The sequence below is a fragment of the Musa acuminata genome, chromosome BXJ2-1 (assembly GCF_036884655.1).
Source record: "Musa acuminata AAA Group cultivar baxijiao chromosome BXJ2-1, Cavendish_Baxijiao_AAA, whole genome shotgun sequence".
NCBI lineage: Eukaryota > Viridiplantae > Streptophyta > Magnoliopsida > Zingiberales > Musaceae > Musa > Musa acuminata.
Window position 1 is genome coordinate 30,133,467 of NC_088338.1, and position 70,569 is coordinate 30,204,035.

Consider the following 70,569-nt stretch of genomic DNA (forward strand, 5'->3'; position numbering starts at 1 on the left):
CATGCTATATTTTGAATAGAGTTCTAGTAAGACCCTTACTCACCAAAACTCCCTATGAGTTATGGAACAACAAAAAACCCAATGTTTCATATTTTAAAGTCTTTGGGTGTAAGTGTTTTATCTTGAATGAAAAAGATAACTTAGGAAAATTTGATGCTAAATCCGATGAAGGAATCTTTCTAGGTTATTCTTCGGTTTCTAAAGCTTTTCGTATCTTCAATAAAAGAACTTTAATTATTGAAGAATCCATTCATGTTGTCTTCAATGAGATTTTCGAAATCAGGAAAAACGATTTTGATGATGATGTTAATTTTGATTCCTTGAATTTAAATGAAACCCTGTCTCCAACTAGCAACTTGGATGCATCCACTTCCGAAACATCCTTACCCAAGGATTGAAAGTATGTAGATGCTCATCCTAAGGAGCTCATCCTAGGAGACACATCAAAGGGGGTTCAAACACGTTCTTCTCTTAAAATTTTTTGTTCCAACACCGCTTTTCTCTCCCAAATTAAACCCAAATGTGTTGACGAAGCCATGAAAGATGATTCATGGATTATCGCAATGCAAGATGAATTAAATCAATTTAAGAGAAATGAGGTGTGGAAACTTGTTCCTAGACCAAATGACCATTTAGTTATTGGTACTAAATGGGTTTTTAGAAATAAGCAAGATGAATATGGTATCGTGGTTAGAAACAAGGCTAGATTAGTGGCCAAAGGTTTCAACCAAGAAGAAGGTTTCGATTATGAAGAAACCTTCGCTCCTGTGGCCCGATTAGAAGCCATAAGGATGCTCCTTGCCTATGCTAGTAGTAATAATTTTAAGTTGTTTCAAATGGATGTTAAAAGCACTTTTCTTAATGGCTTTATTTCCGAAGAAGTCTATGTTGAACAACCTCCTGGATTTGAAAATAATAGCCTCCCTAATCATGTGTTTAGATTAACTAAAGCTAAAACAAACTCCGAGGGCTTGGTATGAGAGACTTAGTTCTTTTCTTATTGAAAATAATTTCACAAAAAGTAAGGTTGATACTATATTGTTCATCAAGAATTTTAAAAATAATTTTCTCATTGTTCAGATTTATGTTTATGATATTATCTTTGGTTCAACGAATGAATCTCTTTGTGAATCTTTTGCTAAAACTATGAGTCTTGAATTCGAAATGAGTTTAATGGGAGAATTAACATTCTTCTTAGGCTTATAAATCAAACAACTAAGCAATGGCATCTTTATTAGTCAAACTAAATATGCTATGAATTTGCTGAAAAAGTTTAATATGAATAACTCAAAAGCTATTAACACTCCTATGAGCACCTCCACTAAGTTAGAAATTGATGAAAGTGGAGAAAGCTTCGATCAAAAAACTTATAGGGGCATGATAGGAAGTTTACTTTATCTCACTACAACTAGACCAGATATCATATTCAGTGTAGGACTTTGTGCTAGATTTCAATCAAACCCTAAGATATCTCATCTCAAAGCAGTTAAAAGAATACTTAGATATCTTAATGATATCACAAATCTAGGATTATGGTACCCAAAATCAGAGAATCTTGAGTTAATTGCTTATGCTGATGCGGACTTTGCTGGCTGTAGACTAGATAGAAAAAGCACATCAGGAACATGTCAATTTTTAGGACATGCCCTTGTTTCCTGGTCATCTAAGAAACAAAACTCGGTTGCACTTTCAACAACCGAAGCTGAATATATTACAGCAAGTGCATGCTGTGCACAAGTTGTATGGATGAAAAACACCTTAGAAAATTATAAAATTCATCTTAAAAATATTCCTATTAAATGTGATAACACAAGTGCAATATGCTTAACGAAAAATCCTATACAACACTCAAGAACAAAACATATTGATATTAGACATCACTTTATACGAGATCATGTTACTAATCATGATGTAATCATAGAATTCATTGATACTAAACATCAACTAGCTGATATTTTTACAAAACCTCTAAGTGAAGAACAATTTGATTTCATAAGAAGAGAATTAGGAATATTGATGTGTCCGAGTACATAAACTAGTTACAATTATCTTTCGGACTTAATTGAATGATCAAATCACTTGATTGCCATTACATGCCAAAATAACATGTTGGTGTTAGGATCAAGAGCACTAAGAGGGGGGGGTGAATTAGTGCAGCGGAAATCTTTCAACGATAAAACACGTTCGAACAATAAAAACGATTTCGGTGTGAAAGCCGATTCTAAGATTACTTCAACTTAAGATCAAGTGAGATGACGTTAAAATCAATCTATGAAGGCAGTTTGCAGTTATGATGAAAACCAGAATATAAGCGCAAACTGAAATACGACGTTCGTACGAAGAAACTGATTTACGTCTAAATGTTGATTCGTAAATCACTTGATTAGGCGAGATGCAGTTTAAGCAAGGATATAAGGGTAGTTTGCAGTTATGATAGAAATCAAAACGTAAACGCAAACTGAAATATGATGATCATACGAAAAAACAGATTTACGTCTAAACGCTGATTCGGCAAGTGCAAAGCTTGAAACTCGATCGTATATGCGCAGAAAGCAGTAAGCTTTAGAGGAGGTTTGCAGTAAAGATAATATGCTCAAAGTAAATGCAAACCGAGATTTAGAGTGGTTCGGTCAATCTTGACCTACTCCACTTTTGGCTTCCTCCACCGACGAGGTCACCGACATCAACTAGAGGCCTTCTTTCAATAGGCGAAGGCCAACCACCCTTTTACAGTTTCACTCCTTTTGACGGGCTTAGGAGACAACCCTTACAAAATTTTCTCTCCTCTCTTTATAGCTCAGAACATGGAAGAAAAGAGGGAGAAGAACTTTTGGCCTTTACAACAATTTTGAGCTCTAAAAATCACAGAACAAGATCAAGATTTCGGTGTTAGTTGTGTGCTTTCAGTGCTGAATGGGTGGGGTATTTATAGGCCCCAACCCAATTCAAATTTGGAGCTCAAAACTGTCAATTCCTGGAATTCTGGGATCAGGCGGGTGCACCTCCTGACTGGAGCGGTTGCACCGCTTGGCAAAGCTCGAAGACTGAGCCTCTGGGCGATGCTACCTCCTGTCAGGGGCGGTTGCACCTCCTGACAGAGCTCGAAGACCGAGCTCAGGCGGTTGCACCTCCTGACTAAGGCGATTGCACCACCTAGCAGAGCTCGAAGACCGAGCTCAAGCGGTGCCACCTCCTGTCAGGGGAGGTTGCACCACCCAGTCTCGCTCGGAGATTGATCCCCAAGCGGTGCCACCGCCTGGCTGGAGTGGTTGCACCTCCCAGTCTCGCTCGGAGACTGAACCCAGGTGGTGCAACCTCCTGCCTTGGGCGGTTCAACCGCCTGGCAGAAATCAGGGTCCGAATGGGTTGATCCATTTGGCCCAATTTGGGTTTTTCAGGGGCCCAATTGTCCCAAGATTAAGTTAATGGGATCACCTCCCATTTCCAACTTAATCAATGTGCTAACTACGATTTTTCCTAAGACATTTACTGCAACTTGTTCTGGTGCGTCATTCGCTTCTTCCGGCGAGCTTCCGGCGAACTTTCGTCGATCATCCGATGAACCCTCGGTGATGCTCCTGTGGACTTTCGGCAAACTCCTGGACTTGCGACGATTCACTTGGCGAGTTCCGACGAGCTTCTTTGGCAAGCTTATGGACTTCTCGGATTTGTTCCCGCAGAACTTCCGACGACTGTCCGAACTTCCGTCGAACTCTCGAACTCCCAACGTGATCATTGTCTTGACTCTGGCGCAACTCCTACTGCATGTCTTTCTTCCATCGTAGTTAATCCTGCACACTTAAAACAAAACTTCGATCAAGACAATTAATCCTAAGCAATTAACCAAGTTGTCCGGCATGTCATTGGTCCCTCTACGCTTCGTCCGATTCTTCGGTGCATCGTCCTCTCCTGCAGCCTATTGCCCAATCGGCCAGTTGACTCCGCAACTCCGATATCCTTGGCACAATACCCACTCTTCTTGGCCCGATGCCTGAGTCCACGGTCCGAAGCCTTCTGTCAATACATCAACCGATCTACCGGCCCGACGTCCAATCTTCTAACATGTTCCTCTGGCATAACATGATTTTCCTGCTTTAATTGTCTCATCCTGATCGAAGCATCCTGCGTCACTCAAAACGCAGATTAAATCATAAATATATATATCAAGTAGTTTCATCATCAAAATACGAGATTCAACAATCTCCCCCTTTTTGATGATGACAACCACTTGATGACAGAGTTAAACTTAACTCCCGGAGTTTAAACAAACTCCCCCTATCAATATGCCATATTGATAGAATCTTGAATTCAAACTGAATTCATGTCATTGAAATATTCATCATGAATATTTGCAACACGTCATCATGAACTTATGCATAAACTTATGCATAACATGTCATGTCATCAATATACTTCTCCCCCTTTGTCATCAACAAAAAGGAGAAGTACCACAATCAAGTGTTTGTGATATTGGTTCAACTCATTGCATGAAAAACATAATATCAAGTTTTATCATCATGCAAGTTTGCTATTATCAAATATCAACATGTAGAATTGCGATGTAAGCTTTTGATATCATAACGCAAACATTTCAAGTGTTTATCAATTGTAACATTTCATCACATGGTAAGATATCAACGTGTAAAATTACAATACAAGTTCTTGATATCTTAACGCATGATGCAAACATGGCACAATGCAAATTTGGTAATCATAGCATCAATTCATATATCTCTTGATGATGCAAGCATTACAAATATGGCAATCATATCAATTCATATATCTCTTGATGATGCAAGCATAGCATCAGTGTTCATAGCATCAATTCATATATTTCTCCCCCTTTGTCATCAACAAAATGGAGAACGATATAAGCAAATTTTAAGCATAAGTGCTTGTAATTATTCATGTCATAACTAGGTTCATGTCATTTTCCAATAGTGAGTGATAGGATATCAATTATACAAACATCTCAAGGAAAACATGACATGGAGATAGCTTTGAAAACTTCTTCCATTTTATTTGTTATTTTCTTTTTACATGGAGGAAAGCTATTTCTAAGCTTACTCGAATGAAGTTAAAATTGATAAGATATTAAAGCACACTTCATTTTTACAAGTATCAATATATGTATGTGAATCAAATCCTTGTACGTAAAAATGACTTCCTTTTTCAAGAAGGAATTTATAAGCAGGAATCATTTCATCAAATCCATTTCTCAAAACAAAATATTGTTCACATAATAAGTGTATGAGAGATGTATTTGCTAGTTGATTTGTCAAAAATCAATGATATGAATTAAACTTGATATGACATATACTTATTAAGTCTAGAAGAGGATAATTCGAAAATCCAATTGTTAGGATACCAATAGTTAAGAGAATCCAAAAATGAAATTAACACTTTCATGCATTCGGACAAGGCTGTGCTATTGATTTTCAAATACAATCATGAGGACAAAACATGCTTATTATCATGGAAATTTTTGTATCCAAAGCACATAATTTCCAACCTATTATTAGGGCATGTAATTGTGTAAAATCATCATGGCAATCGAGTGATTTGATCATTCAATCAAGAAAGTCCAAAAATTAATTTTAACAAGTTCAATCATTCGGACATATTTTTGCCATGGTTTTTCAAACACAATCATGAAGATAAAACATGCTCATCATCATGGTAGTACGATAGCAAGTTTACAATATACAAGCTAGCAAAAAATTTTTAATATTTTAAGACTGCAAGCTAGCAATTTTCTCTTTGAGATATGCACATTAGCAACTCTTTCTCCCCCTATGTCATTGGCAAAAAGAAGGGAAGACCCTTTACATTAATTTCTAAATCATGACAAAGGTAGGTTTCAATCTTATTTGTGCATCATTATATTTTCAAATTCGAACATGCACAATTTCAAAAACCTTATATTTCATTCATGCATGATACTGAATAAATCAATCAATATTATGAGCATATTATACATAATACTTAAATTTTTAACTATTTATCAATATTTTGATCATGATACCAAACATTCATCATTTAGAGTATTCATGACATTAAATCAACATTTATAATACATCATTTTAGTAACAACTCATAGCATTTTAAATCATGATTTCCATCATATGCAATACATCACATCATAATTAAAAAGCTCAAGTATTGCATGCATCATTGCAAATCATAAATGCTTCATATTATGATGGTATCAATTTTGTCAAATTATATCCTACCATGCATGATCATAACTTTTTATTTGTATACATCAAAATAAATTAATGAATATTTCATGTATTCATATCATCACATAAGGAATATCAAGAAGAATTGGTAATGAGATTTACGAATCATGTAGACAAATTATGAATATTAAGAGATATATTATGATTCTTTTTAGATAACTTAAATAGCAAAATGAAAGAATCATAGTAAGTTATTTTGATTTATAAAAAGAATTCTCAAGTTATAATTCCAAGAAATCACGATTCATTTCAATAAATTTCAATAAGAACACAAAGTAGGTGATCTTGATTCATAAATGATTTCAAGTTATAAATCATGGGAAATTAAGATCATGATTTCGATAAAACCCATTAAATTCAAATCATCAAAATCTCAACATTACTTTCAAAAGATTCAAAATGGCATAGATAATTTTATTAATCTCTTAGTGAAAAAGTCAATAAGGTAGAGAAAAATAAATTTTCAAGAAAAATACTTTTCTCTTTTTAGTTGTTTTAATTCATATGATTTTATTTCATCTATGGCAAACATGTAGCATGTTTTAAAATCAAAAGTGCAAGTTTTATTATGACGAAGATCAATAAGGCATTTTCATTACCGTGAAAATCGAAAATCGCAAGATTCATCATCCATAATTATAAAACCAATAAACACGATTTAAAATCTCATGCATAGAATAAAATCATGGTATCAAAACATCATTATATCATCAAGCATGATTTCATATTTTCAATCAAAATCATTTTGTTTGTTTATCATAAAATATGCAATATTATCATTTTCAAAATTACTAGCATGATCATAATATTTTCTTTTTTAAACATTAATTCTAAACTAAAAAAGAAAATACATCATGAAAGCATCAAGTAATTTCAAAATAAATTAGGGGGATTTCGATTACCTCATCATTGAAAGCGATTAAGGCGTAATTTGCCACCTCGCCTTTCTTGATTTTCTCCTCGTCTTAGGAGGAGCTCGATTCATCCCACTTTATGTTCTTCTTCTTTGGCCTCTTCCTTCGTTCAAGTTTATTATTTATTTTAGATTTTTGTTTAATAAACTTATTAAGATTTAATGTTCGAAATTCAAGTTCATCATTGTCCTCATCACTTGAGTCATCGCTCAAGTGGTATTCATTTGTCCAGAGTTCCAAATCCTTCTTGTTCTTTAGAAGGTGATTTTGTTCATCATGTGCATTGTGCACCATTTCATATGTCATCAAAGAACCAATTAGTTCTTCAAGTGGTAAGTTGTTTAAGTTTTTAGCTTCTTGTATTGCAGTTACTTTTGAATCCCACTTCTTAGAACGAGAACGCAAAATCTTGTTTACGAGTTCAAAATCCGAAAAACATTTTCCAAGAGCTCTTAAACTATTGACGACATCCGTGAAACGAATGTACATGTCGCCTATAGTCTCGCTTGGTTACATTTGAAAAAGCTCAAAATCATGCAATAAAATGTTAACTTTCAAGTCTTTGACTCTACTAGTTCCCTCGTGCGTGATTTCAAGTGTTCGCCAAATGTCAAAAGCCGTTTCGCACGTAGAAATCCGATTAAACTCATTTTTGTCCAAAGCGCAAAATAAGGCATTCATAGCCTTTGCGTTTAAAGAAAAATACTTCTTCTCCAAATCCGACCATTCGTTCATTGGTTTAGAGGGAAGTTGAAAACTATTTTCAATGATATTCCATAAATCCAAATTCATAGAAATCAAGAAAACTCTCATTCGAGTTTTCCAATAAGTGTAGTCCAATCCGTTAAACAACGGTGAACGAAAGACCGATAAGCCCTCTCGAAATCCATGAAGAGTCATTTCTCTCAGGTGTAAATCTAAAATGAGAAATACTGGGCTCTGATACCAATTGTTAGGATCAAGAGAACTAAGAGGGGGGGGTGAATTAGTGCAGCGGAAATCTTTCAACGATAAAACACGTTCGAACGATAAAAACGATTTCGGTGTGAAAGCCGATTCTAATATTACTTCAACTTAAGATCAAGCGAGATGACGTTAAAATCAATCTATGAAGGTAGTTTGCAATTATGATAAAAACCAGAATATAAGCGCAAACTGAAATACGACGTTCGTACGAAGAAACTGATTTACGTCTTAATGCTGATTCGTAAATCACTTGATTAGGCGAGATGCAGTTTAAGCAAGGATATAAAGGCAGTTTGCAGTTATGATAGAAATCAAAATGTAAACGCAAACTGAAATATGATGATCGTACGAAAAAATAGATTTACGTCTAAACGCTAATTCGGCAAGTGCAAAGCTTGAAACCCGATCGTATATGCGCAGAAAGCAGTAAGCTTTAGAGGAGGTTTGCAGTAAAGATAATATGCTCAAAGTAAATGCAAACCGAGATTTAGAGTGGTTCGGTCAATCTTGACCTACTCCACTTTTGGCTTCCTCCACCGACGAGGTCACCGACGTCAACTAGAGGCCTTCCTTCAATATGTGAAGGCCAACCACCTTTTACAGTTTCACTCCTTTAGATGGGCTTAGGAGACAACCCTTACAAAATTTTCTCTCCTCTCTTTACAGCTCAGAACTTGGAAGAAAAGAGGGAGAAGAACTTTTGACCTTTACAATAATTTTGAGCTCTAAAAATCACAGAACAAGATCAAGATTTCGGTGTTAGTTGTGTGCTTTCAGTGCTGAATGGGTGGGGTATTTATAGGCCCCAACCCAATTCAAATTTGGAGCTCAAAACTGTCAATTCCCGGAATTCCGGGATCAGGCGGGTGCACCTCCTGACTGGAGCGGTTGCACCACCTGGCAGAGCTCAAAGACTGAGCCTCTGGGCAGTGCTACCTCCTGTCAGGGGCGGTTGCACCTCTTGATAGAGCTCGAAGATCGAGCTCAGGCGGTTGCACCTTTTGACTGAGGCGGTTGCACCGCCTGGCAGAGCTCGAAGACCGAGCTCAAGCGGTGCCACCTCCTGTCAGGGGAGGTTACACCGCCCAGTCTCGCTCGGAGACTGAACCCCAAGCGGTGCCACCGCTTGGCTGGAGCGGTTGCACCTCCCATTCTCACTCGGAGACTGAGCCCAGGCGGTGCAACCTCCTGCCTTGGGCGGTTCAACCACTTGGCAGAAATAAGGGTCCAAATGGGTTGATCCATTCGGCCCAATTTGGGATTTTCAGGGGCCCAATTGCCCCAAGATTAAGTTAATGGGATCACCTCCCATTTCCAACTTAATCAATGTGCTAACTACGATTTTTCCTAAGACATTTATTGCAACTTGCTCCGGTGCGTCAATCGCTTCTTCCGGCGAGCTTCCGGCGAACTTCCGTCGATCAACCGATGAACCCTCGGTGATGCTCCTGCGGACTTCCGACAAACTCCTGGACTTACGACGATTCACTTGGCGAGTTCCGATGAGCTTCTTTGGCAAGCTTATGGACTTCTCGGATTTGTTCCTGTTGGGAAATCATTGGGGGGCGACATCATATGCGCAGCGGAAGAACAAGAAAAACAAAATCCCCGATTCCCAAAAAGATGTTCGTCGTCGTGCGAAGATTGGTGCGCAAAAATCCGCAAAACACAAAACTGCGTATAGAGATTGTGTTACCTAGGGAGATCGTATATCCCTGTTTCTTTGCAGATCCTTAGGAGAGGGTGAAGGAGGTCAAGCGTCCTCCTCTCTAGCGGTGATCCACACAGCAGGGTTGCGACGACGCTCCTCAAATCTCCAGGCCTACTCTGAGGTGGAGAGGGAGAGGAGAATAGGAAAGGCAAGAAAAGACTCTAGCCTATGAGGCTGTGAATCCCTCCTATTTATAGAGATCCCATGTCAAACCCTAATGGGTCCTTCCCTAGTGGGTATTGGATCTGCATCCAATAAGACAAGGGCTCCGTCGGATATCTCATATCCGAACCTCTACTCATCGCAATGCCTACCATATGTGTGTGACCCTCTAGGCCCAATATCGAGCTAGCCGTGAGTCATACCTGTCAGAACTCCTTCTAACTCAGTGAATTATTATCTCTGTAATAATTCACTTCGACTCATCGACTACGGACGTACTAGGCCACTACGCCGTAGTCCCCAGACGATACAGGGGAATCCAATCCATTGGACCTGTCTGTCCTCAGTTACCATGTACCTATAGTCCCTCATCCATCTAATATCCCAGAGACCGTATATCGAGCATGGTGTTGTCAGACCCATACGGTTTCTACTCGAGTCTCGCTCTAATCGGATTCTCCCGGAGAACTCTTTCTCTCTCAACCCGAATGACCCTGGCCAGGGATTTGTCTGAGCAAGAACAAATAGGATATTCCTCTCATGACGCCAAGAGTGGATGATCCTTTATTGACACTCAATAGCCCTCGTAAGGTCGACTACCACTCTCAATGACCAGTTGTACTAGATCTGGGGACAGCCAAACCTATAAGTCTAGTATCAAAGAGTGGAGCACTCATACAGGACATCCTTGGTGTCTCAAGTCTAAGGACCAGATACACCACGAGGACTACGGAATCGCTGTCTGACAATAAGGCATCATCAACCATCCAGCATTCCGTAAGCGGATCAATCAGTGAACTCATTCTCCAATGAGCACCTGTACTGTATCCTTAGTGTCCCTACACGAGCAGCTATGAGACCAGCTGCATCCATCATATGGACGGGTATACAGCACACCAGTCTATCCGGTTATCACGATGTCCCTCTCGAGTAACCTATGACCGGGATTATTTAGGATATGTGTTTAAAGGTGAATCGATCTCATTATCGTGATCTCATCACGATCCGATTCCCATTGCACAAATCCAAGGACATCACAATATATATATATATATATATATATATATATATATATATATATATATATATATATATATATATATATATATATATATATATATATATATATATATATGTATTTATGCAATAGTTATAAAGTGATATACGCCAAAATATAATAAGCAAAAAGATTCTGTATCAAGTCATACGTGCCATCACTCACGTGATTGGCTTGCTGGGCACCTATGACTAGCAATCTCCCACTTGACCTAAAGCCAATCACCTATGTGTCTGATCCCCATCAGACCCCTGTGACGCTCAAAGACAATCTGAGACAACGGCTTTGTCAGTGGATATGCAATGTTATCTTCGGATGGAACTCTTTCCACTGCTACATCTCCTCGGGTTACGATCTCTCTTATAAGCTGGAACCTCCTCAGAACACTTCTGATGAGACCCGGGTTCCCTTATTTGAGTAATCACCCCATAGTTGTCGCAATATAAGGAATTCGACTTGTCGCTATCTGTATCGACTCCCAAATCTGTGATGAACTTCTTCACCCAGACTCCCTCCTTTGCTGCATCCGATGCAGCAATGTACTCCGCCTCTGTGGTCGAGTCAGCAGTGGTATCTTGCTTGGAACTCTTCCAGCACACTGCTCCTCCATTCAAGGTGTACACATACCCTGAATTCGACTTGCTATCATCGACATCAGACTGAAAACTTGAGTCAGTGAAGCCTTCAACCTTAAGGCTATTACCTCTATATACTAGTAAAAGATCCTTAGTCCTTCTCAAGTACTTAAGGATACACTTTACTGCTTTCTAGTGCTCCAAGCCTGGATCCGCCTGATACCTGCTCGTGACACTCAGAGCATGCGCTATATTAGGCCTAGTACATAGCATGGCATACATGATAGACCCTATTGCTGAGGCATAAGGTATCATATTCATGTTTGCCTTTTCTTCTGGAATTTTCAATGCCAAACATTTTGACAATGGTTTCTATGTACCTGGACTGGGACAAGCCAAGCATCCTCTTGGATCTATCTCTATAGATTCTAATCCCCAAGATATAGGATGCTTCCCCTAAGTCCTTTATGGAGAAGTGTCTAGATAACCAAGTCTTTACTGTGTATAGCATTCTTACATCATTCCCAATGATGAGGATGTCATCCACATATAACACCAAAAAGGTGATAGCGCTCCCACTTACCTTCCTGTACACACAAGGCTCATCTTCGTTCTTAACGAAGTCATAAGATCTGATTGCCTCATCAAATCTTATGTTCCAACTTCGGGAAGCTTGCTTTAGTCCATAAATGGATCTAAGCAACCTACACACCTTATCTGGGCAGTTCTTGGACACGAATCCCTCAGGTTGCATCATATACACCTCCTCCTCGAGGTTCCCATTGAGGAATGCGGTTTTCACATCCATCTGTCAGATCTCATAATCATAGTGTGCTGCAATAGCCAATAGAATTCTGATGGATTTTAGTATTGCTATGGGTGAGAAGGTTTCGTCGTAGTCAACACCTTGCCTTTGACGATACCCTTTAGCCACTAGCCTTGCTTTATAGGTCTCTACCTTTCCATCTACTCCGATCTTTTTCTTAAAGATCCATTTGCAACCGATGGGTACAATACCGTCGGGCGCATCAACTAGGTTTCAAACCTTATTGGAGTACATAGAATCCATCTCAGAATTCATGGCTTCTTGCCACTTCTCGGAGTCTATACTCATAATAGCCTCCTCGTAGGTCTGAGAATCAATATCCTCTACATCCTCTCCTCTAATATGTCCCACATATCTCTTAGGAGGATGTGATATCAGACCTGCGTAAAGTTGAAACTTGTGTATTAGGTACCTGAACAGACTTGGGCTGTAGAGTGGTGCTTAAGCTTGGTTCTCCAACCTCGCTCAACTCTATCATTCTCCCACTGTCTCCGCTAAGAATGTGTTCCTTCTCAAGTAACACTACTCTCTTAGCTACAAAGACCTTTTGGTCCTCGAGATGATAGAAATAATACCCACAAGTTTCCTTGGGGTGTCCCACAAATTTGCATCGCTCTGTCCTTGATTCTAACTTATCGGGGTTGTGTCTTTTAATGTGGGCAGGGCAGCCCCAAATCTTAACAACATTAAGATCAAGCTTCTTCCCTTTCCATATCTCATATGGTGTAGACACTACCGACTTAGTTGGAACTCTGTTTAGAAAGTAAGCTGCGGTCTCTAGGGCATATCCCTAGAATAAGATGGGTAGGTCAGCGAAACTCATCATGGACCGTACCATATCTAATAGCGTACGATTCCTCCTTCCAAAGACACCATTGAGCTGAGGTGTATAAGGAGGTGTCCATTGGGATAATATCCCATGGTCCTTGAGAAACTAAATAAACTCTGTACTTAAGTACTCACATCCTCGATCTGATCGAAGAGTTTTGATACTCTTTCCAGTCTGGTTCTCCACCTCATTCTTATACTTTCTGAATTTCTCAAAGGCCTCGGACTTGTACTTCATTAAGTACACATATCCATACCTTGAGAAATCATCAGTAAATGTAATGAAGTAGGAGTAACCTCCAATGGCATGAGTTGACATGGGTCCACATACATCACTATGTATGAGTTCCAACAACTCAGTGGCTCTCTCTCCAGTTCCACTAAATGGAGAGTTGGTCAATTTTCCACGAATGCAAGGCTCACAAGTTGCATAAGACATATAGTCGAATGGATCTAGATATCCATCATTTAGCAACTTTTGAATCCTTCTTTCATGGATGTGACCTAGCCTACAATGCCATAGGTATGCACTGTTCACCTCATCTCGTTTCCTCTTAGACACTTACATTCATGATATGTGGAGTAGTGTCTTGCATAAACAAACCTTTATGCAATATTCCTCTCGTCAATCTCCCCTCGGCTTTGCTAGAATTTACAATAAATTGTAGATGTGATAAGCAATATTGGTATCCAATACCAATGCATTATCACAAAAATCTGCCAATTGGAGATTGATCATGAATATACCTGAAGCTTCTTCAAGCTTCTATTTCGCCCTTTCTACAAGATACTCTTTGTAGTTCCTCTTCCAATGCCCATCTTTACCACAGTGGAAGCACTGGCCTTTGTCCTTTGTTGGGTCTTTCTTAGCAACCTTTGCTTTACCTGGTCTGCCCTTGCCCTTTCCCTTCTTAAGGGACCTTTCTGCTTTCTTTTTCTTTCTGGTCTCACCAATATAGAGAACTGTCTTCTCTTTCTTAATAGTACTCTCTACCTCCCTCAACATATTGAGGAGCTTTGGGAGAGTCACCTCAAGCTTGTTCATATTAAAATTCATTATGAACTGTGAAAAAGGAATCTGGTAGGGACTGAAGCACAATGTCCACACACAAGTTATCCTCTAGGACCATTCCTAGACCTGTGAGTTTCTCTATCCACTCAACCATCTTTAGGACATGGTTCTGAACTGGTGTCCCCTCAGTCATCCTAGCGCGGAAGAGGCTCTTAGATATCTCATATCGCTGAGTCCTTCCCTATTCCTCAAACAATTTGCGGACATGTAGGAGAATGGATCTGGCATCCATCTTTTCATGTTGTCTCTGTAACTCTGGAGTCATAGAGCCCAACATATAGCACTGAGCAAGAGTGGAGTCATCAATGTACTTCACGTAGCGAGGGATCTCATCCTCGCTTGCCCCTTCTTCGGGCGTAGGCATCACTGTATCAAGGACGTACACGATTTTCTCCGCTGTGAGAACAATTCTCAAGTTACGGAGCCAATCCGTATAATTTGGACCAGTGAGGCGGTTGACATCAAGTATGCCACGTAAGGGATTTGAAAGCGACATTTTCTGAAAATAAAGATGTAGCAAAAATGAATAACATGCAGATTTTGCAAGAAATAAACTATCAAGATATTGACTTCTATCTTAATATGCTCCCACTATTTTACTAACGAGTCACGTGACACCCTCAGCACGTGAAACGGAAGTCTCCGGCAGACTTCTAGTGGGGATCAAGATCCAATCAGCGTCTTAGTGTAACCTCGAGGGACTCGACCAATCACACTAAGCCTAAAAGGTAGGCAACTCTTGCCGATCACAACTCCTTGTGATTCCTATCCTGTTCGGCCTTCGAATCACCATGGACTCGAGGGACTCGACCAACCATGATGCTCGGTTAAGTCAACACCTTCGTTACAAGATGAGTCTGATTTGATGATATACCCTCGAGGGACTCGACCAAGCATACCATACCCTCAGGTCACCGGTGACATCTCTATGTCGTAAGCAAGATAGCGAATCGCGATATAGGTGAGTCTCGAGGGACTCGACCAACTCAACCTACACCGGGAATCGGTTCCTACACATAACGATGGAAGGCCACGTGGGTCAATCTAATTGCCTCACGTTTACCGACTTAATATTATCGAGAGATGTTTATATAATTTAGTCTCCTAATATGACATGTCACATGCTAGTGTAAACACCTTTTTCTTAGCCGTGACCCGTGGGGTCGTCGCGGCTTGTTCGGGTCCGGATGACGGGGATCTTTCTGGGGGCGCTCCTCGGGGTCTCCCGGCAGCCGAGCTCGGTGGTTCGGGTCGGGAGGTCGGGTCGGTAGGTCGGGTCTTCCCGGTGGTTCGGGTCGAGAGGTCGGGTCTTCCCGGTGGTTCGGGTCGGGAGGTCGGGTCTTCCCGGTGGTTCGGGTCGGGAGGTCGGGTCGGTAGGTCGGGTCGGGAAGAAGCTCCGCCACAGCGCCAGGAAGAGGCGACACTGTCTCGCACCTGCACACAGGTCAGGCCGGGGTGCTCGACCCGACCCCTCCGACGATCAAGTTAGAGAAAGATGTGGAGGGGGTTTAGGAGGAGGAGAAACCTCCGTCTGTTGAGTGTGTGATCCCCCCCTTTTTGCCAAGGGCTCGGGGGTATTTATAGAGGAGGTTTGATGTTACCTGATGCAAGGCAGGACTGTACCTTTGGTTGCGTGGGAGGCTGAGCTGCTGCAAGGTATGGCGAGCCTCGGGCATTGTGTTACTCAGGGGGATGGCGTGTCACATTGCCATTTTTGTCCCTATCATATGCCCCCCCCGAAAGGAGCTATGCGTCGGTTTTTACATGCAGGGAGTCCGATGCATGGCTTCTTACTTCAAGTCGGCTGTTCCTGCGGATCCGAGGGGCATGACACAGACGGGTCGGTCGCGCGAACGCGTCTCGGGCAGCACGAGGCCGGAGTGCGCAATTCAGTCAGGAAGCCCGGCAGAGTAGGACTCGGGAGAAATTGAGCCGATGAGGGCCGAGGAGCACTGCGCAGGCGAGCTGGGTGGCGTAAAGCCGAATAGCCAAGGAGCCCGGCACAGGCGGGCTGGCCGCGCAGGTGTGGTCTCGGGTGGCGTAAAGCCGAAGAGCCGAGGAGCACGACGCAGGCGGGCAGGCCGCGCAGGCGTGGTCTCGAGTGGCGTAAAGCCGGAGAGCCGAGGAGCACGACGCAGGCAGGCCGCGCAGGCGTGGTCTCGAGTGGCGTAAAGCCGGAGAGCCGAGGAGCACGACGCAGGCGGGCAGGCCGCGCAGGCGTGGTCTCGGGTGGCGTAAAGCCGAAGAGCCGAGGAGCACGACGCAAGCGGGCAGGCCGCGCAGGCGTGGTCTCGGGTGGCGTAAAGCCGAAGAGCCGAGGAGCACGACGCAGGCAGGCCGCGCAGGCGTGGTCTCGAGTGGCGTAAAGCCGGAGAGCCGAGGAGCACGACGCAGGCGGGCAGGCCGCGTAGGCGTGGTCTCGGGTGGCGTAAAGCCGAAGAGCCGAAGAGCACGACGCAGGCGGGCAGGCCGCGTAGGCGTGGTCTCGGGTGGCGTAAAGTCGAAGAGCCGAGGAGCACGACGCAGGCGGGCAGGCCACGCAGGCGTGGTCTCGGGTGGCGTAAAGCCGGAGAGCCGAGGAGCACGACGCAGGCGGGCAGGCCGCGCAGGCGTGGTCTCAGGTGGGGTAAAGCCGAAGAGCCGAGGAGCACGACGCAGGCGGGCAGGCCGCGCAGGCGTGGTCTCGGGTGGCGTAAAGCCGAAGAGCCGAGGAGCACGACGCAGGCAGGCAGGCCGCGCAGGCGTGGTCTCGGGTGGCGTAAAGCCGGAGAGCCGAGGAGCACGACGCAGGCGTGGTCTCGGGTGGCGTAAAGCCGAAGAGCCGAGGAGCACGACGCAGGCGTGGTCTCGGGTGGCGTAAAGCCGAAGAGCCGAGGAGCACGACGCAGGCGGGCAGGCCGCGCAGGCGTGGTCTCGGGTGGCGTAAAGCCGAAGAGCCGAGGAGCACGACGCAGGCGGGCAGGCCGCGCAGGCGTGGTCTCGGGTGGCGTAAAGCCGGAGAGCCGAGGAGCACGACGCAGGCGGGCAGGCCGCGCAGGCGTGGTCTCGGGTGGCGTAAAGCCGGAGAGCCGAGGAGCACCACGCAGGCGGGCAGGCCGCGCAGGCGTGGTCTCGGGTGGGTAAAGCCGAAGAGCCGAGGAGCACCACGCAGGCGGGCAGGCCGCGCAGGCGTGGTCTCGGGTGGCGTAAAGCCGAAGAGCCGAGGAGCACGACGTAGGCGGGCAGGCCGCGCAGGCGTGGTCTCGGGTGGCGTAAAGCCGAAGAGCCGAGGAGCACGACGCAGGCGGGCAGGCCGCGCAGGCGTGGTCTCGGGTGGCGTAAAGCCGGAGAGCCGAGGAGCACGACGCAGGCGGGCAGGCCGCGCAGGCGTGGTCTCGGGTGGCGTAAAGCCGAAGAGCCGAGGAGCACGACGCAGGCGGGCAGGCCGCGCAGGCGTGGTCTCGAGTGGCGTAAAGCCGGAGAGCCGAGGAGCACGACGCAGGCGGGCAGGCCGCGCAGGTGTGGTCTCGGGATGGCGTAGGGCCGAGGGCCGAGGAGCACAACGCAGGAGGGGTGACCGCGCAGGTGTGTCTCGGGTGGCGTGAAGCCAAAGGGGGTGTTCTCGAGCATTAAGCGACCGAGGAGGCCTCGGGCATTATGCGACCGAGGTGGCGGCTTCGGGCATTACGCGACCGAGGTGGTGGACTCGGCAAGCATGGAGCCGAGGCACTCGGCGCAGGCAGGCTGCGGCCGAGGGACGTAACCCAGGTGGGCAAGGCGATGGATATGGCCGAGGAGTTCGGCGCGGGCAAGCTGGCCGCACAGACGTATCTCGGGGTTTATGGAGCCGAGGGGCACGACGCAGGCGTACTGGCGGCACTGGTCTGTCTCGGGAACATGGAGCCAAGGAGCACGACGCAGGCGGTCTGGTCGCGCAGGTGTGTCTCGGGGATGATGGAAGCGAGGAGCACGGCGCAGGCGGGCAGGCCGCGCAGGTGTGGTCTCGGTCATCATGCTGTCGAGGAGCACGACGCAGGCGAGCAGATCGCGCAGGCGTGGTCGCGAGGGCCATGCGGCCGAGTAGCACGATCAGGCGGGCAGGACACGAGGACGTGGCCTCGGGCACCACGCGGCCGAGGAACACGACAGGCGGTCGGGCCGCGCCGAGGTGGGTCTCGGCAGAGATTGGCCGAGGTGCTCGGTGCAGGCAGGCTACGACCGAGGGACACCGCTCAGGCGGGCAGGTCGCGCTGAGGTGGGGTTTCGGCAGAGAGTTTCCGAGGTGCTCGGTGTTGGCAGGCTGCGACCGAGGTGGTGGGCTTGGCAAGCATGGAGCTGAGGGGTTCGGCGCAGGCAAGCCGCGGCCGAGGGGCGTGAACCAGGTGGATAGGGGCATGGAGTTCGGCGCGGGCAGGCTGGCCGTGTAGACGTGTCTCGGGGTTTATGGAGCCGAGGGGCACGACGCGGGCGTACTGGCGGCATTGGTGTGTCTCGGGAACATGGGGCCAAGGAGCACGACGCAGGCGGGGTGATCGCGCAGGCGTGGTCGCGAGGGTCATGCGACCGAGTAACACAATCAGGCGGGCAGGACGCGAGGACGTGGCCTCGGGCACCACGCGGCCGAGGAACACGACAGGCGGTCGGGCCGCGCCGAGGTGGATCTCGGCAGTGATTGGCTGAGGTGCTCGGTGTAAGCGGATAGACCGCGAATGGGGCCGAGGCAGCGTGCAGCGTGTTGGTTGCGCATGTGGCCGAGTGGCCGAGGCTGCGTGCTGGCTGCGCACGAGGCCGAGTGGCCGAGGCAGCGTGTTGGCTGCGCATGTGGCCGAGGCAGCGATGTTGCTTGCCGGCTGCGCATGAGGCCGAGTGGCCGAGGCAGCGAGGCTGCTTGCTGGCTGCGCACGAGGCCGAGTGGCCGAGGCAGTGAAGCAGCGTGTTGGCTGCGCATGGGGCCGAGTGGCCGAGGCAGCGAGGCTGCATGCTGGCTGCGCATGAGGCCGAGTGGCCGAGGCAGCGTGCAGCATGTTGGCTGCGCATGAGGCCGAGTGGCCGAGGCAGCGAGGCAGCGTGTTGGCTGCGCATGTGGCCGAGTGGCCGAGGCCGCGAGGCAGCGTGTTGGCTGCGCATGAGGCCGAGTGGCCGAGGCAGCGAGGCAGCGTGTTGGCTGCGCATGGGGCCGAGTGGCCGAGGCAGCGAGGCTGCGTGCTGGCTGCACATGAGGCCTTGTGGCCGAGGCAGCGAGGCTGCGTGCTGGCTGCGTATGAGGCCGAGTGGCCGAGGCAGCGAGGCAGCGTGTTGGCTGCGCATGTGGCCGAGTGGCCGAGGCAGCGAGGCTGCGTGCTGGCTGCGTATGAGGCCGAGTGGCCGAGGCAGCGAGGCAGCGTGTTGGCTGCGCATGTGGCCGAGTGGTCGAGGCAGCATGTTGGCTGCGCATGAGGCCGAGTGGCCGAGGCAGCGAGGCAGCGTGTTGGCTGCGCATGGGGCCGAGTGGCCGAGGCAGCGAGGCTGCGTGCTGGCTGCGCATGAGGCCTTGTGGCCGAGGCAGCGAGGCAGCGTGTTGGCTGCGCATGTGGCCGAGTGGCCGAGGCAGCGATGCTGCTTGCCGGCTGCGCATGAGGCCGAGTGGCCGAGGCAGCGATGCTGCTTGCTGGCTACGCACGAGGCCGAGTGGCCGAGGCAGTGAAGCAGCGTGTTGGCTGCGCCTGGGGCCGAGTGGCCGAGGCAGCGGTGCTGCGTGCTGGCTGCGCATGAGGCCGAGTGGCCGAGGCAGCGAGGCAGCGTGTTGGCTGCGCATGTGGCCGAGGCAGCGATGCTGCTTGCCGGCTGCGCATGAGGCCGAGTGGCCGAGGCCGCGAGGCAGCGTGTTGGCTACGCATGTGGCCGATCGATCCCGAGGTAAGTGGGGAGCACGCTTGAGTCTGTCGGATAGTACCTCGATATTCGGGGGCCGCTCGTTTCGCGTTCTTGGCAACAAGAGCAGTGTACCGCGCGGTCTCTGGCATCTTCATCCGCTAGTAGTAGGTTAAGGCAGCCGGGAGGGCGCCCAGCATGAGAGTTGTGCACCAGATGTAGTCGGCCTCCGGGACGGTGGAGCTGGTGCGGTCGTCCCTGTAGGCCGGATAGTCGAAGCGCTCCTTGAAGGCGACGGAGATGATGATTGAGACGATTCCACCTGTGAGGATGCCGAAGCCTTGCGTAGTGAAAACGACTGCGATGAAGGCGTCACGGGTCTTCTTGTAGGCGTACTCCGACATGATGGTGGCGGAGAGCAGGTAATCGCCGCCGATACCAAAGCCGAGCCAGAAGCGGAAGAGGCAGAGGGTGGCCATGACGCGCCCTTGGCGGTGTGACCGAGGGAGAGGCCGATCGCGATGGAGCAGATGACCAGGAGCATGAGCGTCATGCCATACACCTTCTTGCGGTAGAGCTTGTCGCCGAGCCACCCGAAGAAGAGCTGGCCAGAGAGGGCACCACAGAAGGCCACGCGGGTGATGGCAGCGGACACGTTGGGAACGTCCCGGGCGATTTCGAGTTGGGGTCGAAGGAATAGATGCGGCCAAGGAGTTTCGTGACGAGGGAGATGCAGAAGAGATCGTAGGCGTCGGTGAAGAAGCCCATGCCAGCAATGACGGTGGCCGTGAAGTGATACCACCGTGTCTTGGCGAGGTCGAGTGCCCCGAGCACTTGGAGCTGACCTCCGGCCGTCGTTGCAGCGTACTTTCCTCTGCTTGTGCAACCGCTCTATAAGAAGAGGAGGAGAAGAGGGAGACTAGAGCTTGGTCGCAGGAAGGAGAAGCCGAGCAGGGAGGTCTAGAGGAGAAGGCGAGGTAGGCTCTGAGAACTGCGGGAGGGGCCGAGGCGCCGAGGCCGCGCAAAGATCTCGGCTGTAGCCGAGGAACTGAGGCACGCGGGTTGGCTGCGCGCGTAGGACCGAGGCGTCGAGGCGCTTGGCGCGGTCGCGTTGGCCGCGCGCGTGGGACGCGGGCGGGCCGGCCGCGCGCGTGGGACGCGGGCGGGCCGGCCGCGCGCGTGGGACCCGGGCGGGCCGGCCGCGCGCGTGGGACGCGAGCGGGCCGGCCGCGCGCGTGGGACGCGAGCGGGCCGGCCGCGCGCGTGGGGCCGACGCGGGCGAGGCGCGCGGGGTCGAGCCGCGCGCGTGGGGGCCGAGGGGCTGAGGCGCTCGGGCTGGCCGCGTGCGTGGGGCCGACGCGGGCGAGGCGCGCGGGGCCGACGTGGGCGAGGCACGCGGGGCCGAGGAGCCGAGACGCGTGGGGCCGAGGGGCCGAGACCAGCCCCAGAAGTCGTTGCTGCTGGTGCAGGTCGGCTGCAGTGGAGCAACCAAGGAGAAGACTAACGTACCGTCATTCCGGGCCCTCCTTCTAGCGCCATTATGCTAGTGTAAACACCTTTTTCTTAGCCGTGACCCGCGGGGTCGTCGCGGCTTGTTCGGGTCCGGATGACGGGGATCTTTCTGGGGGCGCTCCTCGGGGTCTCCCGGCAGCCGAGCTCGGTGGTTCGGGTCGGGAGGTCGGGTCGGTAGGTCGGGTCTTCCCGGTGGTTCGGGTCGAGAGGTTGGGTCTTCCCGGTGGTTCGGGTCGGGAGGTCGGGTCGGTAGGTCGGGTCGGGAAGAAGCTCCGCCACAGCGCCAGGAAGAGGCGACACCGTCTCGCACCTGCACATAGGTCGGGCCGGGGTGCTCGACCCGACCCCCCCGACGATCAAGTTAGAGAAAGATGTGGAGGGGGTTTAGGAGGAGGAGAAACCTCCGTCTGTTGAGTGTGTGATCCCCCCCTTTTTGCCAAGGGCTCGGGGGTATTTATAGAGGAGGTTTGATGTTACCTGATGCAAGGCAGGACTGTACCTTTGGTTGCGTGGGAGGCTGAGCTGCTGTAGGGTATGGCGAGCCTCGGGCAGTGTGTTACTCAGGGGGATGGCGTGTCACATTGCCATTTTTATCCCTATCATCACACATATACATATTTAATATATATCTACATCGCATGCAAATATATATACATATCTAGTATGTGTATAAGCAATCACACCAGATGATCATGGACCACAACCTAATATGATTAGGCCCGAGCCAGTAGGCCTAATCACTCTCATCAAGATCTATGTGTGCAACGGTGCATCTCCATGCCCTGTGATCGTCCATCTTGTCCTCGTCGGTTTCGTCGACATCTTGATGCATCTCCATGCATCACAATCGTCCGTCTCGTGGGTCTCGCTATCGCATCCACACTCCCGCTGCACCTCCTCATATGATTACAACTTAATCATAGGCACGCAGGCCCGACAATAAACGAGAAATATAATGGAGGTTCGCAGACCTCAATAATAATAATCACAAGTACACACATCACACGGTCCATGATCATCCGTCCATACATCATACATCACATGTATAAATAATCATCATAATGTAGGACTACTAGATAATAATAAAAATAATAATCAACTAAACCTTTTAATTAATTAATATTTTTTTGAAATCAGGGACATGTAGGGAATTTCTCAATTCCTAAGGATATTTTCGTAATTTGGACAAAAGACAGAAACTGGAATTTCTCAAATTCCGAGGGGCAAAACTGTCTTTTGCCCAGAAAACCCTAATGCCCTTTCCCCTTTTCGCTGCTGCCGCCGCCGCCACCCTGCCGGCGGCGGCCTGTGCGGCGGGGCGAGGGCACTGCCCTCGCCTGCAGGCGGCACGCCCGCTGGCGGCGATGCCGCTGCGGGTGGGCGCCCCCTTCGGGCGCCGCTGCCTCCGCAGGCGGTGCTGTACCGCCGGGCGGCCGCCCCTGTGGGGGGGTTTCGCCCGCGGGAGCAGCGGCGGCAGGCGTCGCGCGTCGCTGCCCTGCGGCGGCAGGCGCCGCTTCCTTTCGGCGGCGGGCGCCGCTGCCCTGCGGCGCCTCTGCCCGTGGGTTGCCAGCCCCGCCGGCAGCAAGCCTGCTGCAAGCAGGCCGCCGGAGGCTGCTCGCCTTCGGCTGCGCTGCACGCACGCAGATCGAGGGCAGCAACTGTTGCTGCACGCACGTCAATATTCTTCCTAAACACAACACACGCAGTTCAAAACCAATCATTCGCACGAACAACCTAGCTCTAATACCACTGTTGGGAAATCATTGGAGGGCGACATCATATGCGCAGCGGAAGAACAAGAAAAACAAAATCCCCGATTCCCAAAAAGATGTTCGTCGTCGTGCGAAGATTGGTGCACAAAAATCCGCAAAACACAAAACTGCGTATAGAGATTGTGTTACCTAGGGAGATCGTATATCCCTGTTTCCTTGCAGATCCTTAGGAGAGGGTGATGGAGGTCAAGCGTCCTCCTCTCTAGCGGTGTTCCACACAGTAGGGTTGCGACGACACTCCTCAAATCTCCAGGCCTACTCTGAGGTGGAGAGGGAGAGGAGAATAGGAAAGGCAAGCAAAGACTCTAGCCTATGAGGCTGTGAATCCCTCCTATTTATAGAGATCCCGTGTCAAACCCTAATGGCTCCTTTCCTAGTGGGTATTGGATCTGCATCCAATAAGACAAGGGCTCCGTCGGATATCTAATATCCGAACCTCTACTTATCGCAATGCCTACCATATGTGTGTGACCCTCTAGACCTAATATCGAGCTGGCCGTGAGTCATACCTGTTAGAACTCCTTCTAACTCAGTGAATTATTATCTCTGTAATAATTCACTTCGACTCATCGACTACGGACGTACTAGGCCACTACGCCGTAGTCCCCAGACGATACAGGGGAATCCAATCTATTGGACCTGTCTGTCCTCAGTTACCATGTACCTATAGTCCCTCATCCATCTAATATCCCAGAGACCGTATATCGAGCATGGTGTTGTCAGACCCATACGGTTTCTACTCGAGTCTCGCTCTAATCGGATTCTCCTGGAGAACTCTTTCTCTCTCAACCCGAATGACCCTGGCCAGGGATTTGTCTGAGCAAGAACACATAGGATATTTCTCTCATGACGCCGAGAGTGGATGATCCTCTATTGACACTCAATAGCCCTCGTCAGGTCGACTACCACTCCCAATGACCAGCTGTACTAGATCTGGGGACAGCCAAACCTATAAGTCTGGTATCAAAGAGTGGAGCACTCATACAGGACATCCTTGGTGTCTCAAGTCTAAGGACTAGATACACCACTAGGACTACGGAATCGCTGTCTGACAATAAGGCATCATCAACCATCCAGCATTCCGTAAGCGGATCAATCAGTGAACTCATTCTCCAATGAGCACCTGTACTGTATCCCTAGTGTCCCTACACGAGCAGCTATGAGACCAGCTGCATCCATCATATGGACGGGTATACAGCACACCAGTCTATCCGGTTATCACGATGTCCCTCTCGAGTAACCTATGACCGGGATTATTTAGGATATGTGTTTAAAGGTGAATCGATCTCATTATCGTGATCTCATCACGATCCGATTCCCATTGCACAAATCCAAGGACATCACAATATATATATATATATGCATTTATGCAATAGTTATAAAGTGATATACGCCAAAATATAATAAGCAAAAAGATTCTGTATCAAGTCATACGTGCCATCACTCACGTGATTGGCTTGCTGGGCACCTATGACTAGCAGTTCCCGCAGAACTTCCGACGACTGTCCGAACTTCCGTCGAACTCTCGAACTCCCAACGTGATCATTGTCTTGACTCCGGCGCAACTCCTGCTGCATGTCTTTCTTCCATCGTAGTTAATCCTGCACACTTAAAACAAAACTTCGATTAAGACAATTAATCCTAAGCAATTAACCAAGTTGTCCAACATGTCATTGGTCCCTCGACGCTTCGTCCGATTCTTCGGTGCATCGTCCTCTCCTGCAGCCTATTGCCCAATCGGATAGTTGACTCCTCAACTCCGATATCCTTGGCACAATACCCGCTCTTCTTGGCCCGATGCCCGAGTCCACGGCCCGAAGCCTTCTGTCGATACGTCAACCGATCTACCGGCCCGACGTCCAATCTTCTGACATGTTCCTCCGGCACAACATGATTTTCCTACTTTAATTGTCTCATCCTGACCGAAGCATCCTGCGTCACTCAAAACGCAGATTAAATCATAAACATATATCAAGTAGTTTCATCATCAAAATACGAGATTCAATAGTTGGAAATTATGTGCTAAATACAAAAATTTTCATAACAATAAGCATGTTTTGTCTTCATGATTGTATTTGAAAATCTGTAGCATAATCTTGTCTGAATGCATGAAAGTGTTCATTTCATGTTTGGATTCGCTTAACAATTGGTATCCTAAAAATCGGATTTTCTCATACACTTATATGTGAAAAATATTTTTCTGAAATGGATTTGATGAAATGATTCCTGCTTATGAATTCCATCTTGAAATATGAATGATAGTGTTTTTACTTGCAAAGATTTGCTTCACATACATATCCTGATACCTGAAGCATAATTTAATCTCTCATCGGTTTTAACTTCACTCAGTGTAAACTCACAAATAGCTGGTATCACAAATGGCCTTCCTCCTTCATGCAAAAAGATTATAACAAATAAAAAGGAAGAAGTATTCAAAGTGATCTACATATCATGCTTGTATAATTGATTTCCTATCACTTACTATTGGAAAATAACATGAACCAAGTAAAGGCATGAACAATTATCACACTTATGCTTAAAATTTGCTTATATTGTTCTCCTGGTATCACAATTACCATACTTTTTGTTGATGAAAAAGGGGGAGAAATATATGAGTATTAATGTCATGCTTGCATCACCAAGAGATGATATGATTGCTATAATTTGCATTATGCCTTGTTTGTATCAGGTCAAGATATCAAACAAAAAACTTGCATCGTAATTTTACGTATTGATATCTTACCATGTGATGAAATGCAATAATTGCTAAAACATTTTAAATGTGTGCATCATGTAATGATATCAAAATCTTACTTCGCAGATTTATATGTTGATATCTTACAATATGATAAATTACTACTATTACCATCATTTAAACTTGTAATGTAAAATTTGAAAATGAATGTCAAGCCTTGACATCATCTTCAGAGAGATACTTCATGATGGGAATCATGATGGGAGTATTGATAAGTTTAAATGATTTTAACTTATCAACATGTCTCTTGAATTCAAAGGTTTTGAATTCAAGAAAGACTAATCTCAAGTATGGCATATAGACACGGGGAGTTAAGGTTAACTCCATTATCAATTGATTGTCATCATCAAAAAGGGGGAGATTGTTGAATCTCGGATTTTGATGATGAAGTCAATTGTCATTTGTTATCTAATCCATATGTTGAGATAAGTGTGTAGGATTAACTACGATAAAAGTAAGACATGCAGTAGGAGTTGCGTCGGAGTCAAGACAATGATCACGTTGGGAGTTCGAGAGATCGACGGAAGTTCGGACAGTCGTCGGATGTTATGTAGGAACAAATCCGAGAAGTCCATGAGCTTGCCAAAGAAGCTCGTCGGAACTCGCCAAGTGGATCGTCGCAAGTCCAGGAGTTTGCCGGAAGTCCGCAGGAGCATCACCGAGGGTTCATCGGATGATCGACGGAAGTTCGCCGGAAGCTCGCCGGAAGAAGCGATTGACGCACCGGAGCAAGTTACAGTAAATGTCTTAGGGAATATCGTAGTTAGCACAATGATTAAGTTGGAAATGGGAGGTGATCCCATTAACTTAATCTTGGGGCAATTGGGCCCCTGAAAAACCCAAATTGGGCCGAATGGATCAACCCATTCGGACCCTTATTTCTGCCAAGTGGTTGAACCGCCCAAGGCAGGAGGTTACACCACCTGGGCTCAGTCTCCGAGTGAGAATGGGAGGTGCAACCGCTCCAGCCAAGCGGTGGCACCGCTTGGGGTTCAGTCTCCGAGCGAGACTGGGCGGTGTAACCTCCCCTGACAGGAGGTGGCACCACTTGAGCTCGGTCTTCGAGCTATGCCAGGCGGTGCAACCGCCTGAGCTCGATCTTCGAGCTCTGTCAGGAGGTGCAACCGCCCCTGACAGGAGGTAGCACTGCCCAGAGGCTCAGTCTTTGAGCTCTGCCAAGTGGTGCAACCGCTCTAGTCAGGAGGTGCACCCGCCTGATCCCGGAATTCCGGGAATTGACAGTTTTGAGCTTCAAATTTGAACTGGGTTGGGGCCTATAAATACCCCACCCATTCAGCACTGAAAGCACACAACTAACACCGAAATCTTGATCTTGTTCTGTGATTTTTAGAGCTCAAAATTATTGTAAAGGCCAAAAGTTCTTCTCCCTCTTTTCTTCCAAGTTCTGAGCTGTAAAGAGAGGAGAGAAAATTTTGTAAGGGTTATCTCCTAAGCCCGTCAAAAGGAGTGAAACTGTAAAAGGTGGTTGGCCTTCGCCTATTGAAGGAAGGCCTCTAGTTGACGTTGGTGACCTCGTCGGTGGAGGAAGCCAAAAGTGGAGTAGGTCAAGATTGACCGAACCACTCTAAATCTCAGTTTGCATTTACTTTGAGCATCTTATTCTTACTGCAAATCTCCTCAAAAGCTTACTGCTTTCTGCGCATATACGATCGGGTTTCAAGCTTTGCACTTTCCGAATCAGCGTTTAGACGTAAATCTGTTTTTTCGTACGATCATCATATTTCAGTTTGTGTTTACGTTTTGATTTCTATCTTAACTGCATACTACCTTTATATCCTTGCTTAAGCTGCATCTCGCCTAATCAAGTGATTTACGAATCAGCATTTAGATGTAAATCAGTTTCTTCGTACGAACGTCATATTTCAGTTTACGCTTATATTCTGGTTTTCATCATAACTGCAAACTGCCTTCATAGATTGACTTTAATGTCATCTCGCTTGATCTTAAGTTAAAGTAATCTTAGAATCGGCTTTCACACCGAAATCGTTTTTATCGTTCGAACATTTTTTTTATCGTCGAAAAGATTTCCGCTGCACTAATTCACCCCCCCCCCCCCTCTTAGTGCTCTTGATCCTAACAATGTTGTGCCGGAGGAACATGTTAGAAGATTGGACGACGGGCCGGTGGATCGGTCGACGTATCGACAGAAGGCTTCGGGCCGTGGACTCAGGCATCGGGCCAAGAAGAGCGGGTATTGTGCCAAGGATATCAGAGTTGCAGAGTCAACTAGCCGATTGGGCAATAGGCTGCAGGAGAGGACGATGCGCCGAAGAATCAGACGAAGCGTCGAGGGACCAATGACATGCTAACCAACTTGGTTAATTGCTTAGGATTAATTGTCTCGATCGAAGTTTTGTTTTAAGTGTGTAGGATTAACTACGATGGAAGACGTGCAGCAGGAGTTGCGCTGGAGTCAAGACAATGATCACGTTGGGAGTTCAAGAGTTCGACGAAAGTTCGGACAGTCGTCGAAGGTTCTGCGGGAACAAATCCGAGAAGTCCATGAGCTTACCAAAGAAGCTCGTCGGAACTCGCCAAGTGGATCGTCGCAAGTCCAGGAGTTTGCCGGAAGTCCGCAGGAGCATCACCGAGGGTTCATCGAATGATCGACGGAAGTTCACCGGAAGCTTGCCGGAAGAAGCGATTGACGCACCGGAGCAAGTTGCAGTAAATGTCTTAGGAAATATCGTAGTTAGCATAATGATTAAGTTGGAAATGGGAGGTGATCCCATTAACTTAATCTTAGGGCAATTGGGGCCCTGAAAAACCCAAATTGGGCCGAATGGATCAACCCATTCAGACCCTGATTTCTGTCAGGAGGTTGAACCGCCCAAGCCTGGGCTCAGTCTCTGAGCGAGACTGGGCGGTGCAACTACCTCAGTCAGGCGGTGGCACCGCTTGAGCTCGGTCTTCGAGCTCTGGCAGGAGGTGCAACCGCCCCTGACAGGAGGTGGCACCGCCCAAAGGCTCAATCTTCGAGCTCTGCCAAGCGGTGCAACCGCTCCAATCAGGCGGTGCAAACGCCAGATCCCAGAATTCCGGGAATTGACAGTTTTGAGTTTCAAATTCAAACTGGGTTGGGGCCTATAAATACCCCACCCATTCAGCACTGAAAGGCATACATACACCGAAATCCTGATCTTATTCTGTGATTCTTAGAGCTCAAAATTGTTGTAAAGGCCAAAAGTTCTTCTCCCTCTTTTCTTCCAAGTTCTGATCTTTAAAGAGAGGAGAGAAAATTCTGTAAGGGTTGTCTCCTAAGCCCGTCAAAAGGAGTGAAACTGTAAAAGGGTGGTTGGCCTTCGCCTATTGAAGGAAGGCCTCTAGTTGACGTCGGTGACCTCGTCGGTGGAGGAAGCCAAAAGTGGAGTAGGTCAAGATTGACCGAACCACTCTAAATCTCAGTTTGCATTTACTTTGAGCATCTTATTCTTACTGCAAATCTCCTCAAAAGCTTATTGCTTTCTGCACATATACGATCGGGTTTCAAGCTTTGTACTTTCCGAATCGGCGTTTAGACGTAAATCAGTTTTATCGTACGATCATCATATTTCAGTTTGCGTTTATGTTTTGATTTCTATCATAACTGCAAACTGCCTTTATATCCTTGCTTTAACTGCATCTCGCTTAATCAAGTGATTTACGAATCAGCATTTAGACGTAAATCAGTTTTTTCGTACGAATATCATATTTCAGTTTGCGCCTACTATCTGATTTGAACCATAACTACAAACTGCACTTATATCTTTGCTGCATCTCACTTATTCAAAAGTTAAAGTGATTTACGAATCGGCTTTCCTACCAAAATCACTTTTATCGAACAAACACGATTTTATCGTAGAAGGTTTTCCGCAGCACTAATTCACCCCCCCCCCTCTCTTAGTGCTCTTGATCCTAACACTTATAGCATCAAAATAATGGTATCATGAGTACCATTGACTGATGAGTCGACACTATTGATCCACTATTGAATGTGCAAGCTTATCCAAGTGCCTCTTACTGGCTAACATAGGAGATTTGGTAAGGTAAAGCTGTATAGGTTACCCTGTCAGAAGCTGTTCTACTAGTGAGGATAGGTTTTGGATGTGGGTAGGCGGGCCGGGATCTTCTTTATCGTGAGGTTCTTCCCTAAGGTTGGGTCATCCAAGTGTCCTCAAGTGGTCGGCAATTCTGCATGACAAGCTGGCGTCGAGGGTTACCCGACATGACCCCTACGATACTTAAGTCAGTGAAGGGGAGAAGACAGTAGTATACAATGTATGACTAAATCAGTGAAGATAATCCAACACTTAAAAAATTATCATGATATAGTTCCACATGATCAATGGAAACTAAACTATTAATAGATTATTTAGTTCTAAAGAGTTTCACATAATTTCTTTGTATTCAGGTTATAATTTTAGTTTATATTTAAAATTCTAATTAGCTTATTATTAAATTATTTGTAGGAAATGAGTTTAAAGTGTAACGGTTATTATTAAATATCGTATTATTTATAATAACGTAACCGTTCTTATTAAGATTCATAATTCATTATCATGAATTTCTTCATTTATTATGGTTTAAATGATTTCAGTTTCTTATTCTTTATGCATGAAACCGTTATTATTAAATTAAATATTTAATATCATTAAGTTCTTCATTATGGTCCAAACGTTACAAATTTGAATTAATTCTTGAACGTTATGAGTTGGTGATGATAAATGTTCTTGATGTGAGAACATCTATATATACATGAGGATTTTGGTCCCTTGGCTCGATCATCTCTTTGAAGCGAAAGGCTTTCCTACACCATCTAAAGCGAGAGTTCTGAGCCGAGAAGAACCAAAGTTCAAGAAGAAACCTCTGCAGAAATTCTTGGCGACAATGGCTGGAGGTACGCTATTTCGTTTCCGCATTAGTTTTATTGTGTTTCTATTACAATGATTTAGAAACACAAGTTGGCTTCATTAAAATTTCTAACATAAAGAACTCTGTCAATATTTTCAAAATATCTCATCTATTTTCGTGTTATTATATTTGATATTAATATTTTAATTTAGGTGTTAGATGAAAGACATAGGTAAGGAACCATTTAAGAAAGATTTTTTTTTTGAGTTAACATATAAGCAAAAGAATAATAAATGAGTTGATGATTATGCAAAAGAAGTTATGGTTTGAATAATTTATTATTATTTTTTTATATTTGATTAATGATACTCATTTAAAAATGTTATGTTGTTAATGTTAGAAAATTATAATAAGATTATTGTCAAGCAATATTCAGAAGATTCATCCTCTGCAATGAAGATGTGATATTTAAAAGAGCCTTGGAACACAAAAAAAAAAAAAAAAGGTCAAGCAAAAGGTAAATCACATTGTGCTCAAGATATTAAAAAGCTATGAGTAGAGATTAAAACAGAGATAAACACAAAGTGGAAGAGCAAAATGCAAGAGTTGGTCAACAAGTTTTAAAAAAAAAAAAGATGGAAAAAATATTAAAAAATTATAGTGAATCGGTACTTCATCTCCTCAACAATACGATGGTCCTTGTACTACTCAATATGGTCTACTCAAAAGGAACATACTGAAAACAATGATTTTTTCATCTCACGTTTATTATTAGTAATTAGATATGATTGCTAAACATTTTTATAATTCTATATCTCCCATCTTGAATATGCTAAGAGATATTTTGGTAATTGTTGCCTAACACAAACAAAAATTCGTCGCTCATATAAAAATCGTTATATAACTTTAAAATCCTGTCATGCATGCTTCAATACTAGTTGCTTTATATATGTTGAATCTGGGATGACGTATAATATCAATTTTTATTCCGAAAAAATCACTTTTCTGAGCATTGATTAGATTCATATAAATAGAATTCACCAACACTGAGCATTGATAACCGAAGCAAAAGTGCAGCTTTTTCTGAAGTTATCTGAAGATCTATCTGGAGGTGGAAGATCAACTATCGAGACTACAGTAGAAAGATGGCCTTGTAAGCAGCACATGAGCAAGAGAGACTAGGGTGAGAGGAGATAGAATGCGTCGTTAAGGCCCATTCACAATCTTAAATTGTAGAGACAACAGGAGATAGAATGTGACTAAAATGGGAGGAACAGCTACTTGGAATGGAGAAAGAATATTTGAGAAAGGCTAGTAGGATTAGAGTGCAAGTTACTCCAGGTTATATGGACCAGCCCAATCAAGGCTTCGAAGGGGTGCAATGCTTCCCACTATCAAGTGGGACAAAATGTCTATAATGAAAAATAAAAAAAAGGTTTTCTTTTTTTTATTTAAATCTCTTTCAGTACCAAGCTAGTGAATGAATCTCTTTTGGTAGATGATTATTGTAGTATTGTGTCACCAAAGAATGATGAGAAAGAAGAGAATAAGAAGTATGTATATTATCTCTTTTAGTTTGATGAACATCTCAAATCATCAGTATAAATACAATTGAGTGTTGTAGAAATTTAGTTTATTTCTGGAACAGTAATCTAATTTCACTTATTAATAATTCTTCACATGTTAATAGGTGCATATTGCATTTCCTAGTTTATTTTCATCTCATTTTTTATTTCTTTCTTCACTTGTTAACCTTGCATCTTATCTTTATGTAATTGTGCAATTGTGCCTTCGTGCATGATATTAATGTCTGGATGTAGAAGAATTAAGACGTGAAGATTTTAATCGTTTATATTTTTTATGCAGGATGCAGAAGATGATGTGGTTTTTTTTTATTTAGAGATAATGTGGACTTTGTTATTGTCTCAACTCTACTTTTGAATTTTAGACAAAAGAGACATTGTATTGTGAAGCTTCGAATATCAATTTTTTTTACTTTTATCATGAAATTATTGAAAATTTTGGTATGATTGTAAAATTATTAAAAATTGATTGGCTGCGAAGAAAATTATTATCGATAGGACAGACCATTACTAATTTATCAATATTCTTTTCGTCTAAATAAGTATTAGTGACAGACTCAAGTATTTTGTCACTAAAACATTTTATCTAAATATTTAGGAATAGATTAGTTTGCCACAACACTATTAGTTCTCTTTTCATCTAACTAAGCATTAGTGACCACTTAATTATTTTGTCCCTAAAATTGTTCATCAAGATTTATAGTGACAAAATCATTCGTCACCATATATTATCACAGAAATATTATTTTGTTCATTTATATATTTTTAATGATAGAATTTGAATATGTTGGTCACAAACACAAGTCGTCACTAATGCATCTTTTCTCATTAGGCTGATAGAGGTTAATGATAGAACATTTTATCACTCTTTTTTAGTGATAATTTTTTGGGTTTCAGTGACGAATTTCGTCCGTGAATAATGATCGATTTTGTTTTTAGTGAATATTTAGGAACAACTAGAATCGACACCAACATATCTGACATGAAGGAAAAATAATAATAAAGAAAAGGACTCAACACTAGCACACTGACTTCTTCACAACCGAAGGAGATAATGCATAGGTACGTCAAATGAGCCATGAGCAAGGTGTGGCAGAATAGTTAGGTTAGGACATGTAGTTCTAAGAGGAGTGACGACGACCCACCAACAACCAAGAGTTGGGTGACCTCTTCCACGAAGCCCAACCCACGCATGCATGAGTTGGGTGCAGACAATGCCTCGAGGAAAGTGGAAAAGGAGATTTCCCAAGTTCGACTGTTGTTACTCTGGAATGATTGGCGAAGCTTCCAGTGACTTGAAAGCCACTCATCTCCTCACGCTGCAGCATATCAACCTCATTCGTGCCCCCACCATGTTGGTGAGCCAACCTAGTCTCGCTTCTCTCTCTCCAGTGGTTGCCTGCATGCCTTTGCTCCTCACTATTATGCTCTCTCTCTAGCCTCGTTCATGTCCCTACCATGTGTGTAAGCCAACCCAGTCTCTATGAAATCTCTCTATAACGCTTGCCTGCCTATGCTCCTTCCTCTCTCTCTCTCTCTCTCTCTCTCTCTCTCTCGCGTCGAAGTTTTGACTTAATACTGAACTGGGTAGGGTTTGGATACATAGCAGGATTATCTAAGATGAACTGTATGTTTGGCACACTATTTAAAGAATAACTTCTTTAGAATGAAGATAAAGATTCTTAGCTAAATCTTAGCTACGAAGCGATAAAATTTAAAGTTTGAGTCACGGATATAAGAATATTAATATTGGTACACAAAGATAGGCATGTCCTTAGACACCATCATCTTAATTAAGTTGCAACCAGTGATCATTATTTAAATAATAATAATAATAATAATAATAATAATAAATAAAATAAAAATAAAATAAATAAAATGAAAAGAACAAGAAGACCGTGGTCGCCATCGACAGCTGACACGGTTCTCGGTGGACCCCAGGACAACGCGCATTACATTGTCGTCTCAAGATTCGGGCCTCTCATCATCGATTTGTTCCTCACAAAAAGTCCATCAATTGTATTCTATTTGTCGCATTATACTAAACGAGTAGCTATATGTTTTGACACTGTGTATAGGCAATTGTGACTCACATGCTATAAAGAAAAAGATAATTTCATGCTTATCCACTTGTCGATCAAGATAGTAAATATTATTTATGGATTTTTCGACTTGATAGCTCGTTTCCCCGTAACCCTAAGGCTAGACTCGAATCATAATCACTCATCAGAGCACAAAAAAGAGTTTATATGGAGGCCAATCGTCTCTCTAAAATGGATCATATACAAAACCTTTTAGTTTATGCAGATTTCTCTACGAATGTGTAAAATATTTACACATCTAAACTTGTTAAAGCTGTTTCTGCTCCACTTAGGACTTTCACGGGAGCAGCATTATCAGCTTCAGTATGAACACACAAGTTGTAAATAAACAATCTTACGATGAGATCAAGAAATAATCCTAAGAGAAATTCTTCTAACTTCTTTTCTGTAAATAAACAATCAGATTAAACCATGACAAGAAGTTTCTTGTAATCTATCTGTTAGTGAACAAATGTATTGTAGCTGATGAGTCAGCACGATCTGGTACACAGGTCGATGTCGGGAGTCTTCTGTCGGCTAAGCTGGATGTCAAGGTTGACCGGACCCTCACGACAAGGTGTTGATCAACGTTCCTTGGTGTGCTGATCCGGGCGTTGTGTATGTCGAGCTGCATCTCTTCTTCTTCGGGGTGGTTGTCAGCTCATCTTCTTGAGGTAGCCACGCCCTCGAGAAGGGGTGCTGGTTGGCGTTGGTCGGGATCCGGGCCGGTTGGATGCTCTCCTTCGTGCACTGGACAGCGATTCTTGGGTGGTCAGCAACTCGTCTTCGAGAGGTGGCTGCGCCCTCGGGAAGGGGTGCTGGTTGCCGTTGGTCAAGATCCGGGCCGGTTGGCTGCTCTCCTTCGTGCACTGGACAGCGATTCTCGGGTGGTCGACAGCTCATCTTCGAGAGGTGGCCATGCCCTCAAGAAGGGGTGCTGGTTGGCGTTGGTCATCTGGGCCGATTGGCTGCTCTCCTTCGTGCACTGGACAGCGATTCTCGGGTGGTTGGCAGCTCGTTTTCGTGAGGTGGTCGCGTTTTCCTACAAAAATGGCCTTCATCGGGATCACCCGACGAGGCCCCTCCGATGAGCAAGTCAGTCCACTGATCGATTGATTTTTTATCTCCTCTGGCCAAATGCTGGCTAGGGGTCTTTATATTACTATACGTGGGTCGGTCGTACGCAGGTTGGCATGGTGGACGTGCTGAGTAGTGCCTTAGTACGGATTCTGACTTGGTGTGTCTTGGGGGCGGCGTCGCCTCAGGGCTCCCGAGGCTGAGCAATGTCTTAGTACGGATTCTGACTTGGCATGTCTTAAGGGCGACGTCATCTCGGGGCTCCCGAGGCCGAGTAGTGCTTTAGTACGGATTTTGACCTAACATGTCTTGGGGGCCAAAATATGTCGTATCACTTCTCCCCTCCCCCCCTCCCCAAGGCATGCCGCAAGGTCCTTAAGGTGCCGGGCGGCATGTCTGGGTTGGAGTGAGGCTGATCACTCATAAGGGGAAGCTAGATTAACTTGTTGCGAGGCGATTTAGAGGGGCGGTGCCCCATGCTACGGGCAGGATTGACTCTACTGATCGGGAGATAGGGGCCTGATGAGGCAAAACCGTTGTGTCGAAATCGACGTGGCAAAACCGACAAGGCAAAAACAATGTGTCGAAACCGACGTGGCGTAGGTCGGATGACGAGTTTGGCATGGCTCGGAGTTATGGATGCCGAGTTTGCAAGTCGGCGAGAGAGCCGGGGCGGCTCGGTTAGAGACTTGATGGGCTACGAGTCGGGGGGTCGACGTGGAGTGACATGGATTTAACGGACTAGGCCGGTGATTCGGGCGCTAGATCGATCGAGATGTGACTCGAGCATAAGATTGGCTGTGAGGTGTGGCTCGGGCATTGGATCTAGCCGAGATGCGACTTGGGCATTGGATTGGCCGAGATACGTGGCTCGGACGTTGGATTTGGCCGAGATGCGACTAGGGCGTTAGATGTGCCGAGATGCGACTCCGACGTTAGATTGGTCAAGATACGACTCGGGCATTGGATTGGCCGAGATGCGTGACTCGGATGCTGGAATTGGCCGAGATGCGATTCAAGCATTGGATGTGGCTGAGATGCGACTCGGGCGTTGGATTTGCCAAGATGCGACTCGAGCGTTGGATTGGCCGAGATGCGTGGCTCGGACGTTGGATTTGGAGGCTGATTGGATAGATTTGGCTCTGAATCGGACCTGGGGACCAAATAAGTTCGGTTCTAAATCGAGTCTAGGGACCGAGTTTGTGAGCTCGGCTCCGAATTGAGTCTGGGGACCGAGTTTGTAAGCTCAACTCCATATTGAGTCTAGGAGTTTGTGAGCTCGGTTCCGAATTGAGTCTGGGGACCGAGTTTGTGAGCTCAGCTCCGAATTAAGTGTTGGCGGGTCGCTAGTCGGGAGTGACTTGGAGCGACCCAGGCAGGAATCGAGCTGGGGTGCTGATGGGTCGCCAATTAGGAGCGATCTGAAGCGGCTCGGATAGGAATCGAGTTGGGCCGGCGAGTCACAGGTCGGGAACCGATTTGGAGAGGCTCGGGCAAGGGCTGGACTGATGGGCCGTAGGTTGGGAACCGATCTGGAGAGGCTCGGGCAAGAGCTAGGCCGGCGAGCCATGGGTCGGGAACCGATCTAGAGAGGCTTGGGCAAGAGCTGGCCGGCGAGCCGCAGGCCGGGAACCGATCTGGAGAGGCTCAGGCAAGTGCTGGGCTGGCGGGCCACAGGTCGGGAACCGATCTGGAGAGCCTGTCGACCACTTGTCACGAGTGGCTTTTCGGCGGGAGATTTTGGATGATGAGGCATCTTTCGATGGGTCCCCTAGGACATGGAGTTGCTTCTGAGGCATCTTTCGGCGAAGGCCTCGGGAGCAGTAGCTCTTGTCAATCGAGCCTCTAGCAGGGTTGCACCGAGGCTGCTGAAGTTGTTCCCCGGGATTGTTTCGCCCTTGGCCTCTTGCAGTTCATGCGCTTTCCCGCCACTAGAGCTTCGGCGGCGATGTACTAGTTGGCGTGCTGGAGCATCTCGGGGATCGTTACTAGCGGCTTCTCGATCAATGACCAGAAGAACCTTGAATGCTTCAAGCCCATCAGAAACGCCTGCATGATAAGAGAGGGGTGAGCGTTTGAGAATCCCTATATCTCAATGGCAAAGCGTGCCACAAACTGAGAGAGCGACTCGTCTTCGTGCTGGGATAGCGCGAGCAGGGTGGCCATGGAAGGCCTAGGTTGCACGCTGGCAAGGAAGCTCTGCTTGAACTCCCTGATGAGTTGGTCGAAGGATAAGACCGAGGATTGGCGTAGCTGGCTAAACCATGCTCGTGTCGGTCCCCTTAGAGTGGTCGGAAATGCCTGGCACATTAATGCATCGGAGGTGCCATAGAGGGCCATCTAAGCTCGAAATACGGAGACCTGCTCCGTGGGATCAGAGTCGCCGTCGTATGTCTCCAATGTCAGTAGCCTGAAGTTGAGAGGTATCAGCTTATCCTGTACTTCCTGAGTGAAAGGGGACCTGCTCGAGTCGCCTTTGTTGGACTCGCCTCGCGATTTTTGAAACTCACGCTGGAACGCGTCCAGACATTGGTTGAGCCGGGACAATTGGGCCCTAAGCGAGTCGTCCGCTGAGTCGGATGATACGGTGTTAGGCTCGAAGTGGGGTAGTGTGACTCAGTAGGCTGCAAGTATGCTCTGCTCGGGCGGACCTCTCAGGTCCGTCGTTTGGTCTCAGGCTTCTCCCATCCCGATCTGCTCCCTGCTCGGCCTTTGTCGGGTCGGGTCAATCGAGGGAGCTACTAGCTGCACGATTTGGGGGATGAGTGGGACGAACGTCTGCATCATCCCTGTCATTGCTTATACTTGCTTGGTCAGGTTGAGGAACGCCTTGGGCAACATGATCGAGGGTCCCACGGTAAGTCCGGGAGGTGGTAACCCCGGGTCGTTGAATGGGTGCCGGTAGCGATCTGAAGTCGAGGCTGGGATCCCCCCATCTTGAAGGACGGGGAGAGGCTGATCTCCGGGCCCAGCAAAAGGATGATCGCCCGGTGGTTCTCCCTCGGGGAGAGCTCCCACGGGATGCTCCTACCCCTCCTTCTAGCGCCAAAATATTAGTGAACAAATGTGCCATAGCTGGTGAGTCAGCACGGCCTAGTCCACCGGTCAATGTCGGGAGTCTTCTGTCAGTTGAGCTGGATGTCGAGGTTGACCGGGCCCCCGCGACGAGGTGCTGATCAGCATTCCTTGGTGTGCTGATCCGGGCGTTGTGTATGTCGTGTTGCGTTTCTCCTTCTCCGGGGTGGTTGGCAACTCGTCTTCATGAGGTGGTCGCACCTTCAGGAAGGAGTGCTGGTTGGTGTTGGTTGGGATCCGGGCCGGTTGGCTACTCTCCTTCATGCACTAGACAACGATTCTTGGGTGGTTAGCAGCTCATCTTCGTGAGGTGGTCGCGTTTTCCTACAAAAATGGCCCTCGTTAGGATCACCCGACGAGGCCCCTCCGACGAGCAAGTCAGTCCAGTGATCGATTGATTTTTTTACCCCCCTTGGCCAGATGCTGGTCAGCGGTCTTTATATTATTGTACGTGGGTCGGTCGTACATAGGTTAGCGTGGTAGACGTGTCGAGCAGTACCTTAGTACGGATTCTAATTTGGCATGTCTTGGGGGTGGCGCCGCCTCGAGGCTCCCGAGGCTAAGCAATGCCTTAGTACGGATTCTGACTTGGTGTGTCTTGGGGGTGACTTTGTCTCGGGGCTCTTGAGGCCGAGCAGTGCCTTAGTATGGATTCTGGCCTGATGTGTCTTGGGAGCTAAAATATGTCGTATCAGTACGGATTCTGACTTGGCGTGTCTTGGGGGCAGCGTCGTCTCAGGGCTCCCGAGGCCGAGCAATACATTAGTACGAATTTTGACCTAATGTGTCTTGGGGACCGTCGTATCACTACCCATGGGAACCAGCATAGGATTCTCTTGCACAAACCATGGGGATCATTGCCTGCTGGCCAACTTTACGTAGATCATAAAAAGAAATCTATGACTCGAGGAAGAACATAATTGAAGGGAATACCAAACGATCGTTGTGGGTCCCTAACGCATATTTTTGTAGTATTCCTTTATGAAAAGAATGTGGAACCAGAAACTTGACCTTTTTATTAATTATATATAGTACCTGCCTCAAATCTATACCTAAGTGTAAGTTTATGAATCTCTAATCTCTAAAATTTTCTGGTAATAATGGAGATGAACTCAGTGGAGTGCATCCACCACATCTTAATATGGAATAAAAGGGTAAAATGATTATGACTTTTAGTACGAAATGCTAATAAATCCTTTAGACTTTGAAGATAGAGGTTGTTATGACCTTTTTTCTAAGCTTTTGAATAATGTTTATCGAGTCTGTTTAGTTCAGTTGTTTATTGAGTTGGTTTGGTTCGGTTAAAGTCAAGTAGAGGTTTATTTAATATTTATTTATTATTAGAGTTCAAATCCTGATGGACTATGGGTGGAACACTATAAATAGTGATATAACCCTTTCTTGAATAAATCAATCAATCTATGAAAAATATTATTCTGTCTTTTGACAAACCTTAGGAGGTCGATCCCCTCGAAGCGATCAAGGAGGGCCGATCCCCTCGAAGCGATCAAGGAGGCCGATCGGTATCAGAGTGACGATAAGACTTTAGGGTCTTATCAATTAGTATCAGATCGACGATAAGACCTTTATGGTATTATCATTTGAGCCCACCCGCTGCTCGTCACTGCTCTTCGGCTAGCAACCGACTCTGCCCCACTTCCGGCCAGAGTCCACCGCCGCCTCCCACCCGAGCCACCATCGCTGCCAGGAGACGACGCTGCCAGCGTCCCACTCCACCGCAGCCCTGCTCCTCTTCTCCACCACCGCTGCAGGGCAACTCCTTCTCCACCGCCGTCGCTGCTTCCTGGTCGATCGATTACCGCCGCCCGCCTCCCAGCCGCAACCCTAGCCATGCGCACCCCCCCCCCCCCCCCTTGGGTCGCAGCCGCCGGTTGCCGCAGCCCCTGCTTTCCTTCTTCCCCACTACCGCTGCAAGGCAACTCCTTCTCCACCGCCGCCACTACTTCCCGACCGCTCGATCACTACCGCCCACCTCCCAGTCACAAGCCTAGCCGTGCCCCCTACCCCCCCCCACCTTGGGTCGCAGCCGCCGGTTGCTGTAGCCCCTCGTTGCAATGGTTGCAGAAACAGAGCCACGACCCTCGCTGCCTCCTTCTCCACCACCGCCGCTGCGCTCCGGCTAGCAACCACCGTTGTTGCCAGCCACCACAGCCTTCACCTCAACTCCCTCGCTCTGCACCATTGCTGTAGCCCCCTTGCTCTGCATCGTTGCCGCAGCCGCCGTTTGCCACCACTACAGCCTCAACCTTGACCGCTTCAACACCACCTCCCTCTTGTTCTGCCTCTGCTGCTGCAGTTGTCGGTTGCCATCACCGCAACCTCAACCCGGCTACTCGGCAATTGCTTCCTTGGGTCACAGTAGTCACAACTGTTGCCTTTCAGCCTTGGCGCTCTCATCTCATGCAGTGACAAAAACACAGGGCAGCAACTCTTCCTCCGTCGCAGCCACTGCATCGGTGAGCCCTTGCCAGCGCTGCCCCCAACCGCACCACCATCGCTACCTCTCAGCCCTCAGCAGCAGCGATCCCTCCACACAACGACTACAACAAGCATCGTTGCCTCTCACCAGTGCCTCCTTCCGCAGTGTGATAGAGACAGAGTAACGCTGCCTTCCATCCACGCCGTCGCAGCCATCGTAGCGGCGAGCCCTTGGCAGTGCTGCCCCAGCCGCACCACCATCGCTGCCTCCCAGCCCTCAGTAGTAGCGATCCCTTCATGCAGCGACCACAGCAAGCATCGTTGCCTCCCACGCAGCGAACGCAACTACATCCCCACATCCTCGCAGCAACCCTTTATTCTAATAGTGCTACCATCGATTGCATCACAACAATAGCACCGAGTAGGGCAGCGATTTATGCCCTAGTCTTGACACCAGAAACAAGAGTTGAGATTACAGATTTGCAGTCTTACAAAATGGCCATCGATAACTCAATGAAAGCACAAATGGAAGCATTGGAAATCAGAATTGAGAACCGGCTGCAAGAAACACTTAATGATTTCAAAAAAAGCCTACTAGAGAGCCTCTATAAATTTTAACAAAATGGGGGCTCAAGTTTTACGTTGCATAGATCTGAAAATATAGGAAAAAGGCCCCAAGATTGTAACACAAACTACTTACACATGAAGGTGAAATTTCCGAGATGGAAAGATGGAGATCTGACCAGTTGGATCTCTAGGGCAGAAATTTTTTTCCATTTTCACAGAACTCCAGAAGAATCCAAGGTGGAAATAGCCTTAATCCAGCTCGATGGAGATGCACTTCAGTGGTACGATTAGTATGAAACTGTTTACGGAGTTCCTTCGTGGGAGAAGTTCAAAAGAGGGCTTCTTGTTCGATTTGGCCTATCCAAATATGAGAATATTAATGGCCAGCTCGACAAAATTTATCAAACATCTATAGTGTTAGAATATCAGAGTAGGTTTGAAAGATTGTCAAATCAAGCTAGAGATTGGTCGGAACGATAACTTTTGGATACATTTATTGAAGGACTTAATCCAAAGATCTGGTGTGAAGTTAAGGCTCGTCAACCCCGCACTATGATAGCTGCGATCTCATTTGCACATCTACATGAGAAAAAAATTAGTAAGGAAAGATCAGCAAGGGGTTTGCACTATGATGAAAAGTGGAGTATGAAGCACCAATGTAAACAAGGGCAACATCTAATGATTGAGCCAATTAGAGAAGAACCGAAAGCAGAAGAGTTGGACTTCGATTATGAATGTGTGGAACTTGATGAAGATATTGAAGCCATCACACATACAGTGCATGCATTGGCTGGCTATGCTAACCCATAAATTATGAAAATCAGAAGAACTTTGAAGCATCAGCCTGTCACTATTTTGATTGATATAGGTAGTACTAATAATTTTATGGACGTGAAAGTTACAGCCCAACTAGCCCACCATATTGAAAGTTGTGACATATTCGAAGTAAAGATCCATTGATGGATGGATTTTAACTTGTGATAGCAAAGGCCAAGAGTTTTTTGCAATGATTACTATACTGAAAGACCGACCTATTACTTACACTGTTAAAAAGTGGAGACCATACTTACTTGATCAACAGGTTGTGATGCATTGCAAATAGCCTATGACTGAAGTACTGAAAGAGAAGCTCCCCGAGATTGATGCTACTCAGCCTTGAGGACAAGGCTGATTTGAAGAGGGAGGAATTATTATGATCCTTTTTCTAAGCTTTTGAATAATGTTTATCGAGTTTGTTTAGTTCAGTTGTTTATTGAGTCAGTTTGGTTCAGTTAAAGTCAAGTAGAGGTTTATTTAATATTTATTTATTATTAGAGTTCAAGTCCTGATGGGCTTTGGGTAGAACACTATAAATAGTGATGTAACTCTTTCTTGAATGAATGAATCAATCTATGAAAAATACTATTCTGTCTTTTGACAAACCCTAGGAGGCCGATCCCCTTGAAGTGATCATTCCTTTCTCTTCTTCTTTTTTACGATAAGACTTTAGGGTCTTATCAAAGGTGTCCCGTAACCTCTTATACCACATGGATAGTCTGACTTGTATCAACTATGCATTTCTAGCTATATTGCTTTTTGATCCTTCTATACCGGCTAAAGCTTTCTATTATCGTGAAGCAAAACTCAATTAGAATTGGCTTGTTCATCCACTAATGTTAGTGGGTGTTTGAACAAACCATCATAAGATATATGAGTCTTGTGCTACTAATAATCATGCCATAATAAAAATTAACCTAATATAGGAGGAATCGTCGACTCGCACATGCATCATCATACATAGTTCAAAAGTCATTCATCAGCATAACTCCTGTGATAAAGCAGCCACGGGGGACTATCAAGAAATGTGATTCTTCACGAATAGCGGGTTTTTGACCTAAATACGTGACGGGACATTACAAGTGATAAAATGGCCTTGCTATCACATCCATTGAGATCTCACCCTGCATCATATTAATTCTCTTGGGACAAAACACAACAACTTGAGAAGATTCTTCGAACATATTTATAGTAGTATAGATCAGACGATTAGATAAAAAAATTGAGAATCGGATCATTGATCATTCATTTGATTGATTAATTAAAATGTTTGCGACTAAAATGCCATCAATTCTTCATTTGTTTTCAAAGACATTGGAGATATCTTGAGAATCTTTTATATTGTATTTATGAGAAAGAAATAAAGAACTATTGTATTCATCCCCTCGGCTTCTTGCTCTCTTGTCACTACCTCTTTTTAACTATAATATTTTTATATTTTTTATGTTTATTTAATTTTTATATTATGAAATCTTTTATTGATCTTATGGTCTAATCAATTGATCTAATGACTCGAGACCTGAACACATTGATATCCGATCTGATTTTGATAACTGTGCATTACTAGACCATGCACGTATGATATTTGTAGAATATGATATGTTTTAGTCCTATTTTAGGTTCTTACCAGCAATAAAAATGACATCGTAGCAAGCTGGCTTTGTTGTATTTTGTGAGCATAGATACACTTCAGTACGAGAAGAACGTAACTCATCGCTTGGATTAGGTTTTGAATCTTGACCGTCAAATGATAATACAACAACCCACATTTGTTTGAAAATCTCCATACGTTTATATGATCTTGAAACGTTAGAACTTGGTCTCCTGCATGCCCTTTTGTTTTTTTCTTTTGGCTCATGGAAGGCATAAGAAGACGATAACTATGGTTTCTGTATAGTTATAATCTAAACATGTGTTGTGTTGTTAGCTCTTAGGAAAAAATATCGTTAATATTTTAGACAATCCAACACAATTCAGACTCAGATGCATAGGATCGTTCAAGGTATCTCCGATGTGAAAATGTTAAGGTCGCGAGGTACCACACACATGAAAACCAAGGTCGAAAGAGGTTTCCTGAGACCTACTCCCTCAAATACTCAAGCTAATAATCCGATAGTGTGGACATTAATAGTTCAAGGAAATCCCCTCTTTTTATATCAGAGGTAAGTTTTTATATCTTATTATAAATGATAAAGCTTGTGATTATCTTTTTCATCATAAATAATGAAAATAAAGTTTATGATTACCTTTCTCGTTTATTTTATTTTTCTCTTTGGGCGTTATAACGACGATGATATGTCAGATGATAATGTATCTCCTATCACTAGTATTATTGACTTATAAAATAGCTCAACATAATTCAATTTGGGTTGGATAAACCTCAAATTTTGAGTATATTTTGAAGTTTTCCACACTAATAACCAATGACGTCTATATTGACTCCATAAGCCAAAACAGCACGAGGGTTGGAATTTTTTTAAAAAAATATTATTTTAATTAAATTGAGTAGTTGTAATAACTACCGTCATCGAAGGATATTTTTTTGGACTATGACCTTTAAATGTAACATTTGGAGCACTCGTTAAGCTATCTAAAATAGAGTTCCAAGTAACTTTAATGGGTATTAATAAAGTATTTCTCTTCTATTATTTTATTCCTTGATTTCATTGTTTAGTTTAGTTTTACTTCTTATTTCGCAGAGAGAGAGAGGTTAAATCAAATCACTAGGACACCATCATATTAATCTCGATGTAGAAATCTTAATTAAACTTGCACGTAAGGATATAATTTCATCTCGTCGTAGGGATATGGTTTCCCTTTGCATGTACAGTTCTTTTTAACTTTACTATTTAAATATTTATAACTTTTCTCAATTAAAATCTGTATACGTTTCTTTTTATTTTTTTTACCCCAACAGAGAAGAGATATCCCACAATTCTAATCATACATGTAGTTATATAACTTAGGTAGTTAATTAAAGCGATCACACAAGTCTCTTAACAATCATATCCACATTTTAGAAATTTCATTTTTGTAAATCTTGCATGAATTCTTGTTTCAGTTTGATGCATTAATTTCTGAAGCTCTTTTTGAAACAAATGGCTCAAAAGGCCGGCAAAAATAAAAATAATCTAAAGATATATATATACTTTCGACAACAATAACAATAATAATAAGACCGCAACATTCCAACTATTTGAGGTGAAAAATATTTATAAAAAAATTTTGTCAATCATTGGACTATGTAGAAATCCACAGCCTTAGATAAATTAAGAATATTTCAATCTTTATTTATAATTTTTTATAGAATTTATTAATTTTTTCCTCATCTCCGTACTACTAATAGTTTCGCATCTTCTAATTACGACATCAATAGATCCCACTAGCATATGTTAGTTAATATCATTTTAAATGATTATTTCTCTTTGTTTTTTATCTATTACTATTCAGTATGAAATTATTTATTTTCTTTAACTCTAAATGTTTTTATAAGATGAAACGTTATGCTGCGAAGGTTTTTGTTGAGTATTAACACTTTTGTAAGCATTTAATCATGGAGATATGATGTCTCTTCCATGTTAAAGCAATAAAATATTAGAAAGGGATCAAACTAAAATTATGTTATTGAAAAGAATGGTGAATCAGACCCTATTTTATCCCTGTCAATGGATCCAATGATTATGTCAACTAAATCGTTTGTTAATCTAATGAAAATAATAAAAATAGGGTAAAGCTCAAGCTAAGAATAAAATCATACCTATGCCCATCTCCCAGCTTGGCTCGAGTGGGTTCGATATGCGCCCCAGTGTGTGAATAAGCTTTGTTTAGGACTTGAGGATGGGGAATACTTGTAAGGGAAGGAAAGAAGGCATTGCTCTCTTACTTGTGCAACTCAAAGCAACGGCAAAGTGATTCATGTTGAGAAGCAGAGGATGAGAAATTTGAAGTTTCCATTCTTGGGTTGATAGCCAATAGGTTCAGCTTATGGTGAGTTTTAACGGTCCACAACCCACCCCCCTCTTTTCTAAACCCTAGATCCAAATTAGGGAATGCTATAGCTGTGATTTTGGGAGGAGAAAAACTACAACAATAAGAAGAAAAATTGTAGTAGAACTTGATTAAAAAAGGGGTAGAAAAATAAGAGAAAGAAAGAGAAGAAAATAAGGATAACGTAGAGAGGCTGTTCTCAATCATCTAGATAGTATTCTTATCTCAAGTTAGATCAGATTTACACTAGATTCTTGCTATGATTACTTGGAGAGAATTTAGATATTGTGCACAATGACATGGTCCTGTTGCTAGGGTTTTGAGTAAGAGATTGAGATTTATATATTCATTATTCTTATATTGGATCATCTCTAGTTTGCCTCATGGTTTTTACTCTTCACATTGGAAGGTTTTTCCATATAAATCTTGGTATTATATTTGATTGTGATTCCATTTAATTCTGCTGTGTGTTATGGCCTGCTAGTATTTATTCATATACAAAAGTTATTTCTCTTTATATTTCATCATCCATCTCTATTCTATTTTTGACAATCCCGATGAAACTCTAAATTTCATATATTTATCAAAATTAGACTATATGAAAGAAAAAAGAGTATTAGTTGATGATAATTTTATGCACCCAATTAGATGCATATCATTTCTAAAAAAAAATAGTGAAATAGGTCTTAAACTATTTTGAATTATTTTCTTTCGCTCAAACTTATCATCGCACCATTATACCTATGATTTCGTGTCTTAGGAACTCGTTATTGATCATAATTAATAAGTATTTTATTTATTCATTTGTGTTTTTAAAAATTATCAGCATTTTCCCTAAAAAGATACTTGTAAAGTTGCATTTAACGTGAATAAGATTGAAGTAGCCCCAATATCGTGAATTAGAATTAAGACGACGAGCCAACTTTTGATTCCTTCCTATCTTGAACCAACTTGATTTAGTTTCGACTAGTCTTCATATATATATATATATATATATATATATATATATATATATATATATATATATAGCCAACCAAACCTTAATCACTCTAAAAGTGAAAGAGATTGGGTAAATTCGGGTCATTTTGGACTTTTTTCAATTAATGCTCCCCATTTTTTGTATCCTAAAGAAACCAAAATTGATTGGATCAGTTCATAAGGTGATATGGTCCATTATTATATTAGTTAAAAGTATTTTTGAATAGGATTTCAACATGATCCAATGTAAACTAGTGGATTAATATTCATTTATATTTAAATAGGATGCAAAATCTTAAAATTTCAGAAGAGTTGAATGATCAGAATCCAACCCAAACTCCTGAACACAGATTCTGATTTCTGTGTGCAGTAAGGTTATCCACATTAACATGTGTGAATCTGGTGACCTATCTGAATTAGATCGAAAATATCAGGCAAGGATCATTCCAGATTCAGGTTTGAAATTGTCCCCAATGCTATTGCTAGTTCTCATCACTTCATTTTCTCTCTGGTCCAACCGATCTCCCAGTCTGCCGACAATTAATGAATCAATGTGCAAAATTGTAGGCTCTCAGGACCACAATAAACAAGCCACACTTTGCAAAATCCTAATAATCTCGAATCAAATGCATATATGAATAGAAATCCCTGCCGACAGTTGATACATAGACCAAGTGTGCTGTGCATGTTCATCTTAATGATATGTACCAGAACTCAGACTTGTGCTCCGCTGTAGCCTATAAATGTCGGCTGTGGAGGAAGTCTGCAAGAAGAGTCGGTGTCCACTGGTGTCCTTTTTCTTCTCTTTCAGACCTGCACATCTCTCTTCTCGTCACTTTGACTGGCTCAGACTACTCTAGTCCGTGATTCTGTGGTGAAACAGTAGAAAAACGCGTGTTGATTGAAGAAGACAGTGTTTCGTCTCCATGGTATCAAACACGTGCTACGCTGGAGACAACACGCATCTACAACTTGGTAGATCCTTCTTCTGAGAGCACATATCTAAATTACCTGGTGACTATTACAGTGTTCTTATATGGAAAGATATGCATGCACGTATACCTCTGAGAGAGAGAGAGATGCGCAAAACCATACTCTGTATGGTTTCTGTATCCTGTAAACATGGGTACAAATTAGTTTTGGTCCAACATATGCTTTAGGAAAGATGAGATCAACCAGGAACAAAATTAGGGGCCCCATCCCGATTCCCATGCATGAGTGAGACCTGTCAAATCCTTCCTCTCCTCATGATGACCCTCGACGCACCTTACCTTGTGGTCTGTGAGCTAATTAATGACAGCATGGGAAACGTGAGTGACCTGTTCCAGACTTTACTGCTGTCATAAGCCCATCTTCCAAAAGAAACACAAAGAGTCCAGAACTATCCCACCACGAGTTAAAGCCAAGGGCATGTGCCACTCCTCGTAGGCTGTTGTCTAAAAGCAAAGAGCAGAGACAGGCATGTAAGTTCGATATAATTATCCAAACTCACATGTGATTTCCAGGCTACCACCAACCCATACACGTATAAAACAAGCAATACTGCAGTTTGTTTCGGTCTTGAATCACCGACCCTACTGCAGACTCCATCGTCAGGAATATGTGATGCCATCTGGTAGACGCAGGTGATCGACGATGGTCGTACTTGTTTCTCTAGCTAGGATAGCGAGGATCTACTTCGTTCTTGAGTGTAGAATCTATCTATCACAACAAGTATTTGGTGTGCAATCACTGAATTTGAGCTTGGCAGTAGTCACCCTATCCGATAAGATATATTGCTATGCAACCTGTTACTATCATCATCTTCCATGCAGCTGTTGTCTGTAATCTCATGCGTCTGTTTTAGCAACAATTTAGTCACAGTGGTCCAAATGCAGAGCTTTTGTCTTCTGTCAGGACATGGCGACTGTCGGTGCACCCCATCGAACGCTTTTGTCAACTCGGAATGCCGCAACCCCCGCCCCCCCCTTCTCTCTTCCGCTTCAACCACCGCCCACATTTCTCTTCGCCTCTGCGAACTACTGTGCTGTTGTTACTGGCTTGGAGAAGGAAGGAAAAGCAACAGGTGGCATTGATTCAACCGATGCCAACCTCACTCGAGGCCCCACTCCACCCCACCTGTCTCTGTTCTCTCTCTACTTTCTCTGTCATCACTCGACTCGTTCACTTTCTCACTGGCTTCCTCCTCCCTTTTATATCCGTCACTCCCCTTCTCCGCCTCCAGTTCCTCAGCCCAGCACAAAGAGGAACTCCATTACCGCTGCCATTTGGTCACTGCTGCGTGATTGAGGAGGAGAGGAAATGGCTTCTGCGCCGGACACGAGCAAGAGCTTCAAGCTAGAGCGCCACGGTGGCTACCTCCTCCGCCGAATTAACAGTACCAAGGTCATCGCCGCCTCCTCCCACCTCCTTTTCCGCGCCTCCATCCTCGCCACCGTAGTGCTCATCCTCCTCTTTACGCTCCACTACCCTCCGCTCCTCCTCTACCACTCCGGTGCCGCCGCCTCCTCCGCTGCTCACTCTAACCACCGAAGCCTTCTCTCCTCCGCTGTCACCTATGGCGGCGCCGCGTGGGAGCGGGAGGTGCGCCGATCTGCCACCCCGCGCAGCCCCTCTGGTCTCACCGTCCTCGTAACCGGCGCCGCGGGCTTCGTCGGCACCCACTGCTCGCTCGCGTTGAAGAAGCGCGGTGACGGCGTGGTCGGGCTTGACAACTTCAACTCGTACTACAACCCCTCGCTCAAGCGCGCCCGCCAGTCCCTCCTCTCTCGCCACGGCGTCCTGGTGCTGGACGCCGACATCAACGACACCCCGCTCCTCACCAAGCTCTTCGACGTCGTGCCCTTTTCCCACGTCCTCCACCTCGCCGCCCAGGCCGGCGTCCGCTACGCCATGCGCAATCCCCAGTCGTACGTGGCCTCCAACGTCGCCGGACTAGTCGCCCTCTTCGAGATCGCCGCCAAGCACGCCGATCCCCAGCCCGCCGTCGTCTGGGCTTCCTCTTCCTCCGTCTACGGCCTCAACACCGCCACCCCCTTCTCCGAACTCCACCGCACTGACCGGCCTGCTTCGCTCTACGCCGCGACAAAGAAAGCTGGCGAGGCCATCGCGCACACTTACAACCACATCTATGGCCTCTCCATCACCGGCCTCCGCTTCTTCACCGTCTATGGGCCGTGGGGCCGCCCCGATATGGCCTACTTCTCCTTCACCAACGACATCATCTCCGGCAAGCCCATCACCCTCTTCCGCATGCAGGACGGCGCCGCCGTCCAGCGCGACTTCACCTACATCGACGACGTCGTCAAGGGCTGCCTCTGCGCGCTCGACACCGCGAAGCCGAGCACCGGCAGCGGCAGCAAGAAGCGGGGTCCCGCGCAGCTGCGGGTCTACAACCTCGGCAATACGTCGCCGGTGCCGGTGGCAAAGATGGTAGGGATCCTGGAGGAGCTGCTGGGGAAGAAGGCGAAGAAGAACGTGGTGACGCTGCCGCAGAACGGCGACGTGCCCTACACGCATGCCAACGTGAGCTTGGCCGAGAAAGACTTCGGCTACCGGCCGACGACCGATCTCGCGACCGGGCTAAAGAAGTTTGTGAAGTGGTATGTGGAATACTACGGAGTAAAGACGGGTAATAATGTCCACAGCAAGATGAAGAAGATGGAGGAAAAGGAGGCCGAGGAAGAGGCGTCGGCCTGAGGAGGGATTGCCAACTGTACCTTCTATTTGCTGTTTCCCAATTATACATTTGTTCTCATTTATGATTACTATCAACAGCAGTCAGATCAGCAATGGTAATAAAAGAAGAAGAAGCTGATGATGATGATTGGAAACCGAAGCAGAAGGAACTGCGGAAAGGAAGAAAGAGAGCTAAGAGACACCAAGACTGAAGAAGAATGATGTCATGGTTCCTCTTTATCTTTTTCTTTCCAAGTTATAATGTGTCAAGTACTTCTGTAATTGTGAAGATCGCTTGGATTTTGCTGTGGGATGTAAATCCAAACACAGACTTTAAATTGTAATCAATGCGTCCATATTTGTGTGTGTGTCTCTCTCTCTCTTACTCGCACTCTCAGTACAGCTGCATCTCATCTGTTAATATAAGTGCATCGTACATCATGCCTGAGGAAGTGTGGAGAACGGGGTGGTCGGTGACAGGTCAGTTTGGGTGGTGGGGTTGTGCTTGTTGACTATGGTGTCATGGAGTTAACAAAGAAGAGTTTTTTTTTTCTTGACTTTATTACACACTTCACTTTGTCCATTCATTCACTTTTTGATTGCTAATTAAGAAGGGAGTGATGGATCCAATTCAGTTGATTATGGGTGTTTTTGATGATAGGAAGGAAGAATCGAAAGCTTCTTATCATGTTGTTAATAGCAATGTTTGTTATCATAAACTATCATAGCTCAACCAGCGGGAATAATGGTGGAAGAAAATGATGGCAGTAGCAGTCTTTTCTTGTTATAATTGCGGATCAGAATTGAGGGTTGGATACCTGAACTGATGTAGCCTTCCTTCCCTCCCGTCATTCACACAGTGCCGCACTCTCAGAGATCATTGCAGACCTCAGCAAATTTTTCTGTCAAGAGGATAACTTCCTCAGCTTAATTAATGCCTTGAGATTCTTATATCACAGTTGTGATCATTTAGATTAATCAAAATATTTAAATTAAAAATAAATCTTACAAGTAACATTAATTTTTTTCACTTGGGAGATTAAATGTTTAAATACTAATTAAACTCTGATACTAAATATTATTTATAAATTAATCTTAATTTTATTTATTTTTAATATGAAATTAATCGGGATGAGAACTAGCCAGCTCCCACTCAGCACAAGTTCCTCAGGTAATTAATTGTTCGGCCGGGGGATCTATCTCACTCTAGTTCCCTCCATCCCAGCAAAAGGAGGGAGATGTTGAAAAGAATCTGATCAAGCATTTAGGTCACGCATCATCACAATGTCAGGTCAAAAAAGATCTGGGTACTAATGGAGACAGACAGATCAAACCTTAACGGTGGGCACCGCTGCCCACCTCCACCTCCGCCTCTCATCTGATGTGAAGGTGGTGAGGGTGATGGAGCTCGAAAGGGATGTGCCACCACTTTGCCCAGTGAGTGGGAGTTCGGCTGACGAGGCCACATGTGCTCGGCGAGCCATTTCGCCCAACGCAAACGCTGTGGTGCCCCCCTTCCCCCTCACACCACCCATCCACGCCCACCATATGTGGCCAAGTGAGGATCCACACAGAATCCTTCGTCGTAAGGCATGACGAAGTTGTCGCCATGATACTTGCAGGGCAAGAACAGGTAACGGGGGAGGGTCATGTCGAAACAACCGCAAGCTGTGAACCCAATTAGGAGGAACGGTACCAAATAACGAGAGTCACCATCTTCTCGTTTGTCCCAGCTCAACTTCAACACATTATGGTTTTCGATTTCATTCACATCATATCGACTACTATACTATACTATACATTCCCATCAATATTATCTCTTGAAGAAATTTACCAGTGACAAATGACACCTAACAACAGGATATCCATCATCTAAGTATGCTGATTGTGGTTTTTCGCACCATAAAAACCACAATTACTGTTGTAGGGTCCAAATTAAACTACATAAGTGGATTCCAGCAGGGGAATTTGAAGCATTTTTTGACGAATATCAAGATATAATGCTTGCCACGTGAATTTGATCATGGATATTGCTGCTGATATTTGTTTACATGGCAAGCATTATATCTTATATTCGTTGAAAAATGCTGGAATCCCCTTCAAAGTCATTCTGTTCTGCAGATCCACCACCGTAACCTTGACATAGCCACTGCCATAACCACCACTGAAACCACCTTGAGGCCCACCACCGGGACTATCATTAGAGCAGCTTTACATGGATACTTCCAGCCTTGTTATTCCTGATGATTAAAAGTGAAATGTCAAATATTACTAAAGCTTATAGATGAATATTCAACATCCAGATTGTCCATTCTTTTATCAAAACTGTCTCAGCTAAAAGAGGACGAAGATACTGTGAGACGATGACAGACCTGACCAGCCATGCTAGCCATAGCATTGCTTGCTGATTCACCATTGTCAAAAGTTCACGAACCCAAATCCTCTCGACCTTCCAGTGTCTCTATCAGTAATGACTCTGGCTGCATCAATTATGAGATAGCCTGTAGACAACACACAAAGCGAGTGGCTCATAGTAAGATTTAAGGTGATGTTTTGTGCTAGATCTTTTGTTTTTTTAATTTACCACATGGTAGAAAGATTAATAGTTTCATTACTAAAGCAGCCACATGAGTTATGATAACAATTACAACAAAAATATCCATATTGTGGAACTAATATGTTGATCCAGCTGATAATAATTGTTTTAACAGATACGAATCATTTGCTGAGCCACACTATTTACCTTCAACCACATTTCCAAAACCTGAGTGACTGATCATCAGTCCCATAGGAGAGACCTGTGGACCACGGAAAAAGCAAAAGTAGAGTACAAAGCTGAATTCAGTAACATGTCTTCAACATGTACACCCAAAAACTACAACAAAATATTGTGTATGTAGATTAGATCTTGTAGACAAAATGGGAAATTTATCCTACCTCCAACGAAAAGTCTTGTTGATGACATATAGCGCACAGAGTTAAGCATAGCATTTGGTCCACTTGATATTGCATTACTGAAAAGTCCTTGCCCAATTAAGCCATCAAGTTTGCTGCAAAATTCCATGTCCGCCTTGTCTGTGGTTCTATATATAGCCAGTAATGGATCAGCAAATTTTGACAATGAAGATGTTGAGACCAATGAAAACATAAATGGACAGCAAAACATCACAGTCGCAGACAGTAAATATAAGAACAACAAAAAGTCTATAGAAGTCGATGCCGAAAGCCATAAAATCATGAACCTTAGCGGGAAGAAGCAGAGATCTATGATAGAAATAGAGTTCCTAAATTTGACTTTTAGCAATTAAATGAACAGTTATCATATTCTGACTTGACAATGATATTTTGTATATATAAGTACATATATCTTCATCTTATGCAGTGTGATGCAATCACTTAGTTCTTCAGTGTTTTATGTGCATTTGGCATACACAAATGAAATGATACACATAGTCCATGCACAGTTCAAGGAATACAACAACAGCACGCCCTTACAATAAAAGTTTGAAAAATGTAACATGAATGATCTATTAATTAATTCAACTCATAAATTGAATGTCTACAGCATATTTTTCTATCCCTTTAAACCATCCTAAAATGCCTAAACTAGATCCCTCCATTGCCAAAACTTTAGGTTCTGAAATGAATCCATAAATAATACTTCTATTGTTAGTTACTAATATAATTGGTTGGCCTACTTCGAACCAGTTCGGTACGATCTAACTGATATATATATATATATATATATATATATATGACTGTAAGAAGACAAGAAATGTATTAAAGATGAAGATGGTTACAATGTACAAAAGACACCCTTCACCAGATCAGAGACGTGTGAATCATCAAATACAACCCCAACAGAGAACAATACCAATTCTAGTGATAGTAATATCATAACCAACATATAGAAACAACAATCATTCAGTACCCATGCACACTGTTACACTTGAATAAGGTATTCCTTTCCTTGCATATCTGCTTCAATCAACTTTTGCAGGTCGGGCGGAAACTCGATGGGGGCAGAAGTATCTTCTCCTCACGTGTATATAGGTGAGTAAGTCAATAGGCTGGTTCACTTCTCCATGGGTAAAAGAGAATGTCACTTGCTCAAATCTCAACAGGATCAACTCAATTCGCTCAAGGATAATCCAACTCCATGGAGTCTTGTACCTCTTGTGCAGGATGTCCATTGCAACTTTTGGAATCAGACTAAAGATGGATGGATTCAATATTCCTGATGCTGGCTACCGAGAGGCCCAATAGGATAGCTTGTAGCTCATGCAGAAGGATGGGACCTTCTTTGGGTGTTCCTGCCGTCACAGTAAATATTGATATGCCCACATGATCTCAGAAACCCCCCCCCCTACTCCAGCCATGGAATCAGATAGGGAGGCATTTGTATGTAGCACAACAACGCTAACAGGTGGGGGGTCCAGCAATGCCAAGTGTACTCAGGAGTCTTAAACATGGGGCACAAGTTCCAATTTTTAGCAATGGCCCGATTTGAAACATTGTCTTCGGCATGACTAAGGCAACTCTGTAATATCCTTGTAACATCATGAACCGTAACAAAGATAATAAGGTTTGGAGATCTCTGAGCATTTAGTTTATGATATCTCTCAACCCACACATGATACATGGTCAAGGTGAAGACCAGCTTCCTAATCCGGCTCAAAAAACTAACATTTGGCATTTGTTGGGATATCCATGTCAATTCAGCTGCCCAACCTAGGGGTGTGTGAACAAGTTGTATTCCTTAGCATAGATCCCCAAATATATGATGAGAAGGGGCACTCGAAAAATAGATACCGGATGCTTTCATCACTTTGGCCACATAAGAAACAGGTGGAGTTAGTGCATATCCTCCATTTAGACAATCTATCCGTGGTGCTCAACCTATTTAAACAAGCCAGCCATGAGATGAAAAAAAACTATGGTATGTGCCCTTTAAACCAGATAAGTTTGCTCCATGTAACCTCGGTACGTGGTTCCTCCAAAGCTTCAAAAGCTAATTTTAAGGTGAATTTTCCAGAATATGAAGGCTTCCTAACCACAGTTTTTCTAGGCATTCGGAAAGGCTTTAACTTTATAAAGACTGTCCCAAATTAGAACGAGGGTCGGGGAATGGGGGTGGTCGACTTCCCAGACTCCATCCTTGCGAATATGAGCAACCCGAGCCAAAGGGTTAAAAGATATCTCATATTGTATAAGATCTCTAATGGTAAGCTTCAAAACAACTCTCAGAGGGTCAAACCAATTATAAGTGTCTTCCCTATCTCCAATAATATGAGTGACATTATGTAATGCTTTGACCCCAACCTGTAACATGCTTCTAATCCATCCAACTCAAAGAGTCTTTTTTTAAAGCCACCACCCAGATAATTTGTTGTAAGCAGGCTTAGTAGAAGATCCATGTTTATGAAACTGATATAGTTTTACGCTAGTTGTCAATGACCTAATGGAAGCCTCTATATTTTTCATCCGTTATTCAAGAAGATGAAGAGATCGATGAAGATATTATTCATATAATAAAAACAGGATGGTTAAAATCGCGAGGGATATCAGGAGTTTTGTGCGATCATTGGATACCTTTGAGATTAAAAGAACAATTTTATACGATAGTTGTAAGACCAACAATGCTTTATGGATCTAAGCGTTGGACAGTTAAGAAAAAATATATACAAAAAGTTTGTGTTATCGAGATGAAAATGTTGAGATGGATGTGTAGAGTTATTAGGAATGATTTAAAAAGAAATATTTTTATTCATGAACAACTAGGTATCGCTTCGATAGAGGATAAAATGAGATAAAATCATTTAAGATGGTATAGGCATATGTTGACGAGACCTTTAGATGCAGTAGTCAAAAGAGGTAAAGTAATTAATATTAGTGGTACAAGAAGAGGTAGAGGAAGAGTAAAAAGACTTTAATAGAAAATATAAATAAACATTTAAGTACTCTGAACTTAACTAAACATATGATTTTTTACATATCTTAATAGCGGCAAAAAATCCATGTAGTCGACCCTAAATAGTTAGGACTTATGGCTTTGTTGTTGTAAGCAGGCTTAGTTGAGGGATTGGATGTTCCAAATACAAGTCCACCTACATGCAACGGTTTATATGGGAGGAGAAAGATGTTGCACCAATATAGTATTTTATTATTAATAGCAGCTTGAATCAATTGAACACAGCCAACATCGGAAAGATGATGACTCTTCCAACTTTGAATTTAATTAGCAATGGACTGTCTGAGAGGCATACAATTTGAGAAGGATAATCGTTTACTAATTAAGGGTACTCCCAAGAATGTGGTAGAAATAAAACCAAAAGACATACAATAAGTTCAAGATATCTTGCTGAGTATTCCGCAGACATCCTGCAAAGAATATAAGGAATTTCCCTGTGTTGTTTTCTAGACTAGAATCGTTAGCAAATTGATGTATGATATCATGAATAGAAGCAGCCGATGAGAGATTTGCTACTAAGAATAAGTCATTCGCAGACATAAGATAAGTTGATAGAGGGTTATGACACTGATGATGCAGTTGAAAAGATTTTGTATAATAATCACAGAGAGATAGGGCTGCCTTGTCTAAGGCCCTTGGTCCCTTTGAAGAAACTCACATTAGCACCATTTAAGTTAATGGTGAAAGTTGTATTTATGATGCATGACCAAACCCAATTGATGAACTGTGTTGGGAATTCACGAAGTTCTAGTAAATGTAGGAGAAAATCCCATCTAACCGACTCGTAGGCCTTGTGGAGATCGATTTTTAAACCTATTCTCGGAGGACCTTTGTTGAGATGATAATTGTGCACGGTTTCGTGACACAAAGTTATATTTTCATGAATAAACTGACCTTTCAAGAAAGTGCATCGATAATGTCATGAAGCACCTTAACAAGCCTATTCAATATAATCTCAAAATAAACCGATAGAGTACTTTGTATATAAAAAGGGGTCTAAAATCAGCAGAAGGCTGGGGATTCATCTTCTTGGAAACAAGAGTAAGGTAGGTGATGTTTACCTCCAAGCATCTTTCCATTGCTAAAGAAATCCTTACGTAGTAGCAACATCGCTCGTAATAATATGTTAACAGGAAATGTAGAAGCGGGAATTAAAACCATCGACTCCAAAGGCCTTATCCAGATTTGTGTTGAGGATGTCATCTTAAATTTCCTTCCCCAAAATATGCTGTCACAGGCACACTTTGAGTCAAAAGTAAGGTTTTCTAGTCACCACTAGCTGAGAAAACCTTATGGCATATGAGGGGCGAGGAGGTTTTCATAGAACTTGATCGCCTCTTCATGAAGTTGCTCTCCCTAGATCAAGTGACTGCTAGAGTCCACCAAAGATAAGATTGATTTTCGGTTCCTGCAAGGGCAAAGAGATCAAAAGAAATAAGGGATATTGGCATCCCTGAGACTTAGCCAAAGGTCCCTAGATTTCATAGTATAGACTCTTTAGTTTCAAGGAGATCATATAGTTTGGTTGTAAGAGTCTGTTCATGTTTGTGGCGACTTTCGTCTAGAGGAGAAGAATCAATATCCTTTTGAATAAGATGTAATTGATCTCAAATAGATTGAAGAAAGCTCTGATACCGGGGAGGGTAAAATGCAGAATGGATTTCGAAAGAAAACCGATGCAACAGTTTCTCAGATAGAAAATGTCACAGTATACAAAGAACGAACTCTTGAATAAAAGTCACAATGCAGTTATATTTGCTGGAATGAGTGTTTTGAATAGAAAAAACATGAACTCACGATAAAACTTAAAGAAGATCGAAAAATAGTTCACCACCAAGTTAAAATCACAAAGGGATACAGAAATTTACCATCCCAAGGATTATAAACGAGGATACAGAACAGAAATCAAAAGACTCACCACTCAAGGACGCATCCAAGAGATACAGAGTTTAAGGGAGTTCTCCAAGAGAGCTTCTACCAAGATATTATCAGTTTCTAAAGTTCTTTCTAAGTCCTAAACACCAAAATAAATACTAGTGCATGAAACAACCCTTCATGTATAGGGAATTTCAAAATTAAGTGTTTACAGCTGCTAACCAACTCTTTTAATACATTCCTTGGTCATGAAGATATGTTCACAGCTGCTAACCAACTACTTTAATGCATTCCTTTGTCATGAAGAAAAGCACCTTGAAACAGCTTTAACTTTGTGCAGGGAATATGCTGATGAGCTGTCATATTTAAGTGGGCTGAGTTAAAGATTATGAGGCATCATTGTTGGCTAAAAAAAATACCACATCATAATCAAGGTTCATATGATCAGATTGTAGTAAATTAGACACTCCCGTATCAATCTCCCCTCCCCTGGTTGAAAAAGACTTGTCCTCAAGTCCTTATTTGATTCATCAACATGATTATAAAAAGGACTTAAATCAACCACATTAAATGTTGGGGATACTCCGTAATCTTCAGGTAGCTCAATTTCATAAGCATTTTTGCCAATTCTCTTAAGCACCTTGAAAGGACCATCGGCCTTTGGTTTTAGTTTTCCAAATTTGCCCGATGGAAACCTCTCCTTCCTTAGATGAATCCAGACCAAATCACCTGCATTAAACTCCACATGTTTTCTGTGTTTGTTGGCAGCATGCATATACCTCTCATTTTGCTTCTCGATAGTTGCTTTCACACCCTCATGCAGCTTCTTTATCTGCTTAGCTCTTTCATCAGCATCTCCACTAAATTGCTTTATTGTAGAATGAGGAATTAAGTCCAAAGGACTAACAGGATTAGCACCATAAACAACCTCAAAATGACTCTTACCGATACTATGATGGATAGAACGATTGTAGGCAAACTCAATTTGTGGAAGAATGACATCCCACTACTTAATATTCTTACCAACATAGCTTCTAAGCAAATTTCCCAAGCTTCTGTTCGTTACTTCAGTTTGCCCATCGGTTTGTGGATGATGCGAGCTACTAAAATTCAAAGAAGTACCCAGCTTCCTCCAAAGAGTTCTCCAAAAATGACTAACGAATTTTGAATCCCGATCAGAAATCATAGTTCTTGGAATACCATGCAATTTAACAATCTCCTTAAAATACAAATCAGCAATATGAGATGCATCATTCGATTTATTGCAAGGAACAAAGTGAGACATTTTTTAAAATTTGTCAACAACAACCATGATAGAATCCTTGTTCCTTTGAGCTCTTGGCAATCCCAAAACTAAATCAAGACTCACTTCCTCTCATGGAGCATTTGGCACAGGCAATGGAGTGTACAATCCAATATTTTGATTTCTTGTTTTTGCCAAATGACACACTCGACATTGCTTTACATGTCTTTCCACATCTCTAAACATCTTAGGCCAATAGAAGTTTAATTGAATAAGAGCTAAAGTCTTATCTCTACCGAAATGTCCACCTAAAGCACCACCATGAGTTTCAACTAGAATTACTTGTCTCAAAGAACAAGATGGAACACATAAAGCATTAGCTCGAAAAAGAAAACCATCAAGGATAGAAAATTGTTGAAAGGAACTTGATTTGCAATTCTGTCATATTGAGCCGAAATCCACATCATTCTCATAGAGATATTTGAACGTCTCAAATCCAACAACTTTGACTTCCATTGCTGATAATAAAGAATGCTTTCTGCTCAATGCGTCAGCAACCACATTTTAAACACCATATTTGTGCTTAATTGTAAAGTTATAAGATTGCAAAAACTCCACCACCCAAGCTGCATGCCTCTTGTTTAGCTTGTGTTGGTGATTTATGAACTTTAATGCTTCATGATCTGAATATAGCACAAATGGCTTAACAAGAAGGTACTGACTCCAATGAGATAAAGCTCAATATATGGCATAGAACTTCTTATCATAGGTAGAATATTTTCTTCTTGTATCATTCAGCTTCTCACTAAAAAATACAATCGGCTTTCCGTCTTGACTCAAAACAGCACCAATTCCCACATTAGATGCATCACATTCAATCTCAAACACATTATCAAAATTTGGTAGAACTAGATAGGAGCTTCGGTCACCTTTCTTTTTAAAAGCTCAAAAGCATCATTAGCCTCATTAGTCCATTTGAATTTATCACATTTCAGACATTCGGTGATTGGAGCGACAATAGAGCTGAAATTCTTGATGAATCTTCTGTAAAAAGAAGTTAAGCCATGGAAACTCCTCACATCATGCAAAGAAGCAGGTGTTGGCCAACCGAGAATAGCTTCTACCTTACTTTGATCCATCATGATTCCATCTTTTGAAACAACATACCCCAAAAACACAACTCTAGATGCAAAGAAATCACACTTCGTTAGATTAGCATAAAGCTTTTGCTGCCTCAAAATAAGAAAGATTTCTTTCGAATGATTCATATGCTCCTCTTCGCTCTTGTTGTACACCAATATATCATTAAAGTAAACTACAACAAATATTCCAATACATGGCTTAAGTATGTGATTCATAAATCTCATGAATGTGCTAGGAGCATTAGATAGCCCAAATGGGATAACCAACCATTCATATAAGCCTTCTCTAATTTTAAATGTTATTTTCCACTCATCTCCGGGCCTCATTCTTATTTGGTGATAGCCACTCCTCAAATCAATTTTAGAGAAAATAAAAGCACCACATAATTGATCAAATAAATCATCTAACCTTGGAATAGGAAAACGATAGTCCATTGTGATTTTGTTGATGGTGCGGCTATCCACGCACATTCTCCAAAAACCATCCTTCTTAGGCACCAACAAGGCTGGAACCGCACAAGGACTCATGCTCTCCCGAAGTAACCCCTTTTTCACTAATTGATCAACTTGCCTTTGAAGTTCTTCATGCTCCTTGGGACTCATTCTGTATGCAGCCTTATTAGGTAGAACAGCCCCTGGAATAAGATCAATATGATGTTGAATGTCTCTCAAAGATGGAAGGCCATGTAGAATCTCTTCCCGTATAACATCTTGAAATTCCTCTAGGATTGGTTGCATGATTTTCGGTGTCTCCTTATGTTGTTCGTTCTCCTCTACTACCATTAGGGCTAAAACATGACCACCATTGTCTAATTCACATTTGCATTCACCATAAGACATAAAAGCACTAACTTCCTTCTTTGGTGCACTGATTTCGTAAGGTTGTAATGGAGTTAAGATAATCTTCTTTTCATTCACCTTAAAAGAATAAGTATGTTTATAACCATCATACAATACCCTTCTATCATAATGCCAAGGTCTTCCCAACAACAAATGACAAGCATCCATAGGAGCAACATCATACCACACTTCGTCTTTATAATACTTGCCAATAAAAAATGAAACTAAACATCTTTTAGTTACCTTGATGTCATTTCCTTTTTGCAACCAACATAGTTGGTATGGATGTGGATGAGGGATTGTGTCCAACTTCAGCTTCTGCACCATCTCCAAAGAAACCACGCTCTCAAAACTGCTGCTGTCGATGATCACCAAGCATACCTTGCCAAGAGAAGTGCATTTAGTGTGAAACACATTTTTTCGCACCCAACTTTCATCATCGGCCACATAAGACACTTGCAAGCTATGTTGCAATACAATAGACAAACCATAGTTTGCATAAATAACCTCTTCCTCATCTTCATCATATTTTGGTCTGTCGTCAGCTTCGTCTTCTCCTCCATCACTATGATCTTCAACCAAAGTTGCAATCCTCTTATTTGGACAATCTAAAGTAATATGCCCAAAACCATGACATTTGAAGCATTTTCAGCCACTTGGGGTAGAAGAATTAGGCGTTTTTTTGCTGCTAGCAAATTCTTCACCCTTTTCTTGCACCTTTGATATCACCTTGCTTTGGACAGTAGGCTTGGAACTTCCTCCTTTTGTATAGCCTTCTTTTGAGTCGTACCGAGAACTCTTTTCAACACTAGGACTATAGAATTACTGTCTGACAATAAGGCATCATCAACCATTTAGCATTCCTATAGCGGATCAATCAGTGAACTCATTCTCCAATGAGCACATGTACTGTATCCCTAGTGTCCCCACACGAGCAGCTATGAGACCAGTTGCATCTATCATATGGTCGGGTATACAGCACACCAGTCTGTCCGGTTATCACGATGTCCCTCTCGAGTAACCTATGACCGGGATTATTTAGGATCTGTGTTTAAAGGTGAATCAGTCTCATTATTGTGATCTTATCACGATCCGATCCCTATTGCATGGATCCAAGGATATCACAATATATACATGTATATATGCAATAATCAATATAAAGTGATAAATACCAAAATATAATAAGCAAAAAAAGATTTCATGTCAAGTCACACGTGCCATCACTCATGTGATTGACTTGTTGGGCACCTATGACTAACACGCAAAAGAGGACGATGTGCCGAAGAATCGGACGAAGTGTTAATGGACCAATGACATGCCGGACAACATGATTCATGCTCAGTATTAATTGTCTAGATTGAAGTGTGTTTTTACATGTGTAGGATTAACTACGATAGCAAGCCATAAAGCAAAATGGAGTCCCAGAGTCAAGGACGCGATTTTGTTGGGAGTTCGAGAGTTCGTCGGAAGTCCAGACATTCGTCGGAAGTTCTACAAGAACCAGCCGAGAAGCCCAAGAAGATCGTCGAGAAGCAAAATGGAGTTCCGACGAGCTTGCCGAAAGAAGCTCGTCGGAACTCGCCAAGAAGATTGTCGTGAAGTCTAGGAGCTCGTCGGAAGTCCGTTGAAACATTACGGGGAGATCGTCAGTAGTTCGCCGGAAGATCGTCGGAAGCTCGTCAGACGAAACTAGACTTACGAACTTGTTTAGCTTAGAATATGTCTTAGAAATCATAGTTAGCACGTAATTGGGTTTGAATTTGGGATAACCCAATTAGGGGCCAGTTGGGCCCATGTAATAAGTATTGTGTTGGGCCCAATGAGAGGCCCAAATAGTGACCAAAGAAGTGGCACCGTCATGACACAGTCTTCGAGACAATGTCAAGCGGTGGTACCTCCCTTGGTAGGATGCCAGGCAATGGTACCGCTAGACTAGGCGGTACCGCCTAGTGGTAGGGAGCTAGGCGATGGTACCGCCAGATTGGGCGGTGGTACTGTCCAGTGCAGTGTTAGTGTGAGACTGACACTGGCGGTGTTACCGCCCAACACAAGCGGTGGTACTGCCCGGACCTAGGAAACCTAGGATGAGATATTTTTAGACTCCAAGTTTGAATCAGCTTGAAGCCTATAAATACGCCTCTCATCCCTGGTTAACAATCACAAGCACAGAGAATTTAAAAGTGAGAAAATGCTACTGCAATCTCTTGAGAAATTCCCTCCACTCTAAGTTTAGAATTTTGTAAGAGAGGAGTGAGTGCTTGTAAGGGTTGTTTCCTAAACTGATAAAAGGAAGTTGATCTTCGCCTATTAAAGGAAGATCAATAGTGGATGCTGGTGGCCTCGACAGAAGAGGAATCGGTAGAGTGGATGTAGGTCACGACGACCGAACGACTATAAAATTGGCATGTTCTCTAGTTTGCATTTACTTCATGCAATTTACATTAACTGCAAACTACCTTCAATACGCTCTTACTTCGCTTTCAAAGTTAAGCATTTCCAAGTTCGGTTTTATCGTACGAAAGGATTTTCTGAAACCGGCATTTTTATCTGCTACACTAATTCATCCCTCCTCTTAGTACCGACCTCTTTTCTAACAGTTCCACCCTCCTAGAAGTCGGTTATATGGCTACAATTGTAGATGGATCTTGTTGATAAAAAGATGAAGGCTACATGCTTATATAGGGCTCCAAACCCTAGCCCTAGGGGCTGCTTCCTAAGTGAGTTACCCCTTTTGCCCTCAACCCTAGCCGACCAACCCAATAAAGGGGGGGGGGAGGGGCGACGGTTAGGAAGCCCAAAGGCCCAAATATAAACCCTAGCCACTCTTCTTTATAGGATAGAGGCAGCTAGGTGGGGTTTATTACAATCTCACAGGGTTTTTATTAGCTGCTTCTTGGTTGAGTAGGACCTAACCCTGCTAGGGTCCTATCAAGCCCGCCCTCTCCAATTCAGCCTTGTCCTCAAGCCTAAGGTTCCATGAACTCAGGGAACTAGGTCTTCAGCTCCTTATATGATTCTCATATGGCGTCTTTGAGTGGTAAATTATTATAATACACTAGTACTTCAGTAGAAGGACGTCGGTAACGCATCACGATTATGCAGTCGAGGATAGCTTGTGGTTAGGCTTGAATATCTCCATCATCAGTGGTGTTGGGCAGTTGGATCTAGGGTGACTCGTGTTATCCCAACTTGGACTTCAAGCATGACAAGTGGAAGGCAAGGTGAATTTTGGCATCCTCAGGCAATTTAAATTTATACTCCACGACTCCAATACGCTTTATGATATGATATGGCCCATAAAAACGTGGGGATAGCTTCATGGAGGCTCGTGTGTTGATGGAGAGTTGCTTATATGGCTGTAGATAAAATAAACCCAATCTTCTATTGAAAACTCTCTTTTGCTTCATCGTGTGTTGGCTTACTACTTCATTCTGGCTTGAGCGGTAGAGAGATTATCCTTTAGCAGTTGTAGGAGTTTGTCCTTGTCAATTAATTCTTGGTTGACCTGATCTACCTTGGCCGAGCCAATAACATACTTTGGAATCACAAGGGCTAATCGACCATATAGTGCTTCATATGGGTTAATTTTGTAGATGAATGATATATAGTATTATACCATAATTCGGCCCAGGGAAGCCATTTCGCCCACCCCTTTGGCCGGTCACTAGCGAAACACTGAAGATACATCTCTAAACACTTGTTCTCCACCTCTGTTTGGCCGTTAGTTTATGGATGATATGTTATGCTCATCTTGAGTTTGGTGCCTTGTAACTGAAATAACTCAATCTAAAATTTACTGATGAAGATCCTGTCACGATCACTTACAATAGACCTTGGCATCTCATATAGTTTAACAATATTTTCTATGAAAATCTAAGCAATACTAGTAGTAGTGTAGAGATTTCGCATAGCATAAAAATGAGCATATTTCGTAAGTCGATCAACCACCACGAGGATTGTGCTTTTACTTTCGGAAGGTGGCAGCCCTTTGATAAAGTCCATTGAGATGTCAGTCCACACTGAGTCCGGTATGGGTAGTGGTTATAGCTTCCCTAGACTCGCCACTGTTTCACCCTTTTGCTGTTGACATACATCATATTATGCTACATATTTAGAAATAATTTTTTTCATCCCTCAATAAAAATTTTTCTTCACTCTTTTGTTGGTTCTCAGAGATCCGGAGTGCCCTACTAAAGGTGTGGAGTGCATTTCATGCAGGATGATTTTGATGCAAGGGGAGTCGGGTATAAGCACAATGCAACCTTTGTAGTGTAGATCCCTCGAATCCCAAGTATAGTGGGCTATTGCGCTTAGATCCTCCTCCAATTTTTTTATGATGTTGCTGATCTCTGGATCCTTCTTCTATTCCTCCCTAATGTCCTCGAGGAAGCCAGTGGTAGGAAGGGAGATGGCTGAAAATTTAGCTTGCTCAAGTAGTCGTGAGAGTGCATCTACAACAATATTTTCTTTCCCCCTTTTGTAAATAATTTCATAATTAAATTCTAGAAGTTTGGTTACCATTTTTGCTGCTCAGGGGATGACATCTTCTACTTCAAAAAGTACTTGAGGCTTCTATGGTCAACTTTAATTTGAAATTACCAACCGATCAGGTAGGGTCTCCACCTTGGTACTGTGTGCATAATGGCGAGCATATCCTTATCATATATTGATATTTTTTTATGGGAGGGAGACAACACCTTGCTGGTGTATGCGAATGGTCGACCATCTTGCATGAGAACGGCTCCAATTCAGACTTCAGATGCGTCGATCTCAATGATGAAGGATCAGTTGAAATCTGGTAGCGCTAGCATCGGCGTCGTCGTTATGACTACCTTAAGTTTGTCGAAGGCAACAGAGGCTTTGTCCGACTATTGGAAGGAGTCTTTTTTCAATAAAGAAGTGAGGGGTGCACTAATCTTCCCACAGTCCTTCACAAATTTTCGATAGTAGCCCATTAGTCCAAGGAACCTACATAGTAATTTCACGTTTGTAGGTTTCGGCCAACCTAGCATTGCTTCAATTTTTGTTGGGTCTACCGCCACTCCTTCTGATATTATATGCCCTGTTGAATCTCTGATTTTGAAGATGAAGTCAATTGTAAATTTTTTAATCTAATCTATATGTTGAGAAAAGTGTGCAGGATTAACTACGATAGTAGTAAGACATAAAGCAGGTGTTGTACTAGAGTCAAGATCGAGATCTCATTGGGAGTTCAAGAGTTCGACGGAAGTCCAGACGTTCGTCGGAAGTTCTGCCGGAACCAACCAAGAAGTCCAGGAGCTTGCCAAAGAAGCTCGTTGAAACTCACCAAGAAGATCATCGTAAAGTCCAGGAGCTTGCCGGGAGTCCGCCGGAACATTATCGAGAGTTCGTTGTGTTAGGATCGGAGCGGCACTAAGAGGGGGGGGTGAATTAGTGCAGCGGATTAAAACGTTGGTTTCGACAAATCTTTCGTACGATAAGAACGAAACTTGAAAAGCTTAAATTGAAAGCGTATTCTTAAAGTTGCGCAGCAAAGGTAATAAGGAACTAAAGCATGTAAGAAGGTTTGCAGTAATGTAAATAGCAATAATGAAATGCAAACCAGAGATCACGCCGATTTTAGAGTGGTTCGGTCAAATGACCTACATCCACTTGCGAGGCCCCTCTTCGATGAGGCTCCCACCTTCCACTAGCAAATCTCTTGAAATGGAAGGGCAAATACCCCTCTTACAACCTTTTACAAGCAGTTCAACCTCTTACAAATTTTCAGCAAGAAACAAGGAGGAGAACTCTCTAGCAAATTGAAAACAAGACTTGCTAAGACTTTCTAAGACTTTTCTCTCAATCAATTGCTTCTCAAAAGTTGTATTCTCAGCTGAGACTTGAGGGGTATTTATAGGCCTCAAGATGATTCAAATTTGGGCTCCAAAAAATTTGAATTCTCTTATGTTCCCGATGCTGGCGGTGCCACCGCCCGTGTTGGATGGTGCAACCGCCCAGCCCAGGAGGTGTCACCGCCCAGCCCAGGCGGTGCCACCGCCCAGCTCTCGGGTGCTGGGCGGTGCTACCGCCCATCCAGGCGGTGCCACCGCCTGGCTCTCCGATTCACTAGTTTGGCTTAATTTTAGCCCAAACCAAATCCGACTTTGGGCCCAGTTGGCCCCTAACCAGGATATAGGATTATCTCTTAATCCTAATCCTAATTACAAGTGAACTACATAACAAAAAAAACATCCTAAGCAAGTTTTCAATCGCGAACGTCGAGTCTTGTTCCGGCGAGCTTTCCGACGAACTTCTTCCGACGGACTCCCTACAAGCTCCCGATCTTGTGATGACTTTAACGAGTAGCCGAGCCTTCTCGGTGATCTCCGTGAACCTCCGACGATCTCTTCGGCGAACTTCCGAAAATTCCGATAGGTTCCCGATTTCTTCTCGGTTGGTTCCGGCAGCATCTTCGACGATTCTTCGGACTCTTAAACGTCCATCGAACTTGACTCCGGTATACTTGCTTTGTGTTTTCTGGTTATCGTAGTTAATCCTGCACACTTAGCTCAATAATATGGATTAGATCAATTAACCCATCAATTGATTTTATCATCAAAATTCGAGATTCAACAATCTCCCCCTTTTTTATGATGACAATCAATTGATGACGGAGTTAAACATAACTCCCCCTATCTATATGCCATATTATGAGAAGATAAAAAACACTTGAATTCCATCCCATTGGATTCAAGCATAACCCGATAAGTTCTAACCATAGAGCTTATCGTAATCCTCATTAAACAATAGTAAGTACGAAACTTCGATGAAAATCATAAGTTAAATGATAAGGGACGAATTTTACTTCGACAGAAGATAAAGATTTTCAATATAAATTTCATGATATAGATGTAAGGCATGATTTCAATATGATCAATCAATCTTGTGATATTTTCAAAGATTTTGTAAGGCATATAAGACATTTATATCACACAAGCTTTTGTAATTCATATAAGTCATGCTATCGATATGGTGTAAGTCATCACTTAGTCATCACTTCTCCCCCTTTGTCATCAACAAAAAGAGACAAGCCAGCTAATTGATGATCATAGAATTGGCTAAAAATGATCATTGAATCATTAAAAAAGTTTAGCATTTAATAGTAAACAAAATTCATCATTCAAATTTGCCAGAAATAGTTTATCCAAAAGAAATCATCATTTATGTAGATCAAAACAGTAGTTATCTAAAAGGAAGTATCAGTTATCGTTCAAACGATGACAAACTTTGAACTTGTTGTTAAAAGTAAACAGAACAGAATAAAAAGATACATCAATTTAATCCTTAGGAGGTAATCCACAGTGCTGATACATAATATCTATTTTTTCATTCATTTGTCGTAGTGTCTTCAAAATTTCAACTTGTTGATTTTGAATTTGTTCTTGCTGTGATTTGAGTTGATCTTGCTGGAATTTGATCTGAGACAGTTCCGCCATAATGAGATCTTCAGAGGAGGAAACAGGAGCTGAAGGTGCTGCACCAAAGGGACTAGGAGGAGGAGATTCATTTCCCCTAAGAATTGGTGTTTCGGGGTGTTCTATTGGTGGAGGAATTGGATCAGTCCTTCTAGGCTGCCTAACCCATATGCCATTGCTAAATGTGCACCTAAGTCTTTTCAGTAGGTTTTTATTTATTATGTTATATCGATCACTTTGAATAGTTTCTTCATCAGGTGGGATGCAAATGTCATAGGCATGAAGAAATCTAGTGATTAACCCCCCATATGGCAACATAGTATCTTTAGCCATAATATCCTTCATGTGTTGTCGAATTGAGTACCCAAAACAATTATGCTGATCGGTCATAATCCAATACATGGTACTTATCTCTATTTGACTTATTTCGTCAAGATGAAATTGTTTGGGGAATATGATGCTTGTGATATTGTGATGAAGAATTTTAGAGTTGAATGGCAGTAAGTGTTCACAGCTCTTGGGTAGGAGGCCAAGGTTTGGATTTGCAAAAATTGTTTCTGCGGCTTCGGTATAGGTTGCTCCTATTGTGTTGACATCCCATTTACCTTTAAAATAGCATCCCCTATCTTTTTCAGTTATGCCAATTAGCTCACAAATAGTGCTGTCAAATATTCTAATGGGTGTTCCTAGAAGGTAAGTGCTTAGG

General features: G+C 43.8%; 2 protein-coding genes and 1 long non-coding RNA gene across 3 annotated transcripts; 1 reads left to right on the forward strand and 2 right to left on the reverse strand.

Annotated features, from left to right (window-relative positions):
* Window positions 1-20,343: 20,343 nt before the first annotated feature.
* On the reverse strand, window positions 20,344-20,661 carry LOC135598235 (probable inorganic phosphate transporter 1-4). Its single transcript, XM_065091774.1, has one exon. The coding sequence runs from the start codon at window positions 20,659-20,661 to the stop codon at window positions 20,344-20,346; it is 318 nt and encodes a 105-aa protein (XP_064947846.1).
* A 29,191-nt stretch (window positions 20,662-49,852) lies between these two features.
* Window positions 49,853-51,721, forward strand: LOC135599093 (UDP-glucuronate 4-epimerase 6-like). The gene has a single exon (XM_065093825.1). It carries the CDS (start codon window positions 49,977-49,979, stop codon window positions 51,372-51,374), a length of 1,398 nt encoding a protein of 465 aa, XP_064949897.1. The 5' UTR covers window positions 49,853-49,976; the 3' UTR covers window positions 51,375-51,721.
* A 1,205-nt stretch (window positions 51,722-52,926) lies between these two features.
* On the reverse strand, window positions 52,927-54,455 carry LOC135598159 (uncharacterized). The gene is made up of 4 exons (XR_010481505.1): window positions 54,291-54,455; window positions 54,097-54,151; window positions 53,726-53,854; window positions 52,927-53,593 (listed from the first exon to the last, which is right to left on the reverse strand). It is a non-coding gene; the product is annotated as an uncharacterized LOC135598159 (long non-coding RNA).
* Window positions 54,456-70,569: the final 16,114 nt, after the last annotated feature.

Coding starts and splice junctions, on each gene's coding strand:
- LOC135598235 (XM_065091774.1), bottom strand. CDS start 20,661: ATGGCCACCCTCTGCCTCTTCCGCTTCTGGCTCGGCTTTGGTATCGGC.
- LOC135599093 (XM_065093825.1), top strand. CDS start 49,977: ATGGCTTCTGCGCCGGACACGAGCAAGAGCTTCAAGCTAGAGCGCCAC.